Raw genomic sequence first — 72,089 nt, 5'->3', positions numbered from 1 at the left:
CTTCTTATAATGCTTTCCCTTTTAATCTAAAACACAATCTCTTGCCCTGAAACAGTGTTTAAGGTGAATACAAAGCTGTTTCATAGTGTCAAAAAGGTAAAGAACAGAGTTTAAAGTAATGATTCTTCTTATAATGCATTCCCTTTTAGTATAAAACACAATCTCTTGCCCTGAAACAGTGTTTAAGGTGAATAAATAGCTGTTTCATAGTGTGAAAAAGGTAAAGAACAGAGTTTCAAAGTAAAGATTCTTCTTATAATGCATTCCCTTTTAGTCTAAAACACAATCTCTTGCCCTGAAACAGTGTTTAAGGTGAATACAAAGCTGTTTCATAGTGTGAAAAAGGTAAAGAACAGAATTTCAAAGTAAAGATTCTTCTTATAATGCTTTCCCTTTTAGTCTAAAACACAATCTCTTGCCCTGAAACAGTGTTTAAGGTGAATACAAAGCTGTTTCATAGTGTGAAAAAGGTAAAGAACAGTTTCAAAGTAAAGATTCTTATTATAATGCATTCCCTTTTAGTCTAAAACACAATCTCTTGCCCTGAAACAGTGTTTAAGGTGAATACAAAGCTGTTTCATAGTGTGAAAAAGGTAAAGAACAGAGTTTCTAAGTAAAGATTCTTCTTATAATGCATTCCCTTTTAGTCTAAAACTTAATCTCTTGCCCTGAAACAGTGTTTAAGGTGAATACAAAGCTGTTTCGTAGTGTGAAAAAGGTAAAGAACAGTGTTTCTAAGTAAAGATTCTTCTTATAATGCATTCCCTTTTAGTCTAAAACACAATCTCTTGCCCTGAAACAGTGTTTAAGGTGAATACAAAGCTGTTTCATAGTGTGAAAAAGGTAAAGAACAGAGTTTCAAAGTAAAGATTCTTCTTATAATGCTTTCCCTTTTAGTCTAAAACATAATCTCTTGCCCTGAAACAGTGTTTAAGGTGAATACAAAGCTGTTTCAGTGTGAAAAAGGTAAAGAACAGAGTTTCAAAGTAAAGATTCTTCTCATAATGCATTCCCTTTTAGTCTAAAACACAATCTCTTGCCCTGAAACAGTGTTTAAGGTGAAAACAAAGCTGTTTCATAGCGTGAAAAAGGTAAAGAACAGAGTTTCAAAGTAAAGATTCTTCTTATAATGCATTCCCTTTTAGTCTAAAACACAATCTCTTGCCCTGAATGTGTTTAAGGTGAATACAAAACTTTCATAGTGTGAAAAAGGTAAAGAATAGAGTTTGAAAGTAAAAATTCTTCTCATAATGCATTCCATTTTAGTCTAAAACACAATCTCTTGACATGAAAAAGTGTTTAAGGTGAATACAAAGCTGTTTCATAGTGTGAAAAAAGTAAAGAACAGAGTTTCAAAGTAAACATTCTTCTTATAATGCTTTCCCTTTTAATCTAAAACACAATCTCTTGCGCTGAAACAGTGTTTAAGGTGAATACAAAGCTGTTTCATAGTGTGAAAAAGGTAAAGAACAGAGTTTAAAGTAAAGATTCTTCTTATAATGCATTCCCTTTTAGTCTAAAACACAATCTCTTGCCCTGAAACAGTGTTTAAGGTGAATACAAAGCTGTTTCATAGTGTGAAAAAGGTAAAGAACAGAGTTTCAAAGTAAAGATTCTTCTTATAATGCATTCCCTTTTAGTCTAAAACACAATCTCTTGCCCTGAAACAGTGTTTAAGGTGAATACAAAGCTGTTTCATAGTGTCAAAAAGGTAAAGAACAGAGTTTAAAGTAATGATTCTTCTTATAATGCATTCCCTTTTAGTATAAAACACAATCTCTTGCCCTGAAACAGTGTTTAAGGTGAATAAATAGCTGTTTCATAGTGTGAAAAAGGTAAAGAACAGAGTTTCAAAGTAAAGATTCTTCTTATAATGCATTCCCTTTTAGTCTAAAACACAATCTCTTGCCCTGAAACAGTGTTTAAGGTGAATACAAAGCTGTTTCATAGTGTGAAAAAGGTAAAGAACAGAATTTCAAAGTAAAGATTCTTCTTATAATGCTTTCCCTTTTAGTCTAAAACACAATCTCTTGCCCTGAAACAGTGTTTAAGGTGAATACAAAGCTGTTTCATAGTGTGAAAAAGGTAAAGAACAGTTTCAAAGTAAAGATTCTTCTTATAATGCATTCCCTTTTAGTCTAAAACACAATCTCTTGCCCTGAAACAGTGTTTAAGGTGAATACAAAGCTGTTTCATAGTGTGAAAAAGGTAAAGAACAGAGTTTCAAAGTAAAGATTCTTCTTATAATGCATTCCCTTTTAGTCTAAAACACAATCTCTTGCCCTGAAACAGTGTTTAAGGTGAATACAAAGCTGTTTCATAGTGTGAAAAAGGTAAAGAACAGAGTTTAAAGTAATGATTCTTCTTATAATGCATTCCCTTTTAGTATAAAACACAATCTCTTGCCCTGAAACAGTGTTTAAGGTGAATAAATAGCTGTTTCATAGTGTGAAAAAGGTAAAGAACAGAGTTTCAAAGTAAAGATTCTTCTTATAATGCATTCCCTTTTAGTCTAAAACACAATCTCTTGCCCTGAAACAGTGTTTAAGGTGAATACAAAGCTGTTTCATAGTGTGAAAAAGGTAAAGAACAGAATTTCAAAGTAAAGATTCTTCTTATAATGCTTTCCCTTTTAGTCTAAAACACAATCTCTTGCCCTGAAACAGTGTTTAAGGTGAATACAAAGCTGTTTCATAGTGTGAAAAAGGTAAAGAACAGTTTCAAAGTAAAGATTCTTATTATAATGCATTCCCTTTTAGTCTAAAACACAATCTCTTGCCCTGAAACAGTGTTTAAGGTGAATACAAAGCTGTTTCATAGTGTGAAAAAGGTAAAGAACAGAGTTTCTAAGTAAAGATTCTTCTTATAATGCATTCCCTTTTAGTCTAAAACACAATCTCTTGCCCTGAAAGTGTTTAAGGTGAATACAAAGCTGTTTCATAGTGTGAAAAAGGTAAAGAACAGAGTTTCAAAGTAAAGATTCTTCTAATAATGCAATCCCTTTTAGTCTAAAACACAATCTCTTGGCGCTGAAACAGTGTTTAAGGTGAATACAAAGCTGTTTCGTAGTGTGAAAAAGGTAAAGAACAGAGTTTCTAAGTAAAGATTCTTCTTATAATGCATTCCCTTTTAGTCTAAAACACAATCTCTTGCCCTGAAACAGTGTTTAAGGTGAATACAAAGCTGTTTCATAGTGTGAAAAAGGTAAAGAACAGAGTTTCTAAGTAAAGATTCTTCTTATAATGCATTCCCTTTTAGTCTAAAACACAATCTCTTGACCTGAAACAGTGTTTAAGGTGAATACAAAGCTGTTTCATAGTGTGAAAAAGGTAAAGAACAGAGTTTCAAAGTAAAGATTCTTCTTATAATGGATTCCCTTTTAGTCTAAAACACAATCTCTTGCCCTGAAACAGTGTTTAAGGTGAATACAAAGCTGTTTCATAGTGTGAAAAAGGTAAAGAACAGAGTTTCAAAGTAAAGATTCTTCTTATAATGGATTCCATTCTGGTCTAAAACACAATCTCTTGCCCTGCAACAGTGTTTAAGGTGAATACAAAGCTGTTTCATAGTGTGAAAAAGGTAAAGAACAGAGTTTCAAAGTAAAGATTCTTCTAAAAATGCAATCCCTTTTAGTCTAAAACACAATCTCTTGCCCTGAAACAGTGTTTAAGGTGAATACAAAGCTGTTTCATAGTGTGAAAAAGGTAAAGAACAGAGTTTCTAAGTAAAGATTCTTCTTATAATGCATTCCCTTTTAGTCTAAAACAGAATATCTTGCCCTGAAACAGTGTTTAAGGTGAATACAAAGCTGTTTCATAGTGTGAAAAAGGTAAAGAACAGAGTTTCAAAGTAAAGATTCTTCTTATAATGCATTCCCTTTTAGTCTAAAACACAGTCTCTTGCCTTGAAAGTGTTTAAGGTGAATACAAAACTTTCATAGTGTGAAAAAGGTAAAGAACAGAGTTTCAAAGTAAAGATTCTTCTCATAATGCATTCCATTTTAGTCTAAAACACAATCTCTTGCCCTGCAACAGTATTTAACGTGAATACCAAGCTGTTTTATAGTGTGAAAAAGGTAAAGAACAGAGTTTCAAAGTAAAGATTCTTCTTATAATGCATTCCCTTTTAGTCTAAAACACAATCTTTTGCCTTGAAGCAGTGTTTAAGGTGAAAATTAAGCTGTTTCATAGTGTGAAAAAGGTAAAGAACAGTTTCAAAGTAAAGATTCTTCTTATAATGCATTCCCTCTTAGTCTAAAACACAATCTCTTGCCCTGAAACAGAGTTAAAGTTGAATACAAAGCTGTTTCATAGTGTGAAAAAGGTAAAGAAACGAGATTCTAAGTAAAGATTCTTCTTATAATGCATTCCCTTTTAGTCTAAAACACAATATCTTACCCTGAAACAGTGTTTAAGGTGAATACAAAGCTGTTTCATAGTGTGAAAAAGGTAAAGAACAGAGTTTCAAAGTAAAGATTCTTCATATAATGCATTCCATTTTAGTCTAAAACACAATCTCTTGCCCTGAAACAGTGTTTAAGGTGAATACAAAGCTGTTTCATAGTGTGAAAAAGGTAAAGAACAGAGTTTCTAAGTAAAGATTCTTCTTATAATGCATTCCCTTTTAGTCTAAAACACAATCTCTTGCCCTGAAACAGTGTTTAAGGTGAATACAAAGCTGTTTCATAGTGTGAAAAAGGTAAAGAACAGAGTTTCAAAGTAAAGATTCTTCTCATAATGCATTCCCTTTTAGTCTAAAACACAATCTCTTGCCCTGAAACAGTGTTTAAGGTGAATACAAAGCTGTTTCATAGTGTGAAAAAGGTAAAGAACAGAGTTTCAAAGTAAAGATTCTTCTTATAATGCATTCCCTTTTAGTCTAAAACACAATCTTTTGCCTTGAAGCAGTGTTTAAGGTGAAAATTAAGCTGTTTCATAGTGTGAAAAAGGTAAAGAACAGTTTCAAAGTAAAGATTCTTCTTATAATGCATTCCCTCTTAGTCTAAAACACAATCTCTTGCCCTGAAACAGAGTTAAAGTTGAATACAAAGCTGTTTCATAGTGTGAAAAAGGTAAAGAAACGAGATTCTAAGTAAAGATTCTTCTTATAATGCATTCCCTTTTAGTCTAAAACACAATATCTTACCCTGAAACAGTGTTTAAGGTGAATACAAAGCTGTTTCATAGTGTGAAAAAGGTAAAGAACAGAGTTTCAAAGTAAAGATTCTACTTATAATGCATTCCCTTTTAGTCTAAAACACAATCTCTTGCCTTGAATGTGTTTAAGGTGAATACAAAACTTTCATAGTGTGAAAAAGGTAAAGAACAGAGTTTCAAAGTAAAGATTCTTCTCATAATGCATTCCATTTTAGTCTAAAACACAATCGCTTGCCCTGCAACAGTATTTAACGTGAATACCAAGCTGTTTCATAGTGTGAAAAAGGTAAAGAACAGAGTTTCAAAGTAAAGATTCTTCTTATAATGCATTCCCTTTTAGTCTAAAACACAATCTCTTGCCTTGAAGCAGTGTTTAAGGTGAAAATTAAGCTGTTTCATAGTGCGAAAAAGGTAAAGAACAGAGTTTCAAAGTAAAGATTCTTATAATGCATTCCCTTTTAGTCTAAAATACAATCTCTTGCCCTGAAACAGTGTTTAAGGTCAATACAATGCTTTGAAAAGCTGTTTAAAAAGTAAAGAACAGAGTTGCAATGTAAAGATTCTTCTTCATGCGTTGCATATTAGTCTAACATACAATCTCTTGCCCTGAAACAGTGTTTAAGGTCAACACAATGCTTTCAAAAGCTGTTTAAAGAGTAAAGAACAGAGATGCAATGTAAAGATTCTTCTTCATGCATTACATATTAGTCTAACATACAATATCTTGCCCTGAAACAGTGTTTAAGGTCAATACAATGCTTTGAAAAGCTGTTTAAAAAGTAAAGAACAGAGTTGCAATGTAAAGATTCTTCTTCATGCGTTGCATATTAGTCTAACATACAATCTCTTGCCCTGAAACAGTGTTTAAGGTCAACACAATGCTTTCAAAAGCTGTTTAAAGAGTAAAGAACAGAGATGCAATGTAAAGATTCTTCTTCATGCATTACATATTAGTCTAACATACAATATCTTGCCCTGAAACAGTGTTTAAGGTCAATACAATGCTTTGAAACGCTGTTTCAATGTGTTTAAAAGGTAAAGAACAGGGTTCCAATGGTAAGATTCTTCTTATAATGCTTTACATTTTAGTCTAACACACAATCTCTTGCCTTGAAACATTGTTTAAGGTCAATACAATGCTTTGAAACGCTGTTTCAATGTGTTTAAAAGGCAAAGAACAGAGTTGCAATGTAAAGATTCTTCTTCATGCATTACATATTAGTCTAACATACAATCTCTTGCCCTGAAACAGTGTTTAAGGTCAATACAATGCTTTGAAACGCTGTTTCAATGTGTTTAAAAGGTAAAGAACAGAGTTCCAATGTTAAGATTCTTCTTCATGAATTACATATTAGTCTAACATACAATCTCTTGCTCTGAAACAGTGTTTAAGGTCAATACAATGCTTTGAAACACTGTTTCAATGTGTTTAAAAGGTAAAGAACAGAGTTGCAATGTAAAGATTCTTCTTCATGCATTACATATTATTCTAACATACAATCTCTTGCCCTGAAACAGTGTTTAAGGTCAAAACAATGCATTCAAAACCTGTTTAAAGAGTAAAGAACAGAGATGCAATGTTAAGATTCTTCTTCATGCATTACATATTAGTCTAACATACAATATCTTGCCCTGAAACAGTGTTTAAGGTCAATACAATGCTTTGAAACGCTGTTTCAATGTGTTTAAAAGGTAAAGAACAGGGTTCCAATGGTAGGATTCTTCTTATAATGCTTTACATTTTAGTGTAACACACAATCTCTTGCCTTGAAACAGTGTTTAAGGTCAATACAATGCTTTGAAAAGCTGTTTCAATGTGTTTAAAAGGCAAAGAACAGAGTTGCAATGTAAAGATTCTTCTTCATGCATTACATATAAGTCTAACATACAATCTCTTGCCCTGAAACAGTGTTTAAGGTCAATACAATGCTTTGAAATGCTGTTTCAATGTGTTTAAAAGGTAAAGAACAGAGTTTCAAAGTAAGATTCTTCTAATGCATTCCCTTTTAGTCTAAAACACAATCTCTTGCCCTGAAACAGTGTTTAAGGTGAAAACAAAGCTGTTTCATAGCGTGAAAAAGGTAAAGAACAGAGTTTCAAAGTAAAGATTATTGTTATAATGCATTCCCTTTCAGTCTAAAACACAATCTCTTGCCCTGAATGTGTTTAAGGTGAATACAAAACTTTCATAGTGTGAAAAAGGTAAAGAACAGAGTTTGAAAGTAAAAATTCTTCTCATAATGCATTCCATTTTAGTCTAAAACACAATCTCTTGCCCTGAAACAGTGTTTAAGGTGAATACAAAGTTGTTTCATAGTGTGAAAAAGGTAAAGAACAGAGTTTCAAAGTAAATATTCTTCTTATAATGCTTTCCATTTTAGTCTAAAACACAATCTTTTGCCATGCAACAGTGTTTAAGGTGAATACAAAGCTGTTTCATAGTGTGAAAAAGGTAAAGAACAGAATTTCAAAGTAAAGATTCTTCATAAAATGCATTCCATTTTAGTCTAAAACACAATCTCTTGCCCTGAAACAGTGTTTAAGGTGAATACAAAGCTGTTTCATAGTGTGAAAAAGGTAAAGAACAGAGTTTCTAAGTAAAGATTCTTCTTATAATGCATTCCCTTTTAGTCTAAAACACAATCTCTTGCCCTGAAACAGTGTTTAAGGTGAATACAAAGCTGTTTCATAGTGTGAAAAAGGTAAAGAACAGAGTTTCAAAGTAAAGATTCTTCTAATAATGCAATCCCTTTTAGTCTAAAACACAATCTCTTGCGCTGAAACAGTGTTTAAGGTGAAAACAAAGCTGTTTCGTAGTGTGAAAAAGGTAAAGAACAGAGTTTCTAAGTAAAGATTCTTCTTATAATGCATTCCCTTTTAGTCTAAAACACAATCTCTTGCCCTGAAACAGTGTTTAAGGTGAATACAAAGCTGTTTCATAGTGTGAAAAAGGTAAAGAACAGAGTTTCAAAGTAAAGATTCTTCTTATAATGCTTTCCCTTTTATTCTAAAACACAATCTCTTGCCCAGAAACAGTGTTTAAGGTCAATACAATGCTTTGAAAAGCTGTTTAAAAAGTAAAGAACAGAGTTGCAATGTAAAGATTCTTCTTCATGCATTACATATTAGTCTAACATACAATCTCTTGCCCTGAAACAGTGTTTAAGGTCAATACAATGCTTTGAAACGCTGTTTCAATGTGTTTAAAAGGTAAAGAACAGAGTTGCAATGGTAAGATTCTTCTTATAATGCATTACATTTTAGTCTAACACACAATCTCTTGCCCTGAAACAGAGTTTAAGGTCAATACAATGCTTTGAAAAGCTGTTTAAAAAGTAAAGAACAGAGTTGCAATGTAAAGATTCTTCTTCATGCGTTACATATTAGTCTAACATACAATCTCTTGCCCTGAAACAGTGTTTAAGGTCAACACAATGCTTTCAAAAGCTGTTTAAAGAGTAAAGAACAGAGATGCAATGTAAAGATTCTTCTTCATGCATTACATATTAGTCTAACATACAATATCTTGCCCTGAAACAGTGTTTAAGGTAAATACAATGCTTTGAAACGCTGTTTCAATGTGTTTAAAAGGTAAAGAACAGGGTTCCAATGGTAAGATTCTTCTTATAATGCTTTACATTTTAGTCTAACACACAATCTCTTGCCTTGAAACATTGTTTAAGGTCAATACAATGCTTTGAAACGCTGTTTCAATGTGTTTAAAAGGCAAAGAACAGAGTTGCAATGTTAAGATTCTTCTTCATGCATTACATATTAGTCTAACATACAATCTCTTGCTCTGAAACAGTGTTTAAGGTCAATACAATGCTTTGAAACTTTGTTTCAATGTGTTTAAAAGGCAAAGAACAGAGTTGCAATGTAAAGATTCTTCTTCATGCATTACATATAAGTCTAACATACAATCTCTTGCCCTGAAACAGTGTTTAAGGTCAATACAATGCTTTGAAATGCTGTTTCAATGTGTTTAAAAGGTAAAGAACAGAGTTTCAAAGTAAAGATTCTTCTAATGCATTCCCTTTTAGTCTAAAACACAATCTCTTGCCCTGAAACAGTGTTTAAGGTGAAAACAAAGCTGTTTCATTGCGTGAAAAAGGTAAAGAACAGAGTTTCAAAGTAAAGATTATTCTTATAATGCATTCCCTTTTAGTCTAAAACACAATCTCTTGCCCTGAAACAGAGTTTAAGGTCAATACAATGCTTTGAAAAGCTATTTAAAAAGTAAAGAACAGAGTTGCAATGTAAAGATTCTTCTTCATGCATTACATATTAGTCTAACATACAATCTCTTGCCCTGAAACAGTGTTTAAGGTCAACACAATGCATTCAAAAGCTGTTTAAAGAGTAAAGAACAGAGATGCAATGTAAAGATTCTTCTTCATGCATTACATATTAGTCTAACATACAATATCTTGCCCTGAAACAGTGTTTAAGGTTAATACAATGCTTTGAAACGCTGTTTCAATGTGTTTAAAAGGTAAAGAACAGGGTTCGAATGATAGGATTCTTCTTATAATGCTTTACATTTTAGTGTAACACACAATCTCTTGCCTTAAAACAGTGTTTAAGGTCAATACAAGGCTTTGAAAAGCTGTTTCAATGTGTTTAAAAGGCAAAGAACAGAGTTGCAATGTAAAGATTCTTCTTCATGCATTACATATAAGTCTAACATACAATCTCTTGCCCTGAAACAGTGTTTAAGGTCAATACAATGCTTTGAAATGCTGTTTCAATGTGTTTAAAAGGTAAAGAACAGAGTTTCAAAGTAAAGATTCTTCTAATGCATTCCCTTTCAGTCTAAAACACAATCTCTTGCCCTGAATGTGTTTAAGGTGAATACAAAACTTTCATAGTGTGAAAAATGTAAAGAACAGAGTTTGAAAGTAAAAATTCTTCTCATAATGCATTCCATTTTAGTCTAAAACACAATCTCGTGCCCTGAAACAGTGTTTAAGGTGAATACAAAGTTGTTTCATAGTGTGAAAATGGTAAAGAACAGAGTTTCAAAGTAAATATTCTTCTTATAATGCTTTCCATTTTAGTCTAAAACACAATCTCTTGCCATGCAACAGTGTTTAAGGTGAATACAAAGCTGTTTCATAGTGTGAAAAAGGTAAAGAACAGTTTCAAAGTAAAGATTCTTCATATAATGCATTCCATTTTAGTCTAAAACACAATCTCTTGCCCTGAAACAGTGTTTAAGGTGAATACAAAGCTGTTTCATAGTGTGAAAAAGTTAAAGAACAGAGTTTCTAAGTAAAGATTCTTCTTATAATGCATTCCCTTTTAGTCTAAAACACAATCTCTTGCCCTGAAACAGTGTTTAAGGTGAATACAAAGCTGTTTCATAGTGTGAAAAAGGTAAAGAACAGAGTTTCAAAGTAAAGATTCTTCTAATAATGCAATCCCTTTTAGTCTAAAACACAATCTCTTGCGCTGAAACAGTGTTTAAGGTGAATACAAAGCTGTTTCATAGTGTGAAACAGGTAAAGAAACGAGATTCTAAGTAAAGATTCTTCTTATAATGCATTCCCTTTTAGTCTAAAACACAATATCTTACCCTGAAACAGTGTTTAAGGTGAATACAAAGCTGTTTCATAGTGTGAAAAAGGTAAAGAACAGAGTTTCAAAGTAAAGATTCTACTTATAATGCATTCCCTTTTAGTCTAAAACACAATCTCTTGCCTTGAATGTGTTTAAGGTGAATACAAAACTTTCATAGTGTGAAAAAGGTAAAGAACAGAGTTTCAAAGTAAAGATTCTTCTCATAATGCATTCCATTTTAGTCTAAAACACAATCGCTTGCCCTGCAACAGTATTTAACGTGAATACCAAGCTGTTTCATAGTGTGAAAAAGGTAAAGAACAGAGTTTCAAAGTAAAGATTCTTCTTATAATGCATTCCCTTTTAGTCTAAAACACAATCTCTTGCCTTGAAGCAGTGTTTAAGGTGAAAATTAAGCTGTTTCATAGTGCGAAAAAGGTAAAGAACAGAGTTTCAAAGTAAAGATTCTTATAATGCATTCCCTTTTAGTCTAAAACACAATCTCTTGCCCTGAAACAGTGTTTAAGGTGAATACAAAGCTGTTTCATAGTGTGAAAAAGGAAAAGAACAGAGTTTCAAAGTAAAGATTCTTATAATGCATTCCCTTTTATTCTAAAACACAATCTCTTGCCCAGAAACAGTGTTTAAGGTCAATACAATGCTTTGAAAAGCTGTTTAAAAAGTAAAGAACAGAGTTGCAATGTAAAGATTCTTCTTCATGCATTACATATTAGTCTAACATACAATCTCTTGCCCTGAAACAGTGTTTAAGGTCAATACAATGCTTTGAAACGCAGTTTCAATGTGTTTAAAAGGTAAAGAACAGAGTTGCAATGGTAAGATTCTTCTTATAATGCATTACATTTTAGTCTAACACACAATCTCTTGCCCTGAAACAGAGTTTAAGGTCAATACAATGCTTTGAAAAGCTGTTTAAAAAGTAAAGAACAGAGTTGCAATGTAAAGATTCTTCTTCATGCGTTGCATATTAGTCTAACATACAATCTCTTGCCCTGAAACAGTGTTTAAGGTCAACACAATGCTTTCAAAAGCTGTTTAAAGAGTAAAGAACAGAGATGCAATGTAAAGATTCTTCTTCATGCATTACATATTAGTCTAACATACAATATCTTGCCCTGAAACAGTGTTTAAGGTCAATACAATGCTTTGAAACGCTGTTTCAATGTGTTTAAAAGGTAAAGAACAGGGTTCCAATGGTAAGATTCTTCTTATAATGCTTTACATTTTAGTCTAACACACAATCTCTTGCCTTGAAACATTGTTTAAGGTCAATACAATGCTTTGAAACGCTGTTTCAATGTGTTTAAAAGGCAAAGAACAGAGTTGCAACGTAAAGATTCTTCTTCATGCATTACATATTAGTCTAACATACAATCTCTTGCCCTGAAACAGTGTTTAAGGTCAATACAATGCTTTGAAACGCTGTTTCAATGTGTTTAAAAGGTAAAGAACAGAGTTCCAATGGTAAGATTCTTCTTATAATGCATTACATTTTAGTCTAAAACACAATCTCTTGCCCTGAAACAGAGTTTAAGGTCAATACAATGCTTTGAAAAGCTATTTAAAAAGTAAAGAACAGAGTTGCAATGTAAAGATTCTTCTTCATGCATTACATATTATTCTAACATACAATCTCTTGCCCTGAAACAGTGTTTAAGGTCAACACAATGCATTCAAAACCTGTTTAAAGAGTAAAGAACAGAGATGCAATGTTAAGATTCTTCTTCATGCATTACATATTAGTCTAACATACAATATCTTGCCCTGAAACAGTGTTTAAGGTCAATACAATGCTTTGAAACGCTGTTTCAATGTGTTTAAAAGGTAAAGAACAGGGTTCCAATGGTAGGATTCTTCTTATAATGCTTTACATTTTAGTGTAACACACAATCTCTTGCCTTGAAACAGTGTTTAAGGTCAATACAATGCTTTGAAAAGCTGTTTCAATGTGTTTAAAAGGCAAAGAACAGAGTTGCAATGTAAAGATTCTTCTTCATGCATTACATATAAGTCTAACATACAATCTCTTGCCCTGAAACAGTGTTTAAGGTCAATACAATGCTTTGAAATGCTGTTTCAATGTGTTTAAAAGGTAAAGAACAGAGTTTCAAAGTAAAGATTATTCTTATAATGCATTCCCTTTCAGTCTAAAACACAATCTCTTGCCCTGAATGTGTTTAAGGTGAATACAAAACTTTCATAGTGTGAAAAAGGTAAAGAACAGAGTTTGAAAGTAAAAATTCTTCTCATAATGCATTCCATTTTAGTCTAAAACACAATCTCTTGCCCTGAAACAGTGTTTAAGGTGAATACAAAGTTGTTTCATAGTGTGAAAAAGGTAAAGAACAGTTTCAAAGTAAATATTCTTCTTATAATGCTTTCCATTTTAGTCTAAAACACAATCTCTTGCCATGCAACAGTGTTTAAGGTGAATACAAAGCTGTTTCATAGTGTGAAAAAGGTAAAGAACAGAATTTCAAAGTAAAGATTCTTCATAAAATGCATTCCATTTTAGTCTAAAACACAATCTCTTGCCCTGAAACAGTGTTTAAGGTGAATACAAAGCTGTTTCATAGTGTGAAAAAGGTAAAGAACAGAGTTTCTAAGTAAAGATTCTTCTTATAATGCATTCCCTTTTAGTCTAAAACACAATCTCTTGCCCTGAAACAGTGTTTAAGGTGAATACAAAGCTGTTTCATAGTGTGAAAAAGGTAAAGAACAGAGTTTCAAAGTAAAGATTCTTCTAATAATGCAATCCCTTTTAGTCTAAAACACAATCTCTTGCGCTGAAACAGTGTTTAAGGTGAATACAAAGCTGTTTCGTAGTGTGAAAAAGGTAAAGAACAGAGTTTCTAAGTAAAGATTCTTCTTATAATGCATTCCCTTTTAGTCTAAAACACAATCTCTTGCCCTGAAACAGTGTTTAAGGTGAATACAAAGCTGTTTCATAGTGTGAAAAAGGTAAAGAACAGAGTTTCAAAGTAAAGATTCTTCTTATAATGCTTTCCCTTTTATTCTAAAACACAATCTCTTGCCCAGAAACAGTGTTTAAGGTCAATACAATGCTTTGAAAAGCTGTTTAAAAAGTAAAGAACAGAGTTGCAATGTAAAGATTCTTCTTCATGCATTACATATTAGTCTAACATACAATCTCTTGCCCTGAAACAGTGTTTAAGGTCAATACAATGCTTTGAAACGCTGTTTCAATGTGTTTAAAAGGTAAAGAACAGAGTTCCAATGTTAAGATTCTTCTTCATGCATTACATATTAGTCTAACATACAATCTCTTGCCCTGAAACAGTGTTTAAGGTCAATACAAAGCTTTGAAACGCTGTTTCAATGTGTTTAAAAGGTAAAGAACAGAGTTGCAATGGTAAGATTCTTCTTATAATGCATTACATTTTAGTCTAACACACAATCTCTTGCCCTGAAACAGAGTTTAAGGTAAATACAATGCTTTGAAACGCTGTTTCAATGTGTTTAAAAGGTAAAGAACAGGGTTCCAATGGTAAGATTCTTCTTATAATGCTTTACATTTTAGTCTAACACAATCTCTTGCCTTGAAACATTGTTTAAGGTCAATACAATGCTTTGAAACGCTGTTTCAATGTGTTTAAAAGGCAAAGAACAGAGTTGCAATGTTAAGATTCTTCTTCATGCATTACATATTAGTCTAACATACAATCTCTTGCTCTGAAACAGTGTTTAAGGTCAATACAATGCTTTGAAACTTTGTTTCAATGTGTTTAAAAGGCAAAGAACAGAGTTGCAATGTAAAGATTCTTCTTCATGCATTACATATAAGTCTAACATACAATCTCTTGCCCTGAAACAGTGTTTAAGGTCAATACAATGCTTTGAAATGCTGTTTCAATGTGTTTAAAAGGTAAAGAACAGAGTTTCAAAGTAAAGATTCTTCTAATGCATTCCCTTTTAGTCTAAAACACAATCTCTTGCCCTGAAACAGTGTTTAAGGTGAAAACAAAGCTGTTTCATAGCGTGAAAAAGGTAAAGAACAGAGTTTCAAAGTAAAGATTATTCTTATAATGCATTAACTTTTAGTCTAAAACACAATCTCTTGCCCTGAAACAGAGTTTAAGGTCAATACAATGCTTTGAAAAGCTATTTAAAAAGTAAAGAACAGAGTTGCAATGTAAAGATTCTTCTTCATGCATTACATATTAGTCTAACATACAATCTCTTGCCCTGAAACAGTGTTTAAGGTCAACACAATGCATTCAAAAGCTGTTTAAAGAGTAAAGAACAGAGATGCAATGTAAAGATTCTTCTTCATGCATTACATATTAGTCTAACATACAATATCTTGCCCTGAAACAGTGTTTAAGGTCAATACAATGCTTTGAAACGCTGTTTCAATGTGTTTAAAAGGTAAAGAACAGGGTTCCAATGATAGGATTCTTCTTATAATGCTTTACATTTTAGTGTAACACACAATCTCTTGCCTTGAAACAGTGTTTAAGGTCAATACAATGCTTTGAAAAGCTGTTTCAATGTGTTTAAAAGGCAAAGAACAGAGTTGCAATGTAAAGATTCTTCTTCATGCATTACATATAAGTCTAACATACAATCTCTTGCCCTGAAACAGTGTTTAAGGTGAATACAAAGCTGTTTCATAGTGTGAAAAAGGTAAAGAACAGAGTTTCAAAGTAAAGATTCTTCTAATAATGCAATCCCTTTTAGTCTAAAACACAATCTCTTGCGCTGAAACAGTGTTTAAGGTGAATACAAAGCTGTTTCGTAGTGTGAAAAAGGTAAAGAACAGAGTTTCTAAGTAAAGATTCTTCTTATAATGCATTCGCTTTTAGTCTAAAACACAATCTCTTGCCCTGAAACAGTGTTTAAGGTGAATACAAAGCTGTTTCATAGTGTGAAAAAGGTAAAGAACAGAGTTTCTAAGTAAAGATTCTTCTTATAATGCATTCCCTTTTAGTCTAAAACACAATCTCTTGACCTGAAACAGTGTTTAAGGTGAATACAAAACTTTCATAGTGTGAAAAAGGTAAAGAACAGAGTTTCAAAGTAAAGATTCTTCTCATAATGCATTCCATTTTAGTCTAAAACACAATCTCTTGCCCTGCAACAGTATTTAACGTGAATACCAAGCTGTTTCATAGTGTGAAAAAGGTAAAGAACAGAGTTTCAAAGTAAAGATTCTTCTTATAATGCATTCCCTTTAAGTCTAAAACACAATCTCTTGCCCTGAAACAGTGTTTAAGGTGAATACAAAGCTGTTTCATAGTGTGAAAAAGGTAAAGAACAGAGTTTCAAAGTAAAGATTCTTCTCATAATGCATTCCCTTTTAGTCTAAAACACAATCTCTTGCCCTGAAACAGTGTTTAAGGTGAATACAAAGCTGTTTCATAGTGTGAAAAAGGTAAAGAACAGAGTTTCTAAGTAAAGATTCTTCTTATAATGCATTCCCTTTTAGTCTAAAACACAATCTCTTGACCTGAAACAGTGTTTAAGGTGAATACAAAGCTGTTTCATAGTGTGAAAAAAGTAAAGAACAGAGTTTCAAAGTAAAGATTCTTCTTATAATGCTTTCCCTTTTAATCTAAAACACAATCTCTTGCGCTGAAACAGTGTTTAAGGTGAAAACAAAGCTGTTTCATAGTGTGAAAAAGGTAAAGAACAGAGTTTCAAAGTAAAGATTCTTCTTATAATGCTTTCCCTTTTAGTCTAAAACACAATCTCTTGCCCTGAAACAGTGTTTAAGGTGAATACAAAGCTGTTTCATAGTGTGAAAAAGGTAAAGAATAGAGTTTCAAAGTAAAGATTCTTCTTATAATGCATTCCCTTTTAGTCTAAAACACAATCTCTTGCCCTGAAACAGTGTTTAAGGTGAATACAAAGCTGTTTCATAGTGTGAAAAAGGTAAAGAACAGAGTTTAAAGTAAAGATTCTTCTTATAATGCATTCCCTTTTAGTGTAAAACACAATATCTTGCCCTGAAACAGTGTTTAAGGTGAATACAAAGCTGTTTCATAGTGTGAAAAAGGTAAAGAACAGAGTTTCAAAGTAAAGATTCTTCTTATAATGCATTCCCTTTTAGTCTAAAACACAATCTCTTGCCTTGAAAGTGTTTAAGGTGAATACAAAACTTTCATAGTGTGAAAAAGGTAAAGAACAGAGTTTCAAAGTAAAGATTCTTCTCATAATGCATTCCATTTTAGTCTAAAACACAATCTCTTGCCCTGCAACAGTATTTAACGTGAATACCAAGCTGTTTCATAGTGTGAAAAAGGTAAAGAACAGAGTTTCAAAGTAAAGATTCTTCTTATAATGCATTCCCTTTTAGTCTAAAACACAATCTCTTGCCTTGAAGCAGTGTTTAAGGTGAAAATTAAGCTATTTCATAGTGCGAAAAAGGTAAAGAACAGAGTTTCAAAGTAAAGATTCTTATAATGCATTCCCTTTTAGTCTAAAACACAATCTCTTGCCCTGAAACAGTGTTTAAGGTCAATACAAAGCTGTTTCATAGTGTGAAAAAGGAAAAGAACAGAGTTTCAAAGTAAAGATTCTTATAATGCATTCCCTTTTATTCTAAAACACAATCTCTTGCCCAGAAACAGTGTTTAAGGTCAATACAATGCTTTGAAAAGCTGTTTAAAAAGTAAAGAACAGAGTTGCAATGTAAAGATTCTTCTTCATGCATTACATATTAGTCTAACATACAATCTCTTGCCTTGAAACAGTGTTTAAGGTCAATACAATGCTTTGAAAAGCTGTTTCAATGTGTTTAAAAGGCAAAGAACAGAGTTGCAATGTAAAGATTCTTCTTCATGCATTACATATAAGTCTAACATACAATCTCTTGCCCTGAAACAGTGTTTAAGGTCAATACAATGCTTTGAAATGCTGTTTCAATGTGTTTAAAAGGTAAAGAACAGAGTTTCAAAGTAAAGATTCTTCTAATGCATTCCCTTTCAGTCTAAAACACAATCTCTTGCCCTGAATGTGTTTAAGGTGAATACAAAACTTTCATAGTGTGAAAAATGTAAAGAACAGAGTTTGAAAGTAAAAATTCTTCTCATAATGCATTCCATTTTAGTCTAAAACACAATCTCGTGCCCTGAAACAGTGTTTAAGGTGAATACAAAGTTGTTTCATAGTGTGAAAATGGTAAAGAACAGAGTTTCAAAGTAAATATTCTTCTTATAATGCTTTCCATTTTAGTCTAAAACACAATCTCTTGCCATGCAACAGTGTTTAAGGTGAATACAAAGCTGTTTCATAGTGTGAAAAAGGTAAAGAACAGTTTCAAAGTAAAGATTCTTCATATAATGCATTCCATTTTAGTCTAAAACACAATCTCTTGCCCTGAAACAGTGTTTAAGGTGAATACAAAGCTGTTTCATAGTGTGAAAAAGTTAAAGAACAGAGTTTCTAAGTAAAGATTCTTCTTATAATGCATTCCCTTTTAGTCTAAAACACAATCTCTTGCCCTGAAACAGTGTTTAAGGTGAATACAAAGCTGTTTCATAGTGTGAAAAAGGTAAAGAACAGAGTTTCAAAGTAAAGATTCTTCTAATAATGCAATCCCTTTTAGTCTAAAACACAATCTCTTGCGCTGAAACAGTGTTTAAGGTGAATACAAAGCTGTTTCATAGTGTGAAACAGGTAAAGAAACGAGATTCTAAGTAAAGATTCTTCTTATAATGCATTCCCTTTTAGTCTAAAACACAATATCTTACCCTGAAACAGTGTTTAAGGTGAATACAAAGCTGTTTCATAGTGTGAAAAAGGTAAAGAACAGAGTTTCAAAGTAAAGATTCTACTTATAATGCATTCCCTTTTAGTCTAAAACACAATCTCTTGCCTTGAATGTGTTTAAGGTGAATACAAAACTTTCATAGTGTGAAAAAGGTAAAGAACAGAGTTTCAAAGTAAAGATTCTTCTCATAATGCATTCCATTTTAGTCTAAAACACAATCGCTTGCCCTGCAACAGTATTTAACGTGAATACCAAGCTGTTTCATAGTGTGAAAAAGGTAAAGAACAGAGTTTCAAAGTAAAGATTCTTCTTATAATGCATTCCCTTTTAGTCTAAAACACAATCTCTTGCCTTGAAGCAGTGTTTAAGGTGAAAATTAAGCTGTTTCATAGTGCGAAAAAGGTAAAGAACAGAGTTTCAAAGTAAAGATTCTTATAATGCATTCCCTTTTAGTCTAAAACACAATCTCTTGCCCTGAAACAGTGTTTAAGGTGAATACAAAGCTGTTTCATAGTGTGAAAAAGGAAAAGAACAGAGTTTCAAAGTAAAGATTCTTATAATGCATTCCCTTTTATTCTAAAACACAATCTCTTGCCCAGAAACAGTGTTTAAGGTCAATACAATGCTTTGAAAAGCTGTTTAAAAAGTAAAGAACAGAGTTGCAATGTAAAGATTCTTCTTCATGCATTACATATTAGTCTAACATACAATCTCTTGCCCTGAAACAGTGTTTAAGGTCAATACAATGCTTTGAAACGCAGTTTCAATGTGTTTAAAAGGTAAAGAACAGAGTTGCAATGGTAAGATTCTTCTTATAATGCATTACATTTTAGTCTAACACACAATCTCTTGCCCTGAAACAGAGTTTAAGGTCAATACAATGCTTTGAAAAGCTGTTTAAAAAGTAAAGAACAGAGTTGCAATGTAAAGATTCTTCTTCATGCGTTGCATATTAGTCTAACATACAATCTCTTGCCCTGAAACAGTGTTTAAGGTCAACACAATGCTTTCCATAGCTGTTTAAAGAGTAAAGAACAGAGATGCAATGTAAAGATTCTTCTTCATGCATTACATATTAGTCTAACATACAATATCTTGCCCTGAAACAGTGTTTAAGGTCAATACAATGCTTTGAAACGCTGTTTCAATGTGTTTAAAAGGTAAAGAACAGGGTTCCAATGGTAAGATTCTTCTTATAATGCTTTACATTTTAGTCTAACACACAATCTCTTGCCTTGAAACATTGTTTAAGGTCAATACAATGCTTTGAAACGCTGTTTCAATGTGTTTAAAAGGCAAAGAACAGAGTTGCAACGTAAAGATTCTTCTTCATGCATTACATATTAGTCTAACATACAATCTCTTGCCCTGAAACAGTGTTTAAGGTCAATACAATGCTTTGAAACGCTGTTTCAATGTGTTTAAAAGGTAAAGAACAGAGTTCCAATGGTAAGATTCTTCTTATAATGCATTACATTTTAGTCTAAAACACAATCTCTTGCCCTGAAACAGAGTTTAAGGTCAATACAATGCTTTGAAAAGCTATTTAAAAAGTAAAGAACAGAGTTGCAATGTAAAGATTCTTCTTCATGCATTACATATTATTCTAACATACAATCTCTTGCCCTGAAACAGTGTTTAAGGTCAACACAATGCATTCAAAACCTGTTTAAAGAGTAAAGAACAGAGATGCAATGTTAAGATTCTTCTTCATGCATTACATATTAGTCTAACATACAATATCTTGCCCTGAAACAGTGTTTAAGGTCAATACAATGCTTTGAAACGCTGTTTCAATGTGTTTAAAAGGTAAAGAACAGGGTTCCAATGGTAGGATTCTTCTTATAATGCTTTACATTTTAGTGTAACACACAATCTCTTGCCTTGAAACAGTGTTTAAGGTCAATACAATGCTTTGAAAAGCTGTTTCAATGTGTTTAAAAGGCAAAGAACAGAGTTGCAATGTAAAGATTCTTCTTCATGCATTACATATAAGTCTAACATACAATCTCTTGCCCTGAAACAGTGTTTAAGGTCAATACAATGCTTTGAAATGCTGTTTCAATGTGTTTAAAAGGTAAAGAACAGAGTTTCAAAGTAAAGATTATTCTTATAATGCATTCCCTTTCAGTCTAAAACACAATCTCTTGCCCTGAATGTGTTTAAGGTGAATACAAAACTTTCATAGTGTGAAAAAGGTAAAGAACAGAGTTTGAAAGTAAAAATTCTTCTCATAATGCATTCCATTTTAGTCTAAAACACAATCTCTTGCCCTGAAACAGTGTTTAAGGTGAATACAAAGTTGTTTCATAGTGTGAAAAAGGTAAAGAACAGTTTCAAAGTAAATATTCTTCTTATAATGCTTTCCATTTTAGTCTAAAACACAATCTCTTGCCATGCAACAGTGTTTAAGGTGAATACAAAGCTGTTTCATAGTGTGAAAAAGGTAAAGAACAGAATTTCAAAGTAAAGATTCTTCATAAAATGCATTCCATTTTAGTCTAAAACACAATCTCTTGCCCTGAAACAGTGTTTAAGGTGAATACAAAGCTGTTTCATAGTGTGAAAAAGGTAAAGAACAGAGTTTCAAAGTAAAGATTCTTCTAATAATGCAATCCCTTTTAGTCTAAAACACAATCTCTTGCGCTGAAACAGTGTTTAAGGTGAATACAAAGCTGTTTCGTAGTGTGAAAAAGGTAAAGAACAGAGTTTCTAAGTAAAGATTCTTCTTATAATGCATTCGCTTTTAGTCTAAAACACAATCTCTTGCCCTGAAACAGTGTTTAAGGTGAATACAAAGCTGTTTCATAGTGTGAAAAAGGTAAAGAACAGAGTTTCTAAGTAAAGATTCTTCTTATAATGCATTCCCTTTTAGTCTAAAACACAATCTCTTGACCTGAAACAGTGTTTAAGGTGAATACAAAACTTTCATAGTGTGAAAAAGGTAAAGAACAGAGTTTCAAAGTAAAGATTCTTCTCATAATGCATTCCATTTTAGTCTAAAACACAATCTCTTGCCCTGCAACAGTATTTAACGTGAATACCAAGCTGTTTCATAGTGTGAAAAAGGTAAAGAACAGAGTTTCAAAGTAAAGATTCTTCTTATAATGCATTCCCTTTAAGTCTAAAACACAATCTCTTGCCCTGAAACAGTGTTTAAGGTGAATACAAAGCTGTTTCATAGTGTGAAAAAGGTAAAGAACAGAGTTTCAAAGTAAAGATTCTTCTCATAATGCATTCCCTTTTAGTCTAAAACACAATCTCTTGCCCTGAAACAGTGTTTAAGGTGAATACAAAGCTGTTTCATAGTGTGAAAAAGGTAAAGAACAGAGTTTCTAAGTAAAGATTCTTCTTATAATGCATTCCCTTTTAGTCTAAAACACAATCTCTTGACCTGAAACAGTGTTTAAGGTGAATACAAAGCTGTTTCATAGTGTGAAAAAAGTAAAGAACAGAGTTTCAAAGTAAAGATTCTTCTTATAATGCTTTCCCTTTTAATCTAAAACACAATCTCTTGCGCTGAAACAGTGTTTAAGGTGAAAACAAAGCTGTTTCATAGTGTGAAAAAGGTAAAGAACAGAGTTTCAAAGTAAAGATTCTTCTTATAATGCTTTCCCTTTTAGTCTAAAACACAATCTCTTGCCCTGAAACAGTGTTTAAGGTGAATACAAAGCTGTTTCATAGTGTGAAAAAGGTAAAGAATAGAGTTTCAAAGTAAAGATTCTTCTTATAATGCATTCCCTTTTAGTCTAAAACACAATCTCTTGCCCTGAAACAGTGTTTAAGGTGAATACAAAGCTGTTTCATAGTGTGAAAAAGGTAAAGAACAGAGTTTAAAGTAAAGATTCTTCTTATAATGCATTCCCTTTTAGTGTAAAACACAATATCTTGCCCTGAAACAGTGTTTAAGGTGAATACAAAGCTGTTTCATAGTGTGAAAAAGGTAAAGAACAGAGTTTCAAAGTAAAGATTCTTCTTATAATGCATTCCCTTTTAGTCTAAAACACAATCTCTTGCCTTGAAAGTGTTTAAGGTGAATACAAAACTTTCATAGTGTGAAAAAGGTAAAGAACAGAGTTTCAAAGTAAAGATTCTTCTCATAATGCATTCCATTTTAGTCTAAAACACAATCTCTTGCCCTGCAACAGTATTTAACGTGAATACCAAGCTGTTTCATAGTGTGAAAAAGGTAAAGAACAGAGTTTCAAAGTAAAGATTCTTCTTATAATGCATTCCCTTTTAGTCTAAAACACAATCTCTTGCCTTGAAGCAGTGTTTAAGGTGAAAATTAAGCTATTTCATAGTGCGAAAAAGGTAAAGAACAGAGTTTCAAAGTAAAGATTCTTATAATGCATTCCCTTTTAGTCTAAAACACAATCTCTTGCCCTGAAACAGTGTTTAAGGTCAATACAAAGCTGTTTCATAGTGTGAAAAAGGAAAAGAACAGAGTTTCAAAGTAAAGATTCTTATAATGCATTCCCTTTTATTCTAAAACACAATCTCTTGCCCAGAAACAGTGTTTAAGGTCAATACAATGCTTTGAAAAGCTGTTTAAAAAGTAAAGAACAGAGTTGCAATGTAAAGATTCTTCTTCATGCATTACATATTAGTCTAACATACAATCTCTTGCCTTGAAACAGTGTTTAAGGTCAATACAATGCTTTGAAAAGCTGTTTCAATGTGTTTAAAAGGCAAAGAACAGAGTTGCAATGTAAAGATTCTTCTTCATGCATTACATATAAGTCTAACATACAATCTCTTGCCCTGAAACAGTGTTTAAGGTCAATACAATGCTTTGAAATGCTGTTTCAATGTGTTTAAAAGGTAAAGAACAGAGTTTCAAAGTAAAGATTCTTCTAATGCATTCCCTTTCAGTCTAAAACACAATCTCTTGCCCTGAATGTGTTTAAGGTGAATACAAAACTTTCATAGTGTGAAAAATGTAAAGAACAGAGTTTGAAAGTAAAAATTCTTCTCATAATGCATTCCATTTTAGTCTAAAACACAATCTCGTGCCCTGAAACAGTGTTTAAGGTGAATACAAAGTTGTTTCATAGTGTGAAAATGGTAAAGAACAGAGTTTCAAAGTAAATATTCTTCTTATAATGCTTTCCATTTTAGTCTAAAACACAATCTCTTGCCATGCAACAGTGTTTAAGGTGAATACAAAGCTGTTTCATAGTGTGAAAAAGGTAAAGAACAGTTTCAAAGTAAAGATTCTTCATATAATGCATTCCATTTTAGTCTAAAACACAATCTCTTGCCCTGAAACAGTGTTTAAGGTGAATACAAAGCTGTTTCATAGTGTGAAAAAGTTAAAGAACAGAGTTTCTAAGTAAAGATTCTTCTTATAATGCATTCCCTTTTAGTCTAAAACACAATCTCTTGCCCTGAAACAGTGTTTAAGGTGAATACAAAGCTGTTTCATAGTGTGAAAAAGGTAAAGAACAGAGTTTCAAAGTAAAGATTCTTCTAATAATGCAATCCCTTTTAGTCTAAAACACAATCTCTTGCGCTGAAACAGTGTTTAAGGTGAATACAAAGCTGTTTCATAGTGTGAAACAGGTAAAGAAACGAGATTCTAAGTAAAGATTCTTCTTATAATGCATTCCCTTTTAGTCTAAAACACAATATCTTACCCTGAAACAGTGTTTAAGGTGAATACAAAGCTGTTTCATAGTGTGAAAAAGGTAAAGAACAGAGTTTCAAAGTAAAGATTCTACTTATAATGCATTCCCTTTTAGTCTAAAACACAATCTCTTGCCTTGAATGTGTTTAAGGTGAATACAAAACTTTCATAGTGTGAAAAAGGTAAAGAACAGAGTTTCAAAGTAAAGATTCTTCTCATAATGCATTCCATTTTAGTCTAAAACACAATCGCTTGCCCTGCAACAGTATTTAACGTGAATACCAAGCTGTTTCATAGTGTGAAAAAGGTAAAGAACAGAGTTTCAAAGTAAAGATTCTTCTTATAATGCATTCCCTTTTAGTCTAAAACACAATCTCTTGCCTTGAAGCAGTGTTTAAGGTGAAAATTAAGCTGTTTCATAGTGCGAAAAAGGTAAAGAACAGAGTTTCAAAGTAAAGATTCTTATAATGCATTCCCTTTTAGTCTAAAACACAATCTCTTGCCCTGAAACAGTGTTTAAGGTGAATACAAAGCTGTTTCATAGTGTGAAAAAGGAAAAGAACAGAGTTTCAAAGTAAAGATTCTTATAATGCATTCCCTTTTATTCTAAAACACAATCTCTTGCCCAGAAACAGTGTTTAAGGTCAATACAATGCTTTGAAAAGCTGTTTAAAAAGTAAAGAACAGAGTTGCAATGTAAAGATTCTTCTTCATGCATTACATATTAGTCTAACATACAATCTCTTGCCCTGAAACAGTGTTTAAGGTCAATACAATGCTTTGAAACGCAGTTTCAATGTGTTTAAAAGGTAAAGAACAGAGTTGCAATGGTAAGATTCTTCTTATAATGCATTACATTTTAGTCTAACACACAATCTCTTGCCCTGAAACAGAGTTTAAGGTCAATACAATGCTTTGAAAAGCTGTTTAAAAAGTAAAGAACAGAGTTGCAATGTAAAGATTCTTCTTCATGCGTTGCATATTAGTCTAACATACAATCTCTTGCCCTGAAACAGTGTTTAAGGTCAACACAATGCTTTCCATAGCTGTTTAAAGAGTAAAGAACAGAGATGCAATGTAAAGATTCTTCTTCATGCATTACATATTAGTCTAACATACAATATCTTGCCCTGAAACAGTGTTTAAGGTCAATACAATGCTTTGAAACGCTGTTTCAATGTGTTTAAAAGGTAAAGAACAGGGTTCCAATGGTAAGATTCTTCTTATAATGCTTTACATTTTAGTCTAACACACAATCTCTTGCCTTGAAACATTGTTTAAGGTCAATACAATGCTTTGAAACGCTGTTTCAATGTGTTTAAAAGGCAAAGAACAGAGTTGCAACGTAAAGATTCTTCTTCATGCATTACATATTAGTCTAACATACAATCTCTTGCCCTGAAACAGTGTTTAAGGTCAATACAATGCTTTGAAACGCTGTTTCAATGTGTTTAAAAGGTAAAGAACAGAGTTCCAATGGTAAGATTCTTCTTATAATGCATTACATTTTAGTCTAAAACACAATCTCTTGCCCTGAAACAGAGTTTAAGGTCAATACAATGCTTTGAAAAGCTATTTAAAAAGTAAAGAACAGAGTTGCAATGTAAAGATTCTTCTTCATGCATTACATATTATTCTAACATACAATCTCTTGCCCTGAAACAGTGTTTAAGGTCAACACAATGCATTCAAAACCTGTTTAAAGAGTAAAGAACAGAGATGCAATGTTAAGATTCTTCTTCATGCATTACATATTAGTCTAACATACAATATCTTGCCCTGAAACAGTGTTTAAGGTCAATACAATGCTTTGAAACGCTGTTTCAATGTGTTTAAAAGGTAAAGAACAGCGTTCCAATGGTAGGATTCTTCTTATAATGCTTTACATTTTAGTGTAACACACAATCTCTTGCCTTGAAACAGTGTTTAAGGTCAATACAATGCTTTGAAAAGCTGTTTCAATGTGTTTAAAAGGCAAAGAACAGAGTTGCAATGTAAAGATTCTTCTTCATGCATTACATATAAGTCTAACATACAATCTCTTGCCCTGAAACAGTGTTTAAGGTCAATACAATGCTTTGAAATGCTGTTTCAATGTGTTTAAAAGGTAAAGAACAGAGTTTCAAAGTAAAGATTATTCTTATAATGCATTCCCTTTCAGTCTAAAACACAATCTCTTGCCCTGAATGTGTTTAAGGTGAATACAAAACTTTCATAGTGTGAAAAAGGTAAAGAACAGAGTTTGAAAGTAAAAATTCTTCTCATAATGCATTCCATTTTAGTCTAAAACACAATCTCTTGCCCTGAAACAGTGTTTAAGGTGAATACAAAGTTGTTTCATAGTGTGAAAAAGGTAAAGAACAGTTTCAAAGTAAATATTCTTCTTATAATGCTTTCCATTTTAGTCTAAAACACAATCTCTTGCCATGCAACAGTGTTTAAGGTGAATACAAAGCTGTTTCATAGTGTGAAAAAGGTAAAGAACAGAATTTCAAAGTAAAGATTCTTCATAAAATGCATTCCATTTTAGTCTAAAACACAATCTCTTGCCCTGAAACAGTGTTTAAGGTGAATACAAAGCTGTTTCATAGTGTGAAAAAGGTAAAGAACAGAGTTTCTAAGTAAAGATTCTTCTTATAATGCATTCCCTTTTAGTCTAAAACACAATCTCTTGCCCTGAAACAGTGTTTAAGGTGAATACAAAGCTGTTTCATAGTGTGAAAAAGGTAAAGAACAGAGTTTCAAAGTAAAGATTCTTCTAATAATGCAATCCCTTTTAGTCTAAAACACAATCTCTTGCGCTGAAACAGTGTTTAAGGTGAATACAAAGCTGTTTCGTAGTGTGAAAAAGGTAAAGAACAGAGTTTCTAAGTAAAGATTCTTCTTATAATGCATTCCCTTTTAGTCTAAAACACAATCTCTTGCCCTGAAACAGTGTTTAAGGTGAATACAAAGCTGTTTCATAGTGTGAAAAAGGTAAAGAACAGAGTTTCAAAGTAAAGATTCTTCTTATAATGCTTTCCCTTTTATTCTAAAACACAATCTCTTGCCCAGAAACAGTGTTTAAGGTCAATACAATGCTTTGAAAAGCTGTTTAAAAAGTAAAGAACAGAGTTGCAATGTAAAGATTCTTCTTCATGCATTACATATTAGTCTAACATACAATCTCTTGCCCTGAAACAGTGTTTAAGGTCAATACAATGCTTTGAAACGCTGTTTCAATGTGTTTAAAAGGTAAAGAACAGAGTTCCAATGTTAAGGTTCTTCTTCATGCATTACATATTAGTCTAACATACAATCTCTTGCCCTGAAACAGTGTTTAAGGTCAATACAATGCTTTGAAACGCTGTTTCTATGTGTTTAAAAGGTAAAGAACAGAGTTGCAATGGTAAGATTCTTCTTATAATGTATTACATTTTAGTCTAACACACAATCTCTTGCCCTGAAACAGAGTTCAAGGTCAATACAATGCTTTGAAAAGCTGTTTAAAAAGTAAAGAACAGAGTTGCAATGTAAAGATTCTTCTTCATGCGTTACATATTAGTCTAACATACAATCTCTTGCCCTGAAACAGTGTTTAAGGTCAACACAATGCTTTCAAAAGCTGTTTAAAGAGTAAAGAACAGAGATGCAATGTAAAGATTCTTCTTCATGCATTACATATTAGTCTAACATACAATATCTTGCCCTGAAACAGTGTTTAAGGTCAATACAATGCTTTGAAACGCTGTTTCAATGTGTTTAAAAGGTAAAGAACAGGGTTCCAATGGTAAGATTCTTCTTATAATGCTTTACATTTTAGTCTAACACACAATCTCTTGCCTTGAAACATTGTTTAAGGTCAATACAATGCTTTGAAACGCTGTTTCAATGTGTTTAAAAGGCAAAGAACAGAGTTGCAATGTAAAGATTCTTCTTCATGCATTACATATTAGTCTAACATACAATCTCTTGCCCTGAAACAGTGTTTAAGGTCAATACAATGCTTTGAAATGCTGTTTCAATGTGTTTAAAAGGTAAAGAACAGAATTTCAAAGTAAAGATTCTTATAATGCATTCCCTTTTAGTCTAAAACACAATCTCTTGCCCTGAAACAGTGTTTAAGGTGAAAACAAAGCTGTTTCATAGCGTGAAAAAGGTAAAGAACAGAGTTTCAAAGTAAAGATTCTTCTTATAATGCATTCCCTTTTAGTCTAAAACACAATCTCTTGCCCTGAATGTGTTTAAGGTGAATACAAAACTTTCATAGTGTGAAAAAGATAAAGAACAGAGTTTCAAAGTAAAGATTCTTCTCATAATGCATTCCCTTTTAGTCTAAAACACAATCTCTTGCCCTGAAACAGTGTTTATGGTGAATACAAAGCTGTTTCATAGTGTGAAAAAGGTAAAGAACAGAGTTTAAAGTAAAGATTCTTCTTATAATGCATTCCCATTTAGTCTAAAACACAATCTCTTGCCCTGAAAGTGTTTAAGGTGAATACAAAGCTGTTTCATAGTGTGAAAAATGTAAAGAACAGAGTTCCAATGTTAAGATTCTTCTTCATGCATTACATATTAGTCTAACATACAATCTCTTGCCCTGAAACAGTGTTTAAGGTCAATACAATGCTTTGAAACGCTGTTTCAATGTGTTTAAAAGGTAAAGAACAGAGTTGCAATGGTAAGATTCTTCTTATAATGCATTACATTTTAGTCTAACACACAATCTCTTGCCCTGAAACAGAGTTTTAGGTCAATACAATGCTTTGAAAAGCTGTTTAAAAAGTAAAGAACAGAGTTGCAAAGTAAAGATTCTTCTTCATGCGTTACATATTAGTCTAACATACAATCTCTTGCCCTGAAACAGTGTTTAAGGTGAATACAAAGCTGTTTCATAGTGTGAAAAAGGTAAAGAACAGAGTTTCTAAGTAAAGATTCTTCTTATAATGCATTCCCTTTTAGTCTAAAACACAATCTCATGCCCTGAAACAGTGTTTAAGGTGAATACAAAGCTATTTCATAGTGTGAAAAAGGTAAAGAACAGAGTTTCAAAGTAAAGATTCTTCTTATAATGCATTCCCTTTTAGTCTAAAACACAATCTCTTGCCCTGAAACAGTGTTTAAGGTCAATACAATGCTTTGAAAAGCTGTTTAAAAAGTAAAGAACAGAGTTGCAATGTAAAGATTCTTCTTCATGCATTACATATTAGTCTAACATACAATATCTTGCCCTGAAACAGTGTATAAGGTCAATACAATGCTTTGAAACGCTGTTTCAATGTGTTTAAAAGGTAAAGAACAGGGTTCCAATGGTAAGATTCTTCTTATAATGCTTTACATTTTAGTCTAACACACAATCTCTTGCCTTGAAACAGTGTTTAAGGTCAATACAATGCTTTGAAACGCTGTTTCAATGTGTTTAAAAGGTAAAGAACAGAGTTCCAATGTTAAGATTCTTCTTCATGCATTACATATTAGTCTAACATACAATCTCTTGCTCTGAAACAGTGTTTAAGGTCAATACAATGCTTTGAAACGCTGTTTCAATGTGTTTAAAAGGTAAAGAACAGAGTTGCAATGGTAAGATTCTTCTTATAATGCATTACATTTTAGTCTAAAACACAATCTCTTGCCCTGAAACAGAGTTTAAGGTCAATACAATGCTTTGAAAAGCTATTTAAAAAGTAAAGAACAGAGTTGCAATGTAAAGATTCTTCTTCATGCATTACATATTAGTCTAACATACAATCTCTTGCCCTGAAACAGTGTTTAAGGTCAACACAATGCATTCAAAAGCTGTTTAAAGAGTAAAGAACAGAGATGCAATGTAAAGATTCTTCTTCATGCATTACATATTAGTCTAACATACAATCTCTTGCCCTGAAACAGTGTTTAAGGTCAATACAATGCTTTGAAATACTGTTTCAATGTGTTTAAAAGGTAAAGAACAGAGTTTCAAAGTAAAGATTCTTATAATGCATTCCCTTTTAGTCTAAAACACAATCTCTTGCCCTGAAACAGTGTTTAAGGTGAATACAAAGCTGTTTCATAGTGTGAAAAAGGTAAAGAACAGAGTTTCAAAGTAAAGATTCTTCTTATAATGCATTCCCTTTTAGTCTAAAACACAATCTCTTGCCCTGCAACAGTATTTAACGTGAATACCAAGCTGTTTCATAGTGTGAAAAAGGTAAAGAACAGAGTTTCAAAGTAAAGATTCTTCTCATAATGCATTCCCTTTTAGTCTAAAACACAATCTCTTGCCCTGAATGTGTTTAAGGTGAATACAAAACTTTCATAGTGTGAAAAAGGTAAAGAACAGAGTTTCAAAGTAAAGATTCTTCTCATAATGCATTCCCTTTTAGTCTAAAACACAATCTCTTGCCCTGAAACAGTGTTTATGGTGAATACAAAGCTGTTTCATAGTGTGAAAAAGGTAAAGAACAGAGTTTAAAGTAAAGATTCTTCTTATAATGCATTCCCATTTAGTCTAAAACACAATCTCTTGCCCTGAAAGTGTTTAAGGTGAATACAAAGCTGTTTCATAGTGTGAAAAAGGTAAAGAACAGAGTTCCAATGTTAAGATTCTTCTTCATGCATTACATATTAGTCTAACATACAATCTCTTGCCCTGAAACAGTGTTTAAGGTCAATACAATGCTTTGAAACGCTGTTTCAAAGTGTTTAAAAGGTAAAGAACAGAGTTGCAATGGTAAGATTCTTCTTATAATGCATTACATTTTAGTCTAACACACAATCTCTTGCCCTGAAACAGAGTTTAAGGTCAATACAATGCTTTGAAAAGCTGTTTAAAAAGTAAAGAACAGAGTTGCAAAGTAAAGATTCTTCTTCATGCGTTACATATTAGTCTAACATACAATCTCTTGCCCTGAAACAGTGTTTAAGGTGAATACCAAGCTGTTTCATAGTGTGAAAAAGGTAAAGAACAGAGTTTCAAAGTAAGGATTCTTCTTATAATGCATTCCCTTTTAGTCTAAAACACAATCACTTGCCCTGAATGTGTTTAAGGTGAATACAAAACTTTCATAGTGTGAAAAAGGTAAAGAACAGAGTTTCAAAGTAAAGATTCTTCTCATAATGCATTCCATTTTAGTCTAAAACACAATCTCTTGCCCTGCAACAGTATTTAAGGTGAATACCAAGCTGTTTCATAGTGTGAAAAAGGTAAAGAACAGAGTTTCAAAGTAAAGATTCTTCTTATAATGCATTCCCTTTTAGTCTAAAACACAATCTTTTGCCTTGAAGCAGTGTTTAAGGTGAAAATTAAGCTGTTTCATAGTGTGAAAAAGGTAAAGAACAGAGTTTCAAAGTAAATATTCTTCTTATAATGCTTTCCATTTTAGTCTAAAACACAATCTCTTGCCCTGCAACAGTGTTTAAGGTGAATACAAAGCTGTTTCATAGTGTGAAAAAGGTAAAGAACAGAGTTTCAAAGTAAAGATTCTTCATATAATGCATTCCATTTTAGTCTAAAACACAATCTCTTGCCCTGAAACAGTGTTTAAGGTGAATACAAAGCTGTTTCATAGTGTGAAAAAGGTAAAGAACAGAGTTTCAAAGTAAAGATTCTTATTATAATGCTTTCCCTTTTAGTCTAAAACATAATCTCTTGCCCTGAAACAGTGTTTAAGGTGAATACAAAGCTGTTTCATAGTGTGAAAAAGGTAAAGAACAGAGTTTCTAAGTAAAGATTCTTCTTATAATGCATTCCCTTTTAGTCTAAAACACAATCTCTTGACCTGAAACAGTGTTTAAGGTGAATACAAAGCTGTTTCATAGTGTGAAAAAAGTAAAGAACAGAGTTTCAAAGTAAAGATTCTTCTTATAATGCATTCCATTTTAGTCTAAAACACAATCTCTTGCCCTGCAACAGTATTTAACGTGAATACCAAGCTGTTTCATAGTGTGAAAAAGGTAAAGAACAGAGTTTCAAAGTAAAGATTCTTCTTATAATGCATTCCCTTTTAGTCTAAAACACAATCTCTTGCCTTGAAGCAGTGTTTAAGGTGAAAATTAAGCTGTTTCATAGTGCGAAAAAGGTAAAGAACAGAGTTTCAAAGTAAAGATTCTTATAATGCATTCCCTTTTAGTCTAAAACACAATCTCTTGCCCTGAAACAGTGTTTAAGGTGAAAACAAAGCTGTTTCATAGCGTGAAAAAGGTAAAGAACAGAGTTTCAAAGTAAAGATTCTTCTTATAATGCATTCCCTTTTAGTCTAAAACACAATCTCTTGCCCTGAATGTGTTTAAGGTGAATACAAAACTTTCTTAGTGTGAAAAAGGTAAAGAACAGAGTTTCAAAGTAAAGATTCTTCTCATAATGCATTCCCTTTTAGTCTAAAACACAATCTCTTGCCCTGAAACAGTGTTTATGGTGAATACAAAGCTGTTTCATAGTGTGAAAAAGGTAAAGAACAGAGTTTAAAGTAAAGATTCTTCTTATAATGCATTCCCATTTAGTCTAAAACACAATCTCTTGCCCTGAAAGTGTTTAAGGTGAATACAAAGCTGTTTCATAGTGTGAAAAAGGTAAAGAACAGAGTTCCAATGTTAAGATTCTTCTTCATGCATTACATATTAGTCTAACATACAATCTCTTGCCCTGAAACAGTGTTTAAGGTCAATACAATGCTTTGAAACGCTGTTTCAATGTGTTTAAAAGGTAAAGAACAGAGTTGCAATGGTAAGATTCTTCTTATAATGCATTACATTTTAGTCTAACACACAATCTCTTGCCCTGAAACAGAGTTTAAGGTCAATACAATGCTTTGAAAAGCTGTTTAAAAAGTAAAGAACAGAGTTGCAAAGTAAAGATTCTTCTTCATGCGTTACATATTAGTCTAACATACAATCTCTTGCCCTGAAACAGTGTTTAAGGTGAATTCAAAGCTGTTTCATAGTGTGAAAAAGGTAAAGAACAGAGTTTCTAAGTAAAAATTCTTCTTATAATGTATTCCCTTTTAGTCTAAAACACAATCTCTTGCCCTGAAACAGTGTTTAAGGTGAATACAAAGCTGTTTCATAGTGTGAAAAAGGTAAAGAACAGAGTTTCTAAGTAAAGATTCTTCTTATAATGCATTCCCTTTTAGTCTAAAACACAATCTCATGCCCTGAAACAGTGTTTAAGTTGAATAGAAAGCTATTTCATAGTGTGAAAAAGGTAAAGAACAGAGTTTCAAAGTAAGGATTCTTATTATAATGCATTCCCTTTTAGTCTAAAACACAATCACTTGCCCTGAATGTGGTTAAGGTGAATACAAAACTTTCATAGTGTGAAAAAGGTAAAAAACAGAGTTTCAAAGTAAAGATTCTTCTCATAATGCATTCCATTTTAGTCTAAAACACAATCTCTTGCCCTGCAACAGTATTTAAGGTGAATACCAAGCTGTTTCATAGTGTGAAAAAGGTAAAGAACAGAGTTTCAAAGTAAAGATTCTTCTTATAATGCATTCCCTTTTAGTCTAAAACACAATCTTTTGCCTTGAAGCAGTGTTTAAGGTGAAAATTAAGCTGTTTCATAGTGTGAAAAAGGTAAAGAACAGAGTTTCAAAGTAAAGATTCTTATAATGCATTCCCTTTTAGTCTAAAACACAATCTCTTGCCCTGAAACAGTGTTTAAGGTGAATACAAAGCTGTTTCATAGTGTGAAAAAGGTAAAGAACAGAGTTTCAAAGTAAAGATTCTTATAATGCATTCCCTTTTAGTCTAAAACACAATCTCTTGCCCTGAAACAGTGTTTAAGGTCAATACAATGCTTTGAAAAGCTATTTAAAAAGTAAAGAACAGAGTTGTAATGTAAAGATTCTTCTTCATGCATTACATATTAGTCTAACATACAATCTCTTGCCCTGAAACAGTGTTTAAGGTCAACACAATGCATTCAAAAGCTGTTTAAAAAGTAAAGAACAGAGTTGCAATGTAAAGATTCTTCTTCATGCATTACATATTAGTCTAACATACAATATCTTGCCCTGAAACAGTGTTTAAGGTCAATACAATGCTTTGAAACGCTGTTTCAATGTGTTTAAAAGGTAAAGAACAGGGTTCCAATGGTAGGTTTCTTCTTATAATGCTTTACATTTTAGTGTAACACACAATCTCTTGCCTTGAAACAGTGTTTAAGGTCAATACAATGCTTTGAAACGCTGTTTCAATGTGTTTAAAAGGCAAAGAACAGAGTTGCAATGTAAAGATTCTTCTTCATGCATTACATATTAGTCTAACATACAATCTCTTGCCCTGAAACAGTGTTTAAGGTCAATACAATGCTTTGAAATACTGTTTCAATGTGTTTAAAAGGTAAAGAACAGAGTTTCAAAGTAAAGATTCTTATAATGCATTCCCTTTTAGTCTAAACCACAATCTCTTGCCCTGAAACAGTGTTTAAGGTGAAAACAAAGCTGTTTCATAGCGTGAAAAAGGTAAAGAACAGAGTTTCAAAGTAAAGATTCTTCTTATAATGCATTCCCTTTTAGTCTAAAACACAATCTCTTGCCCTGAATGTGTTTAAGGTGAATACAAAACTTTCATAGTGTGAAAAAGGTAAAGAACAGAGTTTGAAAGTAAAAATTCTTCTCATAATGCATTCCATTTTAGTCTAAAACACAATCTCTTGCCCTGAAACAGTGTTTAAGGTGAATACAAAGCTGTTTCATAGTGTGAAAAAGGTAAAGAACAGAGTTTCAAAGTAAATATTCTTCTTATAATGCTTTCCATTTTAGTCTAAAACACAATCTCTTGCCCTGCAACAGTGTTTAAGGTGAATACAAAGCTGTTTCATAGTGTGAAAAAGGTAAAGAACAGAGTTTCAAAGTAAAGATTCTTCATATAATGCATTCCATTTTAGTCTAAAACACAATCTCTTACCCTGAAACAGTGTTTAAGGTGAATACAAAGCTGTTTCATAGTGTGAAAAAGGTAAAGAACAGAGTTTCAAAGTAAAGATTCTTATTATAATGCATTCCCTTTTAGTCTAAAACACAATCTCTTGCCCTGAAACAGTGTTTAAGGTGAATACAAAGCTGTTTCATAGTGTGAAAAAGGTAAAGAACAGAGTTTCTAAGTAAAGATTCTTCTAATAATGCAATCCCTTTTAGTCTAAAACACAATCTCTTGCGCTGAAACAGTGTTTAAGGTGAATACAAAGATGTTTCGTTGTGTGAAAAAGGTAAAGAACAGAGTTTCTAAGTAAAGATTCTTCTTATAATGCATTCCCTTTTAGTCTAAAACACAATCTCTTGCCCTGAAACAGTGTTTAAGGTGAATACAAAGCTGTTTCATAGTGTGAAAAAGGTAAAGAACAGAGTTTCAAAGTAAAGATTCTTCTTATAATGCTTTCCCTTTTAGTCTAAAACATAATCTCTTACCCTGAAACAGTGTTTAAGGTGAATACAAAGCTGTTTCATAGTGTGAAAAAGGTAAAGAACAGAGTTTCTAAGTAAAGATTCTTCTTATAATGCATTCTCTTTTAGTCTAAAACACAATCTCTTGACCTGAAACAGTGTTTAAGGTGAATACAAAGCTGTTTCATAGTGTGAAAAAAGTAAAGAACAGAGTTTCAAAGTAAAGATTCTTCTTATAATGCTTTCCCTTTTAATCTAAAACACAATCTCTTGCGCTGAAACAGTGTTTAACGTGAATACAAAGCTGTTTCATAGTGTGAAAAAGGTAAAGAACAGAGTTTCAAAGTAAAGATTCTTCTTATAATGCTTTCCCTTTTAGTCTAAAACACAATCTCTTGCCCTGAAACAGTGTTTAAGGTGAATACAAAGCTGTTTCATAGTGTGAAAAAGGTAAAGAACAGAGTTTCAAAGTAAAGATTCTTCTTATAATGCATTCCATTTTAGTCTAAAACACAATCTCTTGCCCTGCAACAGTATTTAACGTGAATACCAAGCTGTTTCATAGTGTGAAAAAGGTAAAGAACAGAGTTTCAAAGTAAAGATTCTTCTTATAATGCATTCCCTTTTAGTCTAAAACACAATCTCTTGCCTTGAAGCAGTGTTTAAGGTGAAAATTAAGCTGTTTCATAGTGCGAAAAAGGTAAAGAACAGAGTTTCAAAGTAAAGATTCTTATAATGCATTCCCTTTTAGTCTAAAACACAATCTCTTGCCCTGAAACAGTGTTTAAGGTGAAAACAAAGCTGTTTCATAGCGTGAAAAAGGTAAAGAACAGAGTTTCAAAGTAAAGATTCTTCTTATAATGCATTCCCTTTTAGTCTAAAACACAATCTCTTGCCCTGAATGTGTTTAAGGTGAATACAAAATTTTCATAGTGTGAAAAAGGTAAAGAACAGAGTTTCAAAGTAAAGATTCTTCTCATAATGCATTCCCTTTTAGTCTAAAACACAATCTCTTGCCCTGAAACAGTGTTTATGGTGAATACAAAGCTGTTTCATAGTGTGAAAAAGGTAAAGAACAGAGTTTAAAGTAAAGATTCTTCTTATAATGCATTCCCATTTAGTCTAAAACACAATCTCTTGCCCTGAAAGTGTTTAAGGTGAATACAAAGCTGTTTCATAGTGTGAAAAAGGTAAAGAACAGAGTTCCAATGTTAAGATTCTTCTTCATGCATTACATATTAGTCTAACATACAATCTCTTGCCCTGAAACAGTGTTTAAGGTCAATACAATGCTTTGAAACGCTGTTTCAATGTGTTTAAAAGGTAAAGAACAGAGTTGCAATGGTAAGATTCTTCTTATAATGCATTACATTTTAGTCTAACACACAATCTCTTGCCCTGAAACAGAGTTTAAGGTCAATACAATGCTTTGAAAAGCTGTTTAAAAAGTAAAGAACAGAGTTGCAAAGTAAAGATTCTTCTTCATGCGTTACATATTAGTCTAACATACAATCTCTTGCCCTGAAACAGTGTTTAAGGTGAATACAAAGCTGTTTCATAGTGTGAAAAAGGTAAAGAACAGAGTTTCTAAGTAAAAATTCTTCTTATAATGTATTCCCTTTTAGTCTAAAACACAATCTCTTGCCCTGAAACAGTGTTTAAGGTGAATACAAAGCTGTTTCATAGTGTGAAAAAGGTAAAGAACAGAGTTTCTAAGTAAAGATTCTTCTTATAATGCATTCCCTTTTAGTCTAAAACACAATCTAATGCCCTGAAACAGTGTTTAAGTTGAATACAAAGCTATTTCATAGTGTGAAAAAGGTAAAGAACAGAGTTTCAAAGTAAGGATTCTTCTTATAATGCATTCCCTTTTAGTCTAAAACACAATCACTTGCCCTGAATGTGTTTAAGGTGAATACAAAACTTTCATAGTGTGAAAAAGGTAAAGAACAGAGTTTCAAAGTAAAGATTCTTCTCATAATGCATTCCATTTTAGTCTAAAACACAATCTCTTGCCCTGCAACTGTATTTAAGGTGAATACCAAGCTGTTTCATAGTGTGAAAAAGGTAAAGAACAGAGTTTCAAAGTAAAGATTCTTCTTATTATGCATTCCCTTTTAGTCTAAAACACAATCTTTTGCCTTGAAGCAGTGTTTAAGGTGAAAATTAAGCTGTTTCATAGTGTGAAAAAGGTAAAGAACAGAGTTTCAAAGTAAAGATTCTTATAATGCATTCCCTTTTAGTCTAAAACACAATCTCTTGCCCTGAAACAGTGTTTAAGGTGAATACAAAGCTGTTTCATAGTGTGAAAAAGGTAAAGAACAGAGTTTCAAAGTAAAGATTCTTATAATGCATTCCCTTTTAGTCTAAAACACAATCTCTTGCCCTGAAACAGTGTTTAAGGTCAATACAATGCTTTGAAAAGCTGTTTAAAAAGTAAAGAACAGAGTTGCAATGTAAAGATTCTTCTTCATGCATTACATATTAGTCTAACATGCAATATCTTGCCCTGAAACAGTGTTTAAGGTCAATACAATGCTTTGAAACGCTGTTTCAATGTGTTTAAAAGGTAAAGAACAGGGTTCCAATGGTAAGATTCTTCTTATAATGCTTTACATTTTAGTTTAACACACAATCTCTTGCCTTGAAATAGTGTTTAAGGTCAATACAATGCTTTGAAATGCTGTTTCAATGTGTTTAAAAGGTAAAGAACAGAGTTCCAATGTTAAGATTCTTCTTCATGCATTACATATTAGTCTAACATACAATCTCTTGCTCTGAAACAGTGTTTAAGGTCAATACAATGCTTTGAAACGCTGTTTCAATGTGTTTAAAAGGTAAAGAACAGAGTTGCAATGGTAAGATTCTTCTTATAATGCATTACATTTTAGTCTAAAACACAATGTCTTGCCCTGAAACAGAGTTTAAGGTCAATACAATGCTTTGAAAAGCTATTTAAAAAGTAAAGAACAGAGTTGTAATGTAAAGATTCTTCTTCATGCATTACATATTAGTCTAACATACAATCTCTTGCCCTGAAACAGTGTTTAAGGTCAACACAATGCATTCAAAAGCTGTTTAAAGAGTAAAGAACAGAGATGCAATGTAAAGATTCTTCTTCATGCATTATATTAGTCTAACATACAATATCTTGCCCTGAAACAGTGTTTAAGGTCAATACAATGCTTTGAAACGCTGTTTCAATGTGTTTAAAAGGTAAAGAACAGGGTTCCAATGGTAGGATTCTTCTTATAATGCTTTACATTTTAGTGTAACACACAATCTCTTGCCTTGAAACAGTTTTTAAGGTCAATACAATGCTTTGAAACGCTGTTTCAATGTGTTTAAAAGGCAAAGAACAGAGTTGCAATGTAAAGATTCTTCTTCATGCATTACATATTAGTCTAACATACAATCTCTTGCCCTGAAACAGTGTTTAAGGTCAATACAATGCTTTGAAATACTGTTTCAATGTGTTTAAAAGGTAAAGAACAGAGTTTCAAAGTAAAGATTCTTATAATGCATTCCCTTTTAGTCTAAAACACAATCTCTTGCCCTGAAACAGTGTTTAAGGTGAAAACAAAGCTGTTTCATAGCGTGAAAAAGGTAAAGAACAGAGTTTCAAAGTAAAGATTCTTCTTATAATGCATTCCCTTTTAGTCTAAAACACAATCTCTTGCCCTGAATGTGTTTAAGGTGAATACAAAACTTTCATAGTGTGAAAAAGGTAAAGAACAGAGTTTCAAAGTAAACATTCTTCTTATAATGCTTTCCCTTTTAATCTAAAACACAATCTCTTGCGCTGAAACAGTGTTTATGGTGAATACAAAGCTCTTTCATAGTGTGAAAAAGGTAAAGAACAGAGTTTCAAAGTAAAGATTCTTCTTATAATGCATTCCCTTTTAGTCTAAAACACAATCTCTTGCCCTGAAACAGTGTTTATGGTGAATACAAAGCTGTTTCATAGTGTGAAAAAGGTAAAGAACAGAGTTTAAAGTAAAGATTCTTCTTATAATGCATTCCCTTTTAGTCTAAAACACAATCTCTTGCCCTGAAAGTGTTTAAGGTGAATACAAAGCTGTTTCATAGTGTGAAAAAGGTAAAGAACAGAGTTTCAAAGTAAAGATTCTTCTTATAATGCATTCCCTTTTAGTCTAAAACACAATCTCTTGCCCTGAAACAGTGTTTAAGGTGAATACAAAGCTGTTTCATAGTGTCAAAAAGGTAAAGAACAGAGTTTAAAGTAATGATTCTTCTTATAATGCATTCCCTTTTAGTCTAAAACACCATCTCTTGCCCTGAAACAGTGTTTAAGGTGAATAAATAGCTGTTTCATAGTGTGAAAAAGGTAAAGAACAGAGTTTCAAAGTAAAGATTCTTCTTATAATGCATTCCCTTTTAGTCTAAAACACAATCTCTTGCCCTGAAACAGTGTTTAAGGTGAATACAAAGCTGTTTCATAGTGTGAAAAAGGTAAAGAACAGAATTTCAAAGTAAAGATTCTTCTTATAATGCTTTCCCTTTTAGTCTAAAACACAATCTCTTGCCCTGAAACAGTGTTTAAGGTGAATACAAAGCTGTTTCATAGTGTGAAAAAGGTAAAGAACAGTTTCAAAGTAAAGATTCTTATTATAATGCATTCCCTTTTAGTCTAAAACACAATCTCTTGCCCTGAAACAGTGTTTAAGGTGAATACAAAGCTGTTTCATAGTGTGAAAAAGGTAAAGAACAGAGTTTCTAAGTAAAGATTCTTCTTATAATGCATTCCCTTTTAGTCTAAAACAATCTCTTGCCCTGAAAGTGTTTAAGGTGAATACAAAGCTGTTTCATAGTGTGAAAAAGGTAAAGAACAGAGTTTCAAAGTAAAGATTCTTCTAATAATGCAATCCCTTTTAGTCTAAAACACAATCTCTTGCGCTGAAACAGTGTTTAAGGTGAATACAAAGCTGTTTCGTAGTGTGAAAAAGGTAAAGAACAGAGTTTCTAAGTAAAGATTCTTCTTATAATGCATTCCCTTTTAGTCTAAAACACAATCTCTTGACCTGAAACAGTGTTTAAGGTGAATACAAAGCTGTTTCATAGTGTGAAAAAAGTAAAGAACAGAGTTTCAAAGTAAAGATTCTTCTTATAATGCATTCTCTTTTAGTCTAAAACACAATCTCTTGACCTGAAACAGTGTTTAAGGTGAATACAAAGCTGTTTCATAGTGTGAAAAAAGTAAAGAACAGAGTTTCAAAGTAAAGATTCTTCTTATAATGCTTTCCCTTTTAATCTAAAACACAATCTCTTGCGCTGAAACAGTGTTTAACGTGAATACAAAGCTGTTTCATAGTGTGAAAAAGGTAAAGAACAGAGTTTCAAAGTAAAGATTCTTCTTATAATGCTTTCCCTTTTAGTCTAAAACACAATCTCTTGCCCTGAAACAGTGTTTAAGGTGAATACAAAGCTGTTTCATAGTGTGAAAAAGGTAAAGAACAGAGTTTCAAAGTAAAGATTCTTCTTATAATGCATTCCATTTTAGTCTAAAACACAATCTCTTGCCCTGCAACAGTATTTAACGTGAATACCAAGCTGTTTCATAGTGTGAAAAAGGTAAAGAACAGAGTTTCAAAGTAAAGATTCTTCTTATAATGCATTCCCTTTTAGTCTAAAACACAATCTCTTGCCTTGAAGCAGTGTTTAAGGTGAAAATTAAGCTGTTTCATAGTGCGAAAAAGGTAAAGAACAGAGTTTCAAAGTAAAGATTCTTATAATGCATTCCCTTTTAGTCTAAAACACAATCTCTTGCCCTGAAACAGTGTTTAAGGTGAAAACAAAGCTGTTTCATAGCGTGAAAAAGGTAAAGAACAGAGTTTCAAAGTAAAGATTCTTCTTATAATGCATTCCCTTTTAGTCTAAAACACAATCTCTTGCCCTGAATGTGTTTAAGGTGAATACAAAATTTTCATAGTGTGAAAAAGGTAAAGAACAGAGTTTCAAAGTAAAGATTCTTCTCATAATGCATTCCCTTTTAGTCTAAAACACAATCTCTTGCCCTGAAACAGTGTTTATGGTGAATACAAAGCTGTTTCATAGTGTGAAAAAGGTAAAGAACAGAGTTTAAAGTAAAGATTCTTCTTATAATGCATTCCCATTTAGTCTAAAACACAATCTCTTGCCCTGAAAGTGTTTAAGGTGAATACAAAGCTGTTTCATAGTGTGAAAAAGGTAAAGAACAGAGTTCCAATGTTAAGATTCTTCTTCATGCATTACATATTAGTCTAACATACAATCTCTTGCCCTGAAACAGTGTTTAAGGTCAATACAATGCTTTGAAACGCTGTTTCAATGTGTTTAAAAGGTAAAGAACAGAGTTGCAATGGTAAGATTCTTCTTATAATGCATTACATTTTAGTCTAACACACAATCTCTTGCCCTGAAACAGAGTTTAAGGTCAATACAATGCTTTGAAAAGCTGTTTAAAAAGTAAAGAACAGAGTTGCAAAGTAAAGATTCTTCTTCATGCGTTACATATTAGTCTAACATACAATCTCTTGCCCTGAAACAGTGTTTAAGGTGAATACAAAGCTGTTTCATAGTGTGAAAAAGGTAAAGAACAGAGTTTCTAAGTAAAAATTCTTCTTATAATGTATTCCCTTTTAGTCTAAAACACAATCTCTTGCCCTGAAACAGTGTTTAAGGTGAATACAAAGCTGTTTCATAGTGTGAAAAAGGTAAAGAACAGAGTTTCTAAGTAAAGATTCTTCTTATAATGCATTCCCTTTTAGTCTAAAACACAATCTAATGCCCTGAAACAGTGTTTAAGTTGAATACAAAGCTATTTCATAGTGTGAAAAAGGTAAAGAACAGAGTTTCAAAGTAAGGATTCTTCTTATAATGCATTCCCTTTTAGTCTAAAACACAATCACTTGCCCTGAATGTGTTTAAGGTGAATACAAAACTTTCATAGTGTGAAAAAGGTAAAGAACAGAGTTTCAAAGTAAAGATTCTTCTCATAATGCATTCCATTTTAGTCTAAAACACAATCTCTTGCCCTGCAACTGTATTTAAGGTGAATACCAAGCTGTTTCATAGTGTGAAAAAGGTAAAGAACAGAGTTTCAAAGTAAAGATTCTTCTTATTATGCATTCCCTTTTAGTCTAAAACACAATCTTTTGCCTTGAAGCAGTGTTTAAGGTGAAAATTAAGCTGTTTCATAGTGTGAAAAAGGTAAAGAACAGAGTTTCAAAGTAAAGATTCTTATAATGCATTCCCTTTTAGTCTAAAACACAATCTCTTGCCCTGAAACAGTGTTTAAGGTGAATACAAAGCTGTTTCATAGTGTGAAAAAGGTAAAGAACAGAGTTTCAAAGTAAAGATTCTTATAATGCATTCCCTTTTAGTCTAAAACACAATCTCTTGCCCTGAAACAGTGTTTAAGGTCAATACAATGCTTTGAAAAGCTGTTTAAAAAGTAAAGAACAGAGTTGCAATGTAAAGATTCTTCTTCATGCATTACATATTAGTCTAACATGCAATATCTTGCCCTGAAACAGTGTTTAAGGTCAATACAATGCTTTGAAACGCTGTTTCAATGTGTTTAAAAGGTAAAGAACAGGGTTCCAATGGTAAGATTCTTCTTATAATGCTTTACATTTTAGTTTAACACACAATCTCTTGCCTTGAAATAGTGTTTAAGGTCAATACAATGCTTTGAAATGCTGTTTCAATGTGTTTAAAAGGTAAAGAACAGAGTTCCAATGTTAAGATTCTTCTTCATGCATTACATATTAGTCTAACATACAATCTCTTGCTCTGAAACAGTGTTTAAGGTCAATACAATGCTTTGAAACGCTGTTTCAATGTGTTTAAAAGGTAAAGAACAGAGTTGCAATGGTAAGATTCTTCTTATAATGCATTACATTTTAGTCTAAAACACAATGTCTTGCCCTGAAACAGAGTTTAAGGTCAATACAATGCTTTGAAAAGCTATTTAAAAAGTAAAGAACAGAGTTGTAATGTAAAGATTCTTCTTCATGCATTACATATTAGTCTAACATACAATCTCTTGCCCTGAAACAGTGTTTAAGGTCAACACAATGCATTCAAAAGCTGTTTAAAGAGTAAAGAACAGAGATGCAATGTAAAGATTCTTCTTCATGCATTATATTAGTCTAACATACAATATCTTGCCCTGAAACAGTGTTTAAGGTCAATACAATGCTTTGAAACGCTGTTTCAATGTGTTTAAAAGGTAAAGAACAGGGTTCCAATGGTAGGATTCTTCTTATAATGCTTTACATTTTAGTGTAACACACAATCTCTTGCCTTGAAACAGTTTTTAAGGTCAATACAATGCTTTGAAACGCTGTTTCAATGTGTTTAAAAGGCAAAGAACAGAGTTGCAATGTAAAGATTCTTCTTCATGCATTACATATTAGTCTAACATACAATCTCTTGCCCTGAAACAGTGTTTAAGGTCAATACAATGCTTTGAAATACTGTTTCAATGTGTTTAAAAGGTAAAGAACAGAGTTTCAAAGTAAAGATTCTTATAATGCATTCCCTTTTAGTCTAAAACACAATCTCTTGCCCTGAAACAGTGTTTAAGGTGAAAACAAAGCTGTTTCATAGCGTGAAAAAGGTAAAGAACAGAGTTTCAAAGTAAAGATTCTTCTTATAATGCATTCCCTTTTAGTCTAAAACACAATCTCTTGCCCTGAATGTGTTTAAGGTGAATACAAAACTTTCATAGTGTGAAAAAGGTAAAGAACAGAGTTTCAAAGTAAACATTCTTCTTATAATGCTTTCCCTTTTAATCTAAAACACAATCTCTTGCGCTGAAACAGTGTTTATGGTGAATACAAAGCTCTTTCATAGTGTGAAAAAGGTAAAGAACAGAGTTTCAAAGTAAAGATTCTTCTTATAATGCATTCCCTTTTAGTCTAAAACACAATCTCTTGCCCTGAAACAGTGTTTATGGTGAATACAAAGCTGTTTCATAGTGTGAAAAAGGTAAAGAACAGAGTTTAAAGTAAAGATTCTTCTTATAATGCATTCCCTTTTAGTCTAAAACACAATCTCTTGCCCTGAAAGTGTTTAAGGTGAATACAAAGCTGTTTCATAGTGTGAAAAAGGTAAAGAACAGAGTTTCAAAGTAAAGATTCTTCTTATAATGCATTCCCTTTTAGTCTAAAACACAATCTCTTGCCCTGAAACAGTGTTTAAGGTGAATACAAAGCTGTTTCATAGTGTCAAAAAGGTAAAGAACAGAGTTTAAAGTAATGATTCTTCTTATAATGCATTCCCTTTTAGTCTAAAACACCATCTCTTGCCCTGAAACAGTGTTTAAGGTGAATAAATAGCTGTTTCATAGTGTGAAAAAGGTAAAGAACAGAGTTTCAAAGTAAAGATTCTTCTTATAATGCATTCCCTTTTAGTCTAAAACACAATCTCTTGCCCTGAAACAGTGTTTAAGGTGAATACAAAGCTGTTTCATAGTGTGAAAAAGGTAAAGAACAGAATTTCAAAGTAAAGATTCTTCTTATAATGCTTTCCCTTTTAGTCTAAAACACAATCTCTTGCCCTGAAACAGTGTTTAAGGTGAATACAAAGCTGTTTCATAGTGTGAAAAAGGTAAAGAACAGTTTCAAAGTAAAGATTCTTATTATAATGCATTCCCTTTTAGTCTAAAACACAATCTCTTGCCCTGAAACAGTGTTTAAGGTGAATACAAAGCTGTTTCATAGTGTGAAAAAGGTAAAGAACAGAGTTTCTAAGTAAAGATTCTTCTTATAATGCATTCCCTTTTAGTCTAAAACAATCTCTTGCCCTGAAAGTGTTTAAGGTGAATACAAAGCTGTTTCATAGTGTGAAAAAGGTAAAGAACAGAGTTTCAAAGTAAAGATTCTTCTAATAATGCAATCCCTTTTAGTCTAAAACACAATCTCTTGCGCTGAAACAGTGTTTAAGGTGAATACAAAGCTGTTTCGTAGTGTGAAAAAGGTAAAGAACAGAGTTTCTAAGTAAAGATTCTTCTTATAATGCATTCCCTTTTAGTCTAAAACACAATCTCTTGACCTGAAACAGTGTTTAAGGTGAATACAAAGCTGTTTCATAGTGTGAAAAAAGTAAAGAACAGAGTTTCAAAGTAAAGATTCTTCTTATAATGCTTTCCCTTTCAATCTAAAACACAATCTCTTGCGCTGAAACAGTGTTTAAGGTGAATACAAAGCTGTTTCATAGTGTGAAAAAGGTAAAGAACAGAGTTTCAAAGTAAAGATTCTTCTTATAATGCTTTCCCTTTTAGTCTAAAACACAATCTCTTGCCCTGAAACAGTGTTTAAGGTGAATACAAAGCTGTTTCATAGTGTGAAAAAGGTAAAGAACAGAGTTTCAAAGTAAAGATTCTTCTTATAATGCATTCCCTTTTAGTCTAAAACACAATCTCTTGCCCTGAAACAGTGTTTAAGGTGAATACAAAGCTGTTTCATAGTGTGAAAAAGGTAAAGAACAGAGTTTAAAGTAAAGATTCTTCTTATAATGCATTCCCTTTTAGTCTAAAACACAATATCTTGCCCTGAAACAGTGTTTAAGGTGAATACAAAGCTGTTTCATAGTGTGAAAAAGGTAAAGAACAGAGTTTCAAAGTAAAGATTCTTCTTATAATGCTTTCCATTCTGGTCTAAAACACAATCTCTTGCCCTGCAACAGTGTTTAAGGTGAATACAAAGCTGTTTCATAGTGTGAAAAAGGTAAAGAACAGAGTTTCAAAGTAAAGATTCTTCATATAATGCATTCCATTTTAGTCTAAAACACAATCTCTTGCCCTGAAACAGTGTTTAAGGTGAATACAAAGCTGTTTCATAGTGTGAAAAAGGTAAAGAACAGAGTTTCAAAGTAAAGATTCTTATTATAATGCATTCCCTTTTAGTCTAAAACACAATCTCTTGCCCTGAAACAGTGTTTAAGGTGAATACAAAGCTGTTTCATAGTGTGAAAAAGGTAAAGAACAGAGTTTCTAAGTAAAGATTCTTCTTATAATGCATTCCCTTTTAGTCTAAAACACAATCTCTTGCCCTGAAAGTGTTTAAGGTGAATACAAAGCTGTTTCATAGTGTGAAAAAGGTAAAGAACAGAGTTTCAAAGTAAAGATTCTTCTAAAAATGCAATCCCTTTTAGTCTAAAACACAATCTCTTGCGCTTAAACAGTGTTTAAGGTGAATACAAAGCTGTTTCGTAGTGTGAAAAAGGTAAAGAACAGAGTTTCTAAGTAAAGATTCTTCTTATAATGCATTCCCTTTTAGTCTAAAACTTAATCTCTTGCCCTGAAACAGTGTTTAAGGTGAATACAAAGCTGTTTCGTAGTGTGAAAAAGGTAAAGAACAGTGTTTCTAAGTAAAGATTCTTCTTATAATGCATTCCCTTTTAGTCTAAAACACAATCTCTTGCCCTGAAACAGTGTTTAAGGTGAATACAAAGCTGTTTCATAGTGTGAAAAAGGTAAAGAACAGAGTTTCAAAGTAAAGATTCTTTTTATAATGCTTTCCCTTTTAGTCTAAAACATAATCTCTTGCCCTGAAACAGTGTTTAAGGTGAATACAAAGCTGTTTCATAGTGTGAAAAAGGTAAAGAACAGAGTTTCAAAGTAAAGATTCTTCTCATAATGCATTCCCTTTTAGTCTAAAACACAATCTCTTGCCCTGAAACAGTGTTTAAGGTGAAAACAAAGCTGTTTCATAGCGTGAAAAAGGTAAAGAACAGAGTTTCAAAGTAAAGATTCTTCTTATAATGCATTCCCTTTTAGTCTAAAACACAATCTCTTGCCCTGAATGTGTTTAAGGTGAATACAAAACTTTCATAGTGTGAAAAAGGTAAAGAACAGAGTTTGAAAGTAAAAATTCTTCTCATAATGCATTCCATTTTAGTCTAAAACACAATCTCTTGACATGAAAAAGTGTTTAAGGTGAATACAAAGCTGTTTCATAGTGTGAAAAAAGTAAAGAACAGAGTTTCAAAGTAAACATTCTTCTTATAATGCTTTCCCTTTTAATCTAAAACACAATCTCTTGCCCTGAAACAGTGTTTAAGGTGAATACAAAGCTGTTTCATAGTGTCAAAAAGGTAAAGAACAGAGTTTAAAGTAATGATTCTTCTTATAATGCATTCCCTTTTAGTATAAAACACAATCTCTTGCCCTGAAACAGTGTTTAAGGTGAATAAATAGCTGTTTCATAGTGTGAAAAAGGTAAAGAACAGAGTTTCAAAGTAAAGATTCTTCTTATAATGCATTCCCTTTTAGTCTAAAACACAATCTCTTGCCCTGAAACAGTGTTTAAGGTGAATACAAAGCTGTTTCATAGTGTGAAAAAGGTAAAGAACAGAATTTCAAAGTAAAGATTCTTCTTATAATGCTTTCCCTTTTAGTCTAAAACACAATCTCTTGCCCTGAAACAGTGTTTAAGGTGAATACAAAGCTGTTTCATAGTGTGAAAAAGGTAAAGAACAGTTTCAAAGTAAAGATTCTTATTATAATGCATTCCCTTTTAGTCTAAAACACAATCTCTTGCCCTGAAACAGTGTTTAAGGTGAATACAAAGCTGTTTCATAGTGTGAAAAAGGTAAAGAACAGAGTTTCTAAGTAAAGATTCTTCTTATAATGCATTCCCTTTTAGTCTAAAACTTAATCTCTTGCCCTGAAACAGTGTTTAAGGTGAATACAAAGCTGTTTCGTAGTGTGAAAAAGGTAAAGAACAGTGTTTCTAAGTAAAGATTCTTCTTATAATGCATTCCCTTTTAGTCTAAAACACAATCTCTTGCCCTGAAACAGTGTTTAAGGTGAATACAAAGCTGTTTCATAGTGTGAAAAAGGTAAAGAACAGAGTTTCAAAGTAAAGATTCTTCTTATAATGCTTTCCCTTTTAGTCTAAAACATAATCTCTTGCCCTGAAACAGTGTTTAAGGTGAATACAAAGCTGTTTCAGTGTGAAAAAGGTAAAGAACAGAGTTTCAAAGTAAAGATTCTTCTCATAATGCATTCCCTTTTAGTCTAAAACACAATCTCTTGCCCTGAAACAGTGTTTAAGGTGAAAACAAAGCTATTTCATAGCGTGAAAAAGGTAAAGAACAGAGTTTCAAAGTAAAGATTCTTCTTATAATGCATTCCCTTTTAGTCTAAAACACAATCTCTTGCCCTGAATGTGTTTAAGGTGAATACAAAACTTTCATAGTGTGAAAAAGGTAAAGAATAGAGTTTGAAAGTAAAAATTCTTCTCATAATGCATTCCATTTTAGTCTAAAACACAATCTCTTGACATGAAAAAGTGTTTAAGGTGAATACAAAGCTGTTTCATAGTGTGAAAAAAGTAAAGAACAGAGTTTCAAAGTAAACATTCTTCTTATAATGCTTTCCCTTTTAATCTAAAACACAATCTCTTGCGCTGAAACAGTGTTTAAGGTGAATACAAAGCTGTTTCATAGTGTGAAAAAGGTAAAGAACAGAGTTTAAAGTAAAGATTCTTCTTATAATGCATTCCCTTTTAGTCTAAAACACAATCTCTTGCCCTGAAACAGTGTTTAAGGTGAATACAAAGCTGTTTCATAGTGTGAAAAAGGTAAAGAACAGAGTTTCAAAGTAAAGATTCTTCTTATAATGCATTCCCTTTTAGTCTAAAACACAATCTCTTGCCCTGAAACAGTGTTTAAGGTGAATACAAAGCTGTTTCATAGTGTCAAAAAGGTAAAGAACAGAGTTTAAAGTAATGATTCTTCTTATAATGCATTCCCTTTTAGTATAAAACACAATCTCTTGCCCTGAAACAGTGTTTAAGGTGAATAAATAGCTGTTTCATAGTGTGAAAAAGGTAAAGAACAGAGTTTCAAAGTAAAGATTCTTCTTATAATGCATTCCCTTTTAGTCTAAAACACAATCTCTTGCCCTGAAACAGTGTTTAAGGTGAATACAAAGCTGTTTCATAGTGTGAAAAAGGTAAAGAACAGAATTTCAAAGTAAAGATTCTTCTTATAATGCTTTCCCTTTTAGTCTAAAACACAATCTCTTGCCCTGAAACAGTGTTTAAGGTGAATACAAAGCTGTTTCATAGTGTGAAAAAGGTAAAGAACAGTTTCAAAGTAAAGATTCTTCTTATAATGCATTCCCTTTTAGTCTAAAACACAATCTCTTGCCCTGAAACAGTGTTTAAGGTGAATACAAAGCTGTTTCATAGTGTGAAAAAGGTAAAGAACAGAGTTTCAAAGTAAAGATTCTTCTTATAATGCATTCCCTTTTAGTCTAAAACACAATCTCTTGCCCTGAAACAGTGTTTAAGGTGAATACAAAGCTGTTTCATAGTGTGAAAAAGGTAAAGAACAGAGTTTAAAGTAATGATTCTTCTTATAATGCATTCCCTTTTAGTATAAAACACAATCTCTTGCCCTGAAACAGTGTTTAAGGTGAATAAATAGCTGTTTCATAGTGTGAAAAAGGTAAAGAACAGAGTTTCAAAGTAAAGATTCTTCTTATAATGCATTCCCTTTTAGTCTAAAACACAATCTCTTGCCCTGAAACAGTGTTTAAGGTGAATACAAAGCTGTTTCATAGTGTGAAAAAGGTAAAGAACAGAATTTCAAAGTAAAGATTCTTCTTATAATGCTTTCCCTTTTAGTCTAAAACACAATCTCTTGCCCTGAAACAGTGTTTAAGGTGAATACAAAGCTGTTTCATAGTGTGAAAAAGGTAAAGAACAGTTTCAAAGTAAAGATTCTTATTATAATGCATTCCCTTTTAGTCTAAAACACAATCTCTTGCCCTGAAACAGTGTTTAAGGTGAATACAAAGCTGTTTCATAGTGTGAAAAAGGTAAAGAACAGAGTTTCTAAGTAAAGATTCTTCTTATAATGCATTCCCTTTTAGTCTAAAACACAATCTCTTGCCCTGAAAGTGTTTAAGGTGAATACAAAGCTGTTTCATAGTGTGAAAAAGGTAAAGAACAGAGTTTCAAAGTAAAGATTCTTCTAATAATGCAATCCCTTTTAGTCTAAAACACAATCTCTTGGCGCTGAAACAGTGTTTAAGGTGAATACAAAGCTGTTTCGTAGTGTGAAAAAGGTAAAGAACAGAGTTTCTAAGTAAAGATTCTTCTTATAATGCATTCCCTTTTAGTCTAAAACACAATCTCTTGCCCTGAAACAGTGTTTAAGGTGAATACAAAGCTGTTTCATAGTGTGAAAAAGGTAAAGAACAGAGTTTCTAAGTAAAGATTCTTCTTATAATGCATTCCCTTTTAGTCTAAAACACAATCTCTTGACCTGAAACAGTGTTTAAGGTGAATACAAAGCTGTTTCATAGTGTGAAAAAGGTAAAGAACAGAGTTTCAAAGTAAAGATTCTTCTTATAATGGATTCCCTTTTAGTCTAAAACACAATCTCTTGCCCTGAAACAGTGTTTAAGGTGAATACAAAGCTGTTTCATAGTGTGAAAAAGGTAAAGAACAGAGTTTCAAAGTAAAGATTCTTCTTATAATGGATTCCATTCTGGTCTAAAACACAATCTCTTGCCCTGCAACAGTGTTTAAGGTGAATACAAAGCTGTTTCATAGTGTGAAAAAGGTAAAGAACAGAGTTTCAAAGTAAAGATTCTTCTAAAAATGCAATCCCTTTTAGTCTAAAACACAATCTCTTGCCCTGAAACAGTGTTTAAGGTGAATACAAAGCTGTTTCATAGTGTGAAAAAGGTAAAGAACAGAGTTTCTAAGTAAAGATTCTTCTTATAATGCATTCCCTTTTAGTCTAAAACAGAATATCTTGCCCTGAAACAGTGTTTAAGGTGAATACAAAGCTGTTTCATAGTGTGAAAAAGGTAAAGAACAGAGTTTCAAAGTAAAGATTCTTCTTATAATGCATTCCCTTTTAGTCTAAAACACAGTCTCTTGCCTTGAAAGTGTTTAAGGTGAATACAAAACTTTCATAGTGTGAAAAAGGTAAAGAACAGAGTTTCAAAGTAAAGATTCTTCTCATAATGCATTCCATTTTAGTCTAAAACACAATCTCTTGCCCTGCAACAGTATTTAACGTGAATACCAAGCTGTTTTATAGTGTGAAAAAGGTAAAGAACAGAGTTTCAAAGTAAAGATTCTTCTTATAATGCATTCCCTTTTAGTCTAAAACACAATCTTTTGCCTTGAAGCAGTGTTTAAGGTGAAAATTAAGCTGTTTCATAGTGTGAAAAAGGTAAAGAACAGTTTCAAAGTAAAGATTCTTCTTATAATGCATTCCCTCTTAGTCTAAAACACAATCTCTTGCCCTGAAACAGAGTTAAAGTTGAATACAAAGCTGTTTCATAGTGTGAAAAAGGTAAAGAAACGAGATTCTAAGTAAAGATTCTTCTTATAATGCATTCCCTTTTAGTCTAAAACACAATATCTTACCCTGAAACAGTGTTTAAGGTGAATACAAAGCTGTTTCATAGTGTGAAAAAGGTAAAGAACAGAGTTTCAAAGTAAAGATTCTTCATATAATGCATTCCATTTTAGTCTAAAACACAATCTCTTGCCCTGAAACAGTGTTTAAGGTGAATACAAAGCTGTTTCATAGTGTGAAAAAGGTAAAGAACAGAGTTTCTAAGTAAAGATTCTTCTTATAATGCATTCCCTTTTAGTCTAAAACACAATCTCTTGCCCTGAAACAGTGTTTAAGGTGAATACAAAGCTGTTTCATAGTGTGAAAAAGGTAAAGAACAGAGTTTCAAAGTAAAGATTCTTCTCATAATGCATTCCCTTTTAGTCTAAAACACAATCTCTTGCCCTGAAACAGTGTTTAAGGTGAATACAAAGCTGTTTCATAGTGTGAAAAAGGTAAAGAACAGAGTTTCAAAGTAAAGATTCTTCTTATAATGCATTCCCTTTTAGTCTAAAACACAATCTTTTGCCTTGAAGCAGTGTTTAAGGTGAAAATTAAGCTGTTTCATAGTGTGAAAAAGGTAAAGAACAGTTTCAAAGTAAAGATTCTTCTTATAATGCATTCCCTCTTAGTCTAAAACACAATCTCTTGCCCTGAAACAGAGTTAAAGTTGAATACAAAGCTGTTTCATAGTGTGAAAAAGGTAAAGAAACGAGATTCTAAGTAAAGATTCTTCTTATAATGCATTCCCTTTTAGTCTAAAACACAATATCTTACCCTGAAACAGTGTTTAAGGTGAATACAAAGCTGTTTCATAGTGTGAAAAAGGTAAAGAACAGAGTTTCAAAGTAAAGATTCTACTTATAATGCATTCCCTTTTAGTCTAAAACACAATCTCTTGCCTTGAATGTGTTTAAGGTGAATACAAAACTTTCATAGTGTGAAAAAGGTAAAGAACAGAGTTTCAAAGTAAAGATTCTTCTCATAATGCATTCCATTTTAGTCTAAAACACAATCGCTTGCCCTGCAACAGTATTTAACGTGAATACCAAGCTGTTTCATAGTGTGAAAAAGGTAAAGAACAGAGTTTCAAAGTAAAGATTCTTCTTATAATGCATTCCCTTTTAGTCTAAAACACAATCTCTTGCCTTGAAGCAGTGTTTAAGGTGAAAATTAAGCTGTTTCATAGTGCGAAAAAGGTAAAGAACAGAGTTTCAAAGTAAAGATTCTTATAATGCATTCCCTTTTAGTCTAAAATACAATCTCTTGCCCTGAAACAGTGTTTAAGGTCAATACAATGCTTTGAAAAGCTGTTTAAAAAGTAAAGAACAGAGTTGCAATGTAAAGATTCTTCTTCATGCGTTGCATATTAGTCTAACATACAATCTCTTGCCCTGAAACAGTGTTTAAGGTCAACACAATGCTTTCAAAAGCTGTTTAAAGAGTAAAGAACAGAGATGCAATGTAAAGATTCTTCTTCATGCATTACATATTAGTCTAACATACAATATCTTGCCCTGAAACAGTGTTTAAGGTCAATACAATGCTTTGAAAAGCTGTTTAAAAAGTAAAGAACAGAGTTGCAATGTAAAGATTCTTCTTCATGCGTTGCATATTAGTCTAACATACAATCTCTTGCCCTGAAACAGTGTTTAAGGTCAACACAATGCTTTCAAAAGCTGTTTAAAGAGTAAAGAACAGAGATGCAATGTAAAGATTCTTCTTCATGCATTACATATTAGTCTAACATACAATATCTTGCCCTGAAACAGTGTTTAAGGTCAATACAATGCTTTGAAACGCTGTTTCAATGTGTTTAAAAGGTAAAGAACAGGGTTCCAATGGTAAGATTCTTCTTATAATGCTTTACATTTTAGTCTAACACACAATCTCTTGCCTTGAAACATTGTTTAAGGTCAATACAATGCTTTGAAACGCTGTTTCAATGTGTTTAAAAGGCAAAGAACAGAGTTGCAATGTAAAGATTCTTCTTCATGCATTACATATTAGTCTAACATACAATCTCTTGCCCTGAAACAGTGTTTAAGGTCAATACAATGCTTTGAAACGCTGTTTCAATGTGTTTAAAAGGTAAAGAACAGAGTTCCAATGTTAAGATTCTTCTTCATGAATTACATATTAGTCTAACATACAATCTCTTGCTCTGAAACAGTGTTTAAGGTCAATACAATGCTTTGAAACACTGTTTCAATGTGTTTAAAAGGTAAAGAACAGAGTTGCAATGTAAAGATTCTTCTTCATGCATTACATATTATTCTAACATACAATCTCTTGCCCTGAAACAGTGTTTAAGGTCAAAACAATGCATTCAAAACCTGTTTAAAGAGTAAAGAACAGAGATGCAATGTTAAGATTCTTCTTCATGCATTACATATTAGTCTAACATACAATATCTTGCCCTGAAACAGTGTTTAAGGTCAATACAATGCTTTGAAACGCTGTTTCAATGTGTTTAAAAGGTAAAGAACAGGGTTCCAATGGTAGGATTCTTCTTATAATGCTTTACATTTTAGTGTAACACACAATCTCTTGCCTTGAAACAGTGTTTAAGGTCAATACAATGCTTTGAAAAGCTGTTTCAATGTGTTTAAAAGGCAAAGAACAGAGTTGCAATGTAAAGATTCTTCTTCATGCATTACATATAAGTCTAACATACAATCTCTTGCCCTGAAACAGTGTTTAAGGTCAATACAATGCTTTGAAATGCTGTTTCAATGTGTTTAAAAGGTAAAGAACAGAGTTTCAAAGTAAGATTCTTCTAATGCATTCCCTTTTAGTCTAAAACACAATCTCTTGCCCTGAAACAGTGTTTAAGGTGAAAACAAAGCTGTTTCATAGCGTGAAAAAGGTAAAGAACAGAGTTTCAAAGTAAAGATTATTGTTATAATGCATTCCCTTTCAGTCTAAAACACAATCTCTTGCCCTGAATGTGTTTAAGGTGAATACAAAACTTTCATAGTGTGAAAAAGGTAAAGAACAGAGTTTGAAAGTAAAAATTCTTCTCATAATGCATTCCATTTTAGTCTAAAACACAATCTCTTGCCCTGAAACAGTGTTTAAGGTGAATACAAAGTTGTTTCATAGTGTGAAAAAGGTAAAGAACAGAGTTTCAAAGTAAATATTCTTCTTATAATGCTTTCCATTTTAGTCTAAAACACAATCTTTTGCCATGCAACAGTGTTTAAGGTGAATACAAAGCTGTTTCATAGTGTGAAAAAGGTAAAGAACAGAATTTCAAAGTAAAGATTCTTCATAAAATGCATTCCATTTTAGTCTAAAACACAATCTCTTGCCCTGAAACAGTGTTTAAGGTGAATACAAAGCTGTTTCATAGTGTGAAAAAGGTAAAGAACAGAGTTTCTAAGTAAAGATTCTTCTTATAATGCATTCCCTTTTAGTCTAAAACACAATCTCTTGCCCTGAAACAGTGTTTAAGGTGAATACAAAGCTGTTTCATAGTGTGAAAAAGGTAAAGAACAGAGTTTCAAAGTAAAGATTCTTCTAATAATGCAATCCCTTTTAGTCTAAAACACAATCTCTTGCGCTGAAACAGTGTTTAAGGTGAAAACAAAGCTGTTTCGTAGTGTGAAAAAGGTAAAGAACAGAGTTTCTAAGTAAAGATTCTTCTTATAATGCATTCCCTTTTAGTCTAAAACACAATCTCTTGCCCTGAAACAGTGTTTAAGGTGAATACAAAGCTGTTTCATAGTGTGAAAAAGGTAAAGAACAGAGTTTCAAAGTAAAGATTCTTCTTATAATGCTTTCCCTTTTATTCTAAAACACAATCTCTTGCCCAGAAACAGTGTTTAAGGTCAATACAATGCTTTGAAAAGCTGTTTAAAAAGTAAAGAACAGAGTTGCAATGTAAAGATTCTTCTTCATGCATTACATATTAGTCTAACATACAATCTCTTGCCCTGAAACAGTGTTTAAGGTCAATACAATGCTTTGAAACGCTGTTTCAATGTGTTTAAAAGGTAAAGAACAGAGTTGCAATGGTAAGATTCTTCTTATAATGCATTACATTTTAGTCTAACACACAATCTCTTGCCCTGAAACAGAGTTTAAGGTCAATACAATGCTTTGAAAAGCTGTTTAAAAAGTAAAGAACAGAGTTGCAATGTAAAGATTCTTCTTCATGCGTTACATATTAGTCTAACATACAATCTCTTGCCCTGAAACAGTGTTTAAGGTCAACACAATGCTTTCAAAAGCTGTTTAAAGAGTAAAGAACAGAGATGCAATGTAAAGATTCTTCTTCATGCATTACATATTAGTCTAACATACAATATCTTGCCCTGAAACAGTGTTTAAGGTAAATACAATGCTTTGAAACGCTGTTTCAATGTGTTTAAAAGGTAAAGAACAGGGTTCCAATGGTAAGATTCTTCTTATAATGCTTTACATTTTAGTCTAACACACAATCTCTTGCCTTGAAACATTGTTTAAGGTCAATACAATGCTTTGAAACGCTGTTTCAATGTGTTTAAAAGGCAAAGAACAGAGTTGCAATGTTAAGATTCTTCTTCATGCATTACATATTAGTCTAACATACAATCTCTTGCTCTGAAACAGTGTTTAAGGTCAATACAATGCTTTGAAACTTTGTTTCAATGTGTTTAAAAGGCAAAGAACAGAGTTGCAATGTAAAGATTCTTCTTCATGCATTACATATAAGTCTAACATACAATCTCTTGCCCTGAAACAGTGTTTAAGGTCAATACAATGCTTTGAAATGCTGTTTCAATGTGTTTAAAAGGTAAAGAACAGAGTTTCAAAGTAAAGATTCTTCTAATGCATTCCCTTTTAGTCTAAAACACAATCTCTTGCCCTGAAACAGTGTTTAAGGTGAAAACAAAGCTGTTTCATTGCGTGAAAAAGGTAAAGAACAGAGTTTCAAAGTAAAGATTATTCTTATAATGCATTCCCTTTTAGTCTAAAACACAATCTCTTGCCCTGAAACAGAGTTTAAGGTCAATACAATGCTTTGAAAAGCTATTTAAAAAGTAAAGAACAGAGTTGCAATGTAAAGATTCTTCTTCATGCATTACATATTAGTCTAACATACAATCTCTTGCCCTGAAACAGTGTTTAAGGTCAACACAATGCATTCAAAAGCTGTTTAAAGAGTAAAGAACAGAGATGCAATGTAAAGATTCTTCTTCATGCATTACATATTAGTCTAACATACAATATCTTGCCCTGAAACAGTGTTTAAGGTTAATACAATGCTTTGAAACGCTGTTTCAATGTGTTTAAAAGGTAAAGAACAGGGTTCGAATGATAGGATTCTTCTTATAATGCTTTACATTTTAGTGTAACACACAATCTCTTGCCTTAAAACAGTGTTTAAGGTCAATACAAGGCTTTGAAAAGCTGTTTCAATGTGTTTAAAAGGCAAAGAACAGAGTTGCAATGTAAAGATTCTTCTTCATGCATTACATATAAGTCTAACATACAATCTCTTGCCCTGAAACAGTGTTTAAGGTCAATACAATGCTTTGAAATGCTGTTTCAATGTGTTTAAAAGGTAAAGAACAGAGTTTCAAAGTAAAGATTCTTCTAATGCATTCCCTTTCAGTCTAAAACACAATCTCTTGCCCTGAATGTGTTTAAGGTGAATACAAAACTTTCATAGTGTGAAAAATGTAAAGAACAGAGTTTGAAAGTAAAAATTCTTCTCATAATGCATTCCATTTTAGTCTAAAACACAATCTCGTGCCCTGAAACAGTGTTTAAGGTGAATACAAAGTTGTTTCATAGTGTGAAAATGGTAAAGAACAGAGTTTCAAAGTAAATATTCTTCTTATAATGCTTTCCATTTTAGTCTAAAACACAATCTCTTGCCATGCAACAGTGTTTAAGGTGAATACAAAGCTGTTTCATAGTGTGAAAAAGGTAAAGAACAGTTTCAAAGTAAAGATTCTTCATATAATGCATTCCATTTTAGTCTAAAACACAATCTCTTGCCCTGAAACAGTGTTTAAGGTGAATACAAAGCTGTTTCATAGTGTGAAAAAGTTAAAGAACAGAGTTTCTAAGTAAAGATTCTTCTTATAATGCATTCCCTTTTAGTCTAAAACACAATCTCTTGCCCTGAAACAGTGTTTAAGGTGAATACAAAGCTGTTTCATAGTGTGAAAAAGGTAAAGAACAGAGTTTCAAAGTAAAGATTCTTCTAATAATGCAATCCCTTTTAGTCTAAAACACAATCTCTTGCGCTGAAACAGTGTTTAAGGTGAATACAAAGCTGTTTCATAGTGTGAAACAGGTAAAGAAACGAGATTCTAAGTAAAGATTCTTCTTATAATGCATTCCCTTTTAGTCTAAAACACAATATCTTACCCTGAAACAGTGTTTAAGGTGAATACAAAGCTGTTTCATAGTGTGAAAAAGGTAAAGAACAGAGTTTCAAAGTAAAGATTCTACTTATAATGCATTCCCTTTTAGTCTAAAACACAATCTCTTGCCTTGAATGTGTTTAAGGTGAATACAAAACTTTCATAGTGTGAAAAAGGTAAAGAACAGAGTTTCAAAGTAAAGATTCTTCTCATAATGCATTCCATTTTAGTCTAAAACACAATCGCTTGCCCTGCAACAGTATTTAACGTGAATACCAAGCTGTTTCATAGTGTGAAAAAGGTAAAGAACAGAGTTTCAAAGTAAAGATTCTTCTTATAATGCATTCCCTTTTAGTCTAAAACACAATCTCTTGCCTTGAAGCAGTGTTTAAGGTGAAAATTAAGCTGTTTCATAGTGCGAAAAAGGTAAAGAACAGAGTTTCAAAGTAAAGATTCTTATAATGCATTCCCTTTTAGTCTAAAACACAATCTCTTGCCCTGAAACAGTGTTTAAGGTGAATACAAAGCTGTTTCATAGTGTGAAAAAGGAAAAGAACAGAGTTTCAAAGTAAAGATTCTTATAATGCATTCCCTTTTATTCTAAAACACAATCTCTTGCCCAGAAACAGTGTTTAAGGTCAATACAATGCTTTGAAAAGCTGTTTAAAAAGTAAAGAACAGAGTTGCAATGTAAAGATTCTTCTTCATGCATTACATATTAGTCTAACATACAATCTCTTGCCCTGAAACAGTGTTTAAGGTCAATACAATGCTTTGAAACGCAGTTTCAATGTGTTTAAAAGGTAAAGAACAGAGTTGCAATGGTAAGATTCTTCTTATAATGCATTACATTTTAGTCTAACACACAATCTCTTGCCCTGAAACAGAGTTTAAGGTCAATACAATGCTTTGAAAAGCTGTTTAAAAAGTAAAGAACAGAGTTGCAATGTAAAGATTCTTCTTCATGCGTTGCATATTAGTCTAACATACAATCTCTTGCCCTGAAACAGTGTTTAAGGTCAACACAATGCTTTCAAAAGCTGTTTAAAGAGTAAAGAACAGAGATGCAATGTAAAGATTCTTCTTCATGCATTACATATTAGTCTAACATACAATATCTTGCCCTGAAACAGTGTTTAAGGTCAATACAATGCTTTGAAACGCTGTTTCAATGTGTTTAAAAGGTAAAGAACAGGGTTCCAATGGTAAGATTCTTCTTATAATGCTTTACATTTTAGTCTAACACACAATCTCTTGCCTTGAAACATTGTTTAAGGTCAATACAATGCTTTGAAACGCTGTTTCAATGTGTTTAAAAGGCAAAGAACAGAGTTGCAACGTAAAGATTCTTCTTCATGCATTACATATTAGTCTAACATACAATCTCTTGCCCTGAAACAGTGTTTAAGGTCAATACAATGCTTTGAAACGCTGTTTCAATGTGTTTAAAAGGTAAAGAACAGAGTTCCAATGGTAAGATTCTTCTTATAATGCATTACATTTTAGTCTAAAACACAATCTCTTGCCCTGAAACAGAGTTTAAGGTCAATACAATGCTTTGAAAAGCTATTTAAAAAGTAAAGAACAGAGTTGCAATGTAAAGATTCTTCTTCATGCATTACATATTATTCTAACATACAATCTCTTGCCCTGAAACAGTGTTTAAGGTCAACACAATGCATTCAAAACCTGTTTAAAGAGTAAAGAACAGAGATGCAATGTTAAGATTCTTCTTCATGCATTACATATTAGTCTAACATACAATATCTTGCCCTGAAACAGTGTTTAAGGTCAATACAATGCTTTGAAACGCTGTTTCAATGTGTTTAAAAGGTAAAGAACAGGGTTCCAATGGTAGGATTCTTCTTATAATGCTTTACATTTTAGTGTAACACACAATCTCTTGCCTTGAAACAGTGTTTAAGGTCAATACAATGCTTTGAAAAGCTGTTTCAATGTGTTTAAAAGGCAAAGAACAGAGTTGCAATGTAAAGATTCTTCTTCATGCATTACATATAAGTCTAACATACAATCTCTTGCCCTGAAACAGTGTTTAAGGTCAATACAATGCTTTGAAATGCTGTTTCAATGTGTTTAAAAGGTAAAGAACAGAGTTTCAAAGTAAAGATTATTCTTATAATGCATTCCCTTTCAGTCTAAAACACAATCTCTTGCCCTGAATGTGTTTAAGGTGAATACAAAACTTTCATAGTGTGAAAAAGGTAAAGAACAGAGTTTGAAAGTAAAAATTCTTCTCATAATGCATTCCATTTTAGTCTAAAACACAATCTCTTGCCCTGAAACAGTGTTTAAGGTGAATACAAAGTTGTTTCATAGTGTGAAAAAGGTAAAGAACAGTTTCAAAGTAAATATTCTTCTTATAATGCTTTCCATTTTAGTCTAAAACACAATCTCTTGCCATGCAACAGTGTTTAAGGTGAATACAAAGCTGTTTCATAGTGTGAAAAAGGTAAAGAACAGAATTTCAAAGTAAAGATTCTTCATAAAATGCATTCCATTTTAGTCTAAAACACAATCTCTTGCCCTGAAACAGTGTTTAAGGTGAATACAAAGCTGTTTCATAGTGTGAAAAAGGTAAAGAACAGAGTTTCTAAGTAAAGATTCTTCTTATAATGCATTCCCTTTTAGTCTAAAACACAATCTCTTGCCCTGAAACAGTGTTTAAGGTGAATACAAAGCTGTTTCATAGTGTGAAAAAGGTAAAGAACAGAGTTTCAAAGTAAAGATTCTTCTAATAATGCAATCCCTTTTAGTCTAAAACACAATCTCTTGCGCTGAAACAGTGTTTAAGGTGAATACAAAGCTGTTTCGTAGTGTGAAAAAGGTAAAGAACAGAGTTTCTAAGTAAAGATTCTTCTTATAATGCATTCCCTTTTAGTCTAAAACACAATCTCTTGCCCTGAAACAGTGTTTAAGGTGAATACAAAGCTGTTTCATAGTGTGAAAAAGGTAAAGAACAGAGTTTCAAAGTAAAGATTCTTCTTATAATGCTTTCCCTTTTATTCTAAAACACAATCTCTTGCCCAGAAACAGTGTTTAAGGTCAATACAATGCTTTGAAAAGCTGTTTAAAAAGTAAAGAACAGAGTTGCAATGTAAAGATTCTTCTTCATGCATTACATATTAGTCTAACATACAATCTCTTGCCCTGAAACAGTGTTTAAGGTCAATACAATGCTTTGAAACGCTGTTTCAATGTGTTTAAAAGGTAAAGAACAGAGTTCCAATGTTAAGATTCTTCTTCATGCATTACATATTAGTCTAACATACAATCTCTTGCCCTGAAACAGTGTTTAAGGTCAATACAATGCTTTGAAACGCTGTTTCAATGTGTTTAAAAGGTAAAGAACAGAGTTGCAATGGTAAGATTCTTCTTATAATGCATTACATTTTAGTCTAACACACAATCTCTTGCCCTGAAACAGAGTTTAAGGTAAATACAATGCTTTGAAACGCTGTTTCAATGTGTTTAAAAGGTAAAGAACAGGGTTCCAATGGTAAGATTCTTCTTATAATGCTTTACATTTTAGTCTAACACAATCTCTTGCCTTGAAACATTGTTTAAGGTCAATACAATGCTTTGAAACGCTGTTTCAATGTGTTTAAAAGGCAAAGAACAGAGTTGCAATGTTAAGATTCTTCTTCATGCATTACATATTAGTCTAACATACAATCTCTTGCTCTGAAACAGTGTTTAAGGTCAATACAATGCTTTGAAACTTTGTTTCAATGTGTTTAAAAGGCAAAGAACAGAGTTGCAATGTAAAGATTCTTCTTCATGCATTACATATAAGTCTAACATACAATCTCTTGCCCTGAAACAGTGTTTAAGGTCAATACAATGCTTTGAAATGCTGTTTCAATGTGTTTAAAAGGTAAAGAACAGAGTTTCAAAGTAAAGATTCTTCTAATGCATTCCCTTTTAGTCTAAAACACAATCTCTTGCCCTGAAACAGTGTTTAAGGTGAAAACAAAGCTGTTTCATAGCGTGAAAAAGGTAAAGAACAGAGTTTCAAAGTAAAGATTATTCTTATAATGCATTAACTTTTAGTCTAAAACACAATCTCTTGCCCTGAAACAGAGTTTAAGGTCAATACAATGCTTTGAAAAGCTATTTAAAAAGTAAAGAACAGAGTTGCAATGTAAAGATTCTTCTTCATGCATTACATATTAGTCTAACATACAATCTCTTGCCCTGAAACAGTGTTTAAGGTCAACACAATGCATTCAAAAGCTGTTTAAAGAGTAAAGAACAGAGATGCAATGTAAAGATTCTTCTTCATGCATTACATATTAGTCTAACATACAATATCTTGCCCTGAAACAGTGTTTAAGGTCAATACAATGCTTTGAAACGCTGTTTCAATGTGTTTAAAAGGTAAAGAACAGGGTTCCAATGATAGGATTCTTCTTATAATGCTTTACATTTTAGTGTAACACACAATCTCTTGCCTTGAAACAGTGTTTAAGGTCAATACAATGCTTTGAAAAGCTGTTTCAATGTGTTTAAAAGGCAAAGAACAGAGTTGCAATGTAAAGATTCTTCTTCATGCATTACATATAAGTCTAACATACAATCTCTTGCCCTGAAACAGTGTTTAAGGTGAATACAAAGCTGTTTCATAGTGTGAAAAAGGTAAAGAACAGAGTTTCAAAGTAAAGATTCTTCTAATAATGCAATCCCTTTTAGTCTAAAACACAATCTCTTGCGCTGAAACAGTGTTTAAGGTGAATACAAAGCTGTTTCGTAGTGTGAAAAAGGTAAAGAACAGAGTTTCTAAGTAAAGATTCTTCTTATAATGCATTCGCTTTTAGTCTAAAACACAATCTCTTGCCCTGAAACAGTGTTTAAGGTGAATACAAAGCTGTTTCATAGTGTGAAAAAGGTAAAGAACAGAGTTTCTAAGTAAAGATTCTTCTTATAATGCATTCCCTTTTAGTCTAAAACACAATCTCTTGACCTGAAACAGTGTTTAAGGTGAATACAAAACTTTCATAGTGTGAAAAAGGTAAAGAACAGAGTTTCAAAGTAAAGATTCTTCTCATAATGCATTCCATTTTAGTCTAAAACACAATCTCTTGCCCTGCAACAGTATTTAACGTGAATACCAAGCTGTTTCATAGTGTGAAAAAGGTAAAGAACAGAGTTTCAAAGTAAAGATTCTTCTTATAATGCATTCCCTTTAAGTCTAAAACACAATCTCTTGCCCTGAAACAGTGTTTAAGGTGAATACAAAGCTGTTTCATAGTGTGAAAAAGGTAAAGAACAGAGTTTCAAAGTAAAGATTCTTCTCATAATGCATTCCCTTTTAGTCTAAAACACAATCTCTTGCCCTGAAACAGTGTTTAAGGTGAATACAAAGCTGTTTCATAGTGTGAAAAAGGTAAAGAACAGAGTTTCTAAGTAAAGATTCTTCTTATAATGCATTCCCTTTTAGTCTAAAACACAATCTCTTGACCTGAAACAGTGTTTAAGGTGAATACAAAGCTGTTTCATAGTGTGAAAAAAGTAAAGAACAGAGTTTCAAAGTAAAGATTCTTCTTATAATGCTTTCCCTTTTAATCTAAAACACAATCTCTTGCGCTGAAACAGTGTTTAAGGTGAAAACAAAGCTGTTTCATAGTGTGAAAAAGGTAAAGAACAGAGTTTCAAAGTAAAGATTCTTCTTATAATGCTTTCCCTTTTAGTCTAAAACACAATCTCTTGCCCTGAAACAGTGTTTAAGGTGAATACAAAGCTGTTTCATAGTGTGAAAAAGGTAAAGAATAGAGTTTCAAAGTAAAGATTCTTCTTATAATGCATTCCCTTTTAGTCTAAAACACAATCTCTTGCCCTGAAACAGTGTTTAAGGTGAATACAAAGCTGTTTCATAGTGTGAAAAAGGTAAAGAACAGAGTTTAAAGTAAAGATTCTTCTTATAATGCATTCCCTTTTAGTGTAAAACACAATATCTTGCCCTGAAACAGTGTTTAAGGTGAATACAAAGCTGTTTCATAGTGTGAAAAAGGTAAAGAACAGAGTTTCAAAGTAAAGATTCTTCTTATAATGCATTCCCTTTTAGTCTAAAACACAATCTCTTGCCTTGAAAGTGTTTAAGGTGAATACAAAACTTTCATAGTGTGAAAAAGGTAAAGAACAGAGTTTCAAAGTAAAGATTCTTCTCATAATGCATTCCATTTTAGTCTAAAACACAATCTCTTGCCCTGCAACAGTATTTAACGTGAATACCAAGCTGTTTCATAGTGTGAAAAAGGTAAAGAACAGAGTTTCAAAGTAAAGATTCTTCTTATAATGCATTCCCTTTTAGTCTAAAACACAATCTCTTGCCTTGAAGCAGTGTTTAAGGTGAAAATTAAGCTATTTCATAGTGCGAAAAAGGTAAAGAACAGAGTTTCAAAGTAAAGATTCTTATAATGCATTCCCTTTTAGTCTAAAACACAATCTCTTGCCCTGAAACAGTGTTTAAGGTCAATACAAAGCTGTTTCATAGTGTGAAAAAGGAAAAGAACAGAGTTTCAAAGTAAAGATTCTTATAATGCATTCCCTTTTATTCTAAAACACAATCTCTTGCCCAGAAACAGTGTTTAAGGTCAATACAATGCTTTGAAAAGCTGTTTAAAAAGTAAAGAACAGAGTTGCAATGTAAAGATTCTTCTTCATGCATTACATATTAGTCTAACATACAATCTCTTGCCTTGAAACAGTGTTTAAGGTCAATACAATGCTTTGAAAAGCTGTTTCAATGTGTTTAAAAGGCAAAGAACAGAGTTGCAATGTAAAGATTCTTCTTCATGCATTACATATAAGTCTAACATACAATCTCTTGCCCTGAAACAGTGTTTAAGGTCAATACAATGCTTTGAAATGCTGTTTCAATGTGTTTAAAAGGTAAAGAACAGAGTTTCAAAGTAAAGATTCTTCTAATGCATTCCCTTTCAGTCTAAAACACAATCTCTTGCCCTGAATGTGTTTAAGGTGAATACAAAACTTTCATAGTGTGAAAAATGTAAAGAACAGAGTTTGAAAGTAAAAATTCTTCTCATAATGCATTCCATTTTAGTCTAAAACACAATCTCGTGCCCTGAAACAGTGTTTAAGGTGAATACAAAGTTGTTTCATAGTGTGAAAATGGTAAAGAACAGAGTTTCAAAGTAAATATTCTTCTTATAATGCTTTCCATTTTAGTCTAAAACACAATCTCTTGCCATGCAACAGTGTTTAAGGTGAATACAAAGCTGTTTCATAGTGTGAAAAAGGTAAAGAACAGTTTCAAAGTAAAGATTCTTCATATAATGCATTCCATTTTAGTCTAAAACACAATCTCTTGCCCTGAAACAGTGTTTAAGGTGAATACAAAGCTGTTTCATAGTGTGAAAAAGTTAAAGAACAGAGTTTCTAAGTAAAGATTCTTCTTATAATGCATTCCCTTTTAGTCTAAAACACAATCTCTTGCCCTGAAACAGTGTTTAAGGTGAATACAAAGCTGTTTCATAGTGTGAAAAAGGTAAAGAACAGAGTTTCAAAGTAAAGATTCTTCTAATAATGCAATCCCTTTTAGTCTAAAACACAATCTCTTGCGCTGAAACAGTGTTTAAGGTGAATACAAAGCTGTTTCATAGTGTGAAACAGGTAAAGAAACGAGATTCTAAGTAAAGATTCTTCTTATAATGCATTCCCTTTTAGTCTAAAACACAATATCTTACCCTGAAACAGTGTTTAAGGTGAATACAAAGCTGTTTCATAGTGTGAAAAAGGTAAAGAACAGAGTTTCAAAGTAAAGATTCTACTTATAATGCATTCCCTTTTAGTCTAAAACACAATCTCTTGCCTTGAATGTGTTTAAGGTGAATACAAAACTTTCATAGTGTGAAAAAGGTAAAGAACAGAGTTTCAAAGTAAAGATTCTTCTCATAATGCATTCCATTTTAGTCTAAAACACAATCGCTTGCCCTGCAACAGTATTTAACGTGAATACCAAGCTGTTTCATAGTGTGAAAAAGGTAAAGAACAGAGTTTCAAAGTAAAGATTCTTCTTATAATGCATTCCCTTTTAGTCTAAAACACAATCTCTTGCCTTGAAGCAGTGTTTAAGGTGAAAATTAAGCTGTTTCATAGTGCGAAAAAGGTAAAGAACAGAGTTTCAAAGTAAAGATTCTTATAATGCATTCCCTTTTAGTCTAAAACACAATCTCTTGCCCTGAAACAGTGTTTAAGGTGAATACAAAGCTGTTTCATAGTGTGAAAAAGGAAAAGAACAGAGTTTCAAAGTAAAGATTCTTATAATGCATTCCCTTTTATTCTAAAACACAATCTCTTGCCCAGAAACAGTGTTTAAGGTCAATACAATGCTTTGAAAAGCTGTTTAAAAAGTAAAGAACAGAGTTGCAATGTAAAGATTCTTCTTCATGCATTACATATTAGTCTAACATACAATCTCTTGCCCTGAAACAGTGTTTAAGGTCAATACAATGCTTTGAAACGCAGTTTCAATGTGTTTAAAAGGTAAAGAACAGAGTTGCAATGGTAAGATTCTTCTTATAATGCATTACATTTTAGTCTAACACACAATCTCTTGCCCTGAAACAGAGTTTAAGGTCAATACAATGCTTTGAAAAGCTGTTTAAAAAGTAAAGAACAGAGTTGCAATGTAAAGATTCTTCTTCATGCGTTGCATATTAGTCTAACATACAATCTCTTGCCCTGAAACAGTGTTTAAGGTCAACACAATGCTTTCCATAGCTGTTTAAAGAGTAAAGAACAGAGATGCAATGTAAAGATTCTTCTTCATGCATTACATATTAGTCTAACATACAATATCTTGCCCTGAAACAGTGTTTAAGGTCAATACAATGCTTTGAAACGCTGTTTCAATGTGTTTAAAAGGTAAAGAACAGGGTTCCAATGGTAAGATTCTTCTTATAATGCTTTACATTTTAGTCTAACACACAATCTCTTGCCTTGAAACATTGTTTAAGGTCAATACAATGCTTTGAAACGCTGTTTCAATGTGTTTAAAAGGCAAAGAACAGAGTTGCAACGTAAAGATTCTTCTTCATGCATTACATATTAGTCTAACATACAATCTCTTGCCCTGAAACAGTGTTTAAGGTCAATACAATGCTTTGAAACGCTGTTTCAATGTGTTTAAAAGGTAAAGAACAGAGTTCCAATGGTAAGATTCTTCTTATAATGCATTACATTTTAGTCTAAAACACAATCTCTTGCCCTGAAACAGAGTTTAAGGTCAATACAATGCTTTGAAAAGCTATTTAAAAAGTAAAGAACAGAGTTGCAATGTAAAGATTCTTCTTCATGCATTACATATTATTCTAACATACAATCTCTTGCCCTGAAACAGTGTTTAAGGTCAACACAATGCATTCAAAACCTGTTTAAAGAGTAAAGAACAGAGATGCAATGTTAAGATTCTTCTTCATGCATTACATATTAGTCTAACATACAATATCTTGCCCTGAAACAGTGTTTAAGGTCAATACAATGCTTTGAAACGCTGTTTCAATGTGTTTAAAAGGTAAAGAACAGGGTTCCAATGGTAGGATTCTTCTTATAATGCTTTACATTTTAGTGTAACACACAATCTCTTGCCTTGAAACAGTGTTTAAGGTCAATACAATGCTTTGAAAAGCTGTTTCAATGTGTTTAAAAGGCAAAGAACAGAGTTGCAATGTAAAGATTCTTCTTCATGCATTACATATAAGTCTAACATACAATCTCTTGCCCTGAAACAGTGTTTAAGGTCAATACAATGCTTTGAAATGCTGTTTCAATGTGTTTAAAAGGTAAAGAACAGAGTTTCAAAGTAAAGATTATTCTTATAATGCATTCCCTTTCAGTCTAAAACACAATCTCTTGCCCTGAATGTGTTTAAGGTGAATACAAAACTTTCATAGTGTGAAAAAGGTAAAGAACAGAGTTTGAAAGTAAAAATTCTTCTCATAATGCATTCCATTTTAGTCTAAAACACAATCTCTTGCCCTGAAACAGTGTTTAAGGTGAATACAAAGTTGTTTCATAGTGTGAAAAAGGTAAAGAACAGTTTCAAAGTAAATATTCTTCTTATAATGCTTTCCATTTTAGTCTAAAACACAATCTCTTGCCATGCAACAGTGTTTAAGGTGAATACAAAGCTGTTTCATAGTGTGAAAAAGGTAAAGAACAGAATTTCAAAGTAAAGATTCTTCATAAAATGCATTCCATTTTAGTCTAAAACACAATCTCTTGCCCTGAAACAGTGTTTAAGGTGAATACAAAGCTGTTTCATAGTGTGAAAAAGGTAAAGAACAGAGTTTCAAAGTAAAGATTCTTCTAATAATGCAATCCCTTTTAGTCTAAAACACAATCTCTTGCGCTGAAACAGTGTTTAAGGTGAATACAAAGCTGTTTCGTAGTGTGAAAAAGGTAAAGAACAGAGTTTCTAAGTAAAGATTCTTCTTATAATGCATTCGCTTTTAGTCTAAAACACAATCTCTTGCCCTGAAACAGTGTTTAAGGTGAATACAAAGCTGTTTCATAGTGTGAAAAAGGTAAAGAACAGAGTTTCTAAGTAAAGATTCTTCTTATAATGCATTCCCTTTTAGTCTAAAACACAATCTCTTGACCTGAAACAGTGTTTAAGGTGAATACAAAACTTTCATAGTGTGAAAAAGGTAAAGAACAGAGTTTCAAAGTAAAGATTCTTCTCATAATGCATTCCATTTTAGTCTAAAACACAATCTCTTGCCCTGCAACAGTATTTAACGTGAATACCAAGCTGTTTCATAGTGTGAAAAAGGTAAAGAACAGAGTTTCAAAGTAAAGATTCTTCTTATAATGCATTCCCTTTAAGTCTAAAACACAATCTCTTGCCCTGAAACAGTGTTTAAGGTGAATACAAAGCTGTTTCATAGTGTGAAAAAGGTAAAGAACAGAGTTTCAAAGTAAAGATTCTTCTCATAATGCATTCCCTTTTAGTCTAAAACACAATCTCTTGCCCTGAAACAGTGTTTAAGGTGAATACAAAGCTGTTTCATAGTGTGAAAAAGGTAAAGAACAGAGTTTCTAAGTAAAGATTCTTCTTATAATGCATTCCCTTTTAGTCTAAAACACAATCTCTTGACCTGAAACAGTGTTTAAGGTGAATACAAAGCTGTTTCATAGTGTGAAAAAAGTAAAGAACAGAGTTTCAAAGTAAAGATTCTTCTTATAATGCTTTCCCTTTTAATCTAAAACACAATCTCTTGCGCTGAAACAGTGTTTAAGGTGAAAACAAAGCTGTTTCATAGTGTGAAAAAGGTAAAGAACAGAGTTTCAAAGTAAAGATTCTTCTTATAATGCTTTCCCTTTTAGTCTAAAACACAATCTCTTGCCCTGAAACAGTGTTTAAGGTGAATACAAAGCTGTTTCATAGTGTGAAAAAGGTAAAGAATAGAGTTTCAAAGTAAAGATTCTTCTTATAATGCATTCCCTTTTAGTCTAAAACACAATCTCTTGCCCTGAAACAGTGTTTAAGGTGAATACAAAGCTGTTTCATAGTGTGAAAAAGGTAAAGAACAGAGTTTAAAGTAAAGATTCTTCTTATAATGCATTCCCTTTTAGTGTAAAACACAATATCTTGCCCTGAAACAGTGTTTAAGGTGAATACAAAGCTGTTTCATAGTGTGAAAAAGGTAAAGAACAGAGTTTCAAAGTAAAGATTCTTCTTATAATGCATTCCCTTTTAGTCTAAAACACAATCTCTTGCCTTGAAAGTGTTTAAGGTGAATACAAAACTTTCATAGTGTGAAAAAGGTAAAGAACAGAGTTTCAAAGTAAAGATTCTTCTCATAATGCATTCCATTTTAGTCTAAAACACAATCTCTTGCCCTGCAACAGTATTTAACGTGAATACCAAGCTGTTTCATAGTGTGAAAAAGGTAAAGAACAGAGTTTCAAAGTAAAGATTCTTCTTATAATGCATTCCCTTTTAGTCTAAAACACAATCTCTTGCCTTGAAGCAGTGTTTAAGGTGAAAATTAAGCTATTTCATAGTGCGAAAAAGGTAAAGAACAGAGTTTCAAAGTAAAGATTCTTATAATGCATTCCCTTTTAGTCTAAAACACAATCTCTTGCCCTGAAACAGTGTTTAAGGTCAATACAAAGCTGTTTCATAGTGTGAAAAAGGAAAAGAACAGAGTTTCAAAGTAAAGATTCTTATAATGCATTCCCTTTTATTCTAAAACACAATCTCTTGCCCAGAAACAGTGTTTAAGGTCAATACAATGCTTTGAAAAGCTGTTTAAAAAGTAAAGAACAGAGTTGCAATGTAAAGATTCTTCTTCATGCATTACATATTAGTCTAACATACAATCTCTTGCCTTGAAACAGTGTTTAAGGTCAATACAATGCTTTGAAAAGCTGTTTCAATGTGTTTAAAAGGCAAAGAACAGAGTTGCAATGTAAAGATTCTTCTTCATGCATTACATATAAGTCTAACATACAATCTCTTGCCCTGAAACAGTGTTTAAGGTCAATACAATGCTTTGAAATGCTGTTTCAATGTGTTTAAAAGGTAAAGAACAGAGTTTCAAAGTAAAGATTCTTCTAATGCATTCCCTTTCAGTCTAAAACACAATCTCTTGCCCTGAATGTGTTTAAGGTGAATACAAAACTTTCATAGTGTGAAAAATGTAAAGAACAGAGTTTGAAAGTAAAAATTCTTCTCATAATGCATTCCATTTTAGTCTAAAACACAATCTCGTGCCCTGAAACAGTGTTTAAGGTGAATACAAAGTTGTTTCATAGTGTGAAAATGGTAAAGAACAGAGTTTCAAAGTAAATATTCTTCTTATAATGCTTTCCATTTTAGTCTAAAACACAATCTCTTGCCATGCAACAGTGTTTAAGGTGAATACAAAGCTGTTTCATAGTGTGAAAAAGGTAAAGAACAGTTTCAAAGTAAAGATTCTTCATATAATGCATTCCATTTTAGTCTAAAACACAATCTCTTGCCCTGAAACAGTGTTTAAGGTGAATACAAAGCTGTTTCATAGTGTGAAAAAGTTAAAGAACAGAGTTTCTAAGTAAAGATTCTTCTTATAATGCATTCCCTTTTAGTCTAAAACACAATCTCTTGCCCTGAAACAGTGTTTAAGGTGAATACAAAGCTGTTTCATAGTGTGAAAAAGGTAAAGAACAGAGTTTCAAAGTAAAGATTCTTCTAATAATGCAATCCCTTTTAGTCTAAAACACAATCTCTTGCGCTGAAACAGTGTTTAAGGTGAATACAAAGCTGTTTCATAGTGTGAAACAGGTAAAGAAACGAGATTCTAAGTAAAGATTCTTCTTATAATGCATTCCCTTTTAGTCTAAAACACAATATCTTACCCTGAAACAGTGTTTAAGGTGAATACAAAGCTGTTTCATAGTGTGAAAAAGGTAAAGAACAGAGTTTCAAAGTAAAGATTCTACTTATAATGCATTCCCTTTTAGTCTAAAACACAATCTCTTGCCTTGAATGTGTTTAAGGTGAATACAAAACTTTCATAGTGTGAAAAAGGTAAAGAACAGAGTTTCAAAGTAAAGATTCTTCTCATAATGCATTCCATTTTAGTCTAAAACACAATCGCTTGCCCTGCAACAGTATTTAACGTGAATACCAAGCTGTTTCATAGTGTGAAAAAGGTAAAGAACAGAGTTTCAAAGTAAAGATTCTTCTTATAATGCATTCCCTTTTAGTCTAAAACACAATCTCTTGCCTTGAAGCAGTGTTTAAGGTGAAAATTAAGCTGTTTCATAGTGCGAAAAAGGTAAAGAACAGAGTTTCAAAGTAAAGATTCTTATAATGCATTCCCTTTTAGTCTAAAACACAATCTCTTGCCCTGAAACAGTGTTTAAGGTGAATACAAAGCTGTT

Source organism: Electrophorus electricus, chromosome 24 (genome assembly GCF_041902795.1).
Source record: "Electrophorus electricus isolate QZ-2024a chromosome 24, ASM4190279v1, whole genome shotgun sequence".
Taxonomy (NCBI): Eukaryota; Metazoa; Chordata; class Actinopteri; order Gymnotiformes; family Gymnotidae; genus Electrophorus; species Electrophorus electricus.
Note: the sequence above shows the minus strand (reverse complement) of the source record.